Consider the following 72,089-nt stretch of genomic DNA (forward strand, 5'->3'; position numbering starts at 1 on the left):
ACTGAATCTGTTTCCTTGTCTGTAACATAGGGATAATAATAGCATCTATCTAAGAACTGTGAGGATAAAATGAAATAATAGTATGTATGGAGCTTTGCAAAACTGTTAAGTGCTATATAAATGTGATATTATTATGTTGGGGTACCATGCATATGTTTTCTCAGGTTTCCAGTATACGGACTAATAGCTTACAGAGTGATACACCAAATACAGCAAAGTGCATCTAGGCCCTTCTCTTTTGTGTCATGAATGACTCTCCAAAAAGATGATCACACCTCTGTATTCTCCTCATCCTCCTCCTCTCTACCCTTCCATCCAGAAAGAAAAGTATCCTCTAAATCACAGCATTCTCTTTTTACCAAATGACACTGCACCTACTACAAAGATGAGATTCTGGTTGTATCCATTTTCCATTCTTGCCCCTAGATGGACAGCCAGTGATATAAGCATTTACCAAGTCTCTGTTTCTTTCTTGTTGTGCTTTGTTGAAAGAATATCCTGTTCTTCCTGCAGACCATATTACATTTCCCCACAGAAACATTTTTTAAATGGTGGTTAAAGTTCCCAACTGACTCTATTTAACCCACAACTTGAAATTCTAAAAAGTGAGGAAAAGCAGAATAACAAAGTTCCTAGAGTGATGTGAAAAGGAGAAATACAAATGCATTTTATCTATATTATAGTAAAATTTGTTTTTACTGGCAAATAAATAATTCTTATTTACCAGCATAAAAACAAAATAAAAACAGAAACAGAATTATTTCTATGTGTTTTATATATTTATCTATGTAAAAATATATAATACAGAAAAATAAAAATAGAAATAAAAAAAGAATCCTAATGGAGGTGGTTTTCAAAATGTTGTAAACTATAAATATATAAAATGTTGTATAAAAAAGTATAAAATGTTGTACACTATAGTGACATAATCATGAAAATCTTGAAAGCCTTAAAAATCAGCAAATACAAACAACGTGAGGATGAATAATTTTGTTTTTCAAGTATTAGTCATAGAAAGCTAATTTGGAACTTGATTCACAGTGTGAATCCTTTCAATTAATAGGCAAGTATATTTTTTAACATTAAACATAATAGATATGCTATATTATCTCCATATTTGAACAGTCTTTAACCAATTTTCTATCAACCAACAGTCTCTCCCAACAAGACACTCAGATTGTTAAGAGAGGGAATGCTTCAGATAGAATTGTTAAGGCAAATGCTTAGGCATGTGAGAAGTGAATATTTCTCTCTTATATTAAATAACTAATTATTGTATTAGCTACCCAACAATGTTGCAAGGTACTTAGATTCTCCCAAAACAACATAACAATCTGATTATTTAATATCAATGGGGTAAAATTCAGGTACTATCTTGCATAGCTTTCAAAAACCTTATCGAGGTTGTAATTGAAGAGATCTGGTCTTACACTCCTAGGGAGGGATAGGTACCCTGGCTCATCATTGCTCTGTTAGGAGATATAGGCTTGTACTTGCCCTAGCAAAGATAGCATGATAGAGAGCTTCTGATAAGCTTTTATATGTTGCAAGATGTCACAGACACAGTTAAGTGGAAAAAAGGTTAGAAGTCATTTGAATATGTAAAGTAACAAACCTGTTTAATTTAATAAGTTTTAAGTCTGTTTTGAAAAAACTTCAGTCAGTACTGAAGAACCAGGTTAACATGGTTCTCTTACAGCAAAGTTCATTTGAAATCTTCTTCAAATAAGTGCCTCACAATTATCAGTGTTACAAGGAATTTAGGAATCTATTCTTAGAATCCTCCAACAAAGTATTACTATAGTCATGACTTTTACTTTAATACATTAAGAATGAAGAGGGGATGTTCTTGGAAACCTCTTTACAAGCCCATTTGGAGCACAAGCAACAGATATACTTTCCAGGGAAGACTTAGTTTGAACGAGGATGTTTGCAGGACCCCTGGTGGGAAGTTAGGAGTGAACTCTCATGCAAAAGAGGGGTGTGGGAAGATTCAAGGGAGGAACTAGAAAACAAAATGGACACAGAGTCAAAAAGCTGCCTTGAAGCTGTAGTTAGCTCTTTTGCTTCCCCACTTCCACGCCACTTGGCAACCAGAGGTAGATGCCGTCCCATCTTTGGTTCTCATTCTAGGGAGCTGAGTGTTAAGACTCTGAAACTTCATGGATCGGGGATTGATAGGCAATGCCTTTCAAAAACTAATGCTCGGGGCAGCTAGGTGGCGCAGCGGATAGAGCACTGACCCTGAAGTCAGGAGGACCTGAGTACAAATCCAACCTCCAGACCAAACACTTGATACTTACTAGCTGTGTGACCCTGGGCAAGTCACTTAACCCCAATTGCCAAAACAAACAAACAAACAAAAAAAAAACCCAAAAAACTGATGCTCCTGTTATACTAGTTTGCAGTGCCAAGCTTGTTTGACAATGCTGCTTATAAAATTAATATGAGTAATTCAACAGCTTGCACGTTGATTTTTATACAGCAGGCACCTAATATATGTTAAATGAACATTTGTAACACTTTTGCAATTTTTTTGTAGGGATAAAATTATCAACCAGGATATCCAGAAGGTCAGTGAGCATGTGAGTTAATTCTACTAACGTTAACATTAATGATACTTCTTGAATATAAATTCTGCCTATGAGCAAAAGTTCCCTTTGGTGAGAGTACAGTCAGGAAAGTGAATAGCAGGATAGAATTTATGCAAACAATAATTTTGCATTTTAAAATTGATGTGAAAAGTGAGGACAATAATAGCATCTGATAGGGTTGTGAGACAGAACTATATAAATGTTAGGTGTTATAAAATTAGCAGTGAACAGTAAACAAAAATGAGCCAAAGTTAACAATATTAACAACAGCTAGCATTTATACAGTTTGTTAAGATTTGCAGAGAACTTCATCTCATTTAATTCTCACAAAACTGTGAGGTAGGTGCTATTATTATCCTCATTTTATGATTAGGAATCTGAAGCAGTAAGAGCTTGATGACTTGGCCGGGATCACACAGCTACTTTGGTATTTAAGACAGGATTTGATTTCAGGTCTTCCTGACTTCAGGCCCAGCACTCTTTCCATTATTCCACCTAGCTCAATCAAATATCAATTATGGAAAAGAATTATGGCCATGAATTTCAACAGGTAAATAGCTTCTTCTCACTACTGCTCTAACCTCCTCCCAATCAAGTTAGACTTTGCACAGCCCTCCCCCTCACTTAAATCTTAAAGGTGGGAGAAAGACAGAAGAGTAAAAAAATGATTCTAGTTTTAAGTTTTGAAAACCAAATGAAGGTTGAGACTTTGAAAAGGAATGGTTAGACAATGAGTCAGCAAATCTGACTCAATCCAACAATGCTGGTTAAGTGCCTCCTGTGCACAAAGCACTAATACAGTTGCAGAGGGAGCCAGAAAAATAACAGATGTGACATGACTGCCCTCAAGAAGCTTACAATTCAACAGGTAAAGGTCATAATACATAGATAACTACAATAAAAAAAAACAGCAGAAAGTAAATGTATGAAAAAAGTACAGAGTACTATTATAATTCTGTGGAATGAAATTCATTTTCCATGGGAATGGAATAAAAAGGAGTGGAGAATCATGAAAGTCTTTATAGAGGTGGCATTTGAGCTGGGTTTTGAAAGAAATCTACCTAGCTGCTTATTCTTGGTCTCCTTTGCTGGCTATCACCCAATAGTTGGTCTTCCCCAAGGCTCTGTCCTCTACACTCTATCTCCTGGTGGCCTCATCACCTCCCATAGATTTATATACTCTATGCAGATGATTAACAGACCCATATTTCAAGTCCTTATCTCTTCCGAGTTTCAGTCCTGTACAACACTGCCTACTGGACATTTCAAATATGTCCCAGAGAAATCTCAAACTCAATACATGACAAACAGTACTCATGATCTTTTCCTCAAACAGATTTCACTTCTAAACTTTCCTATTTCTGTCTATTGTTATTTCCCCACTCCATCCCTTAACTCTGTGCATTTTCTCTGGCTATGCCCCATGCCTAGAATGCTTTTTTTCCTCTACTTCAACTCCTGACTTTTCTGGCTTTCTTTACATCCCAACAAAAATCCCACCTTCTACAGAAAGCCTTCCTCAACCCCTCTTAATTCCAGGGCCTTCTTTCTGTTAATTTTCTAGTTGTCTTGTTATGTAGCTTGCTTTATATTATATTTGCATCTTGTCTCCATTCTATTGTAACCTCCTTGCGGACAGGGACTATCTTTTGCCTCTTTGTATCCCCCCCACAAAGCACAGTGCCTGGCACAGAGTAGTTGCTTAATAAATGTTTATTAATTGGTTTATGTTTCTGGTCCTGTTTCTACCCACTGAAACCAGTCAGCGGGCATTTATGAAGTGTCTGCTGCTGTGGCACTAAGTGCCAGGTGTTAAGCACTAGAGATACAAAGAAAAAATCTAGCAGTCTCTTATGTGAAGGATGTGTTGGGGGAGACAACATATATATAAGTATTTAGAGAATAAAAGAAAATAAATACAAAGTGATCAGAGAGAGAAAGAACCATAGCAGTTAGTCTTAAGAAAGGCTTCGTGTAGAAAATGATACTTGAGCAACATCTTCAAGGAAGAATTGGAAGGAATATTTATTAACTTCATAAAAAAAAAAGGCCAAAGGAAGGAGAAGAATTGCATTCTAGACATAGGGAATAAGTGACAACTAGTATTTAAAAAAAGGCACAGAGATGGGAGATAGTTATCATATGAGCAACCGTAAGATCAGAACGTGTATGTGTGTATTATGGGGGTGGAAAGATAAGTAGAGGAAAAAAAGCATTCTAGGCATGGGGCATAGCCAGAGAAAATGCACAGAGTTAAGGGATGGAGTGGGGAAATAACAATATGCAGCTCTTCAAGATTTATGGTCTTCACTCCCTATTTATTAATAAAGATTTTTTAAACACTTTTGCTCTAAGCCCTGGGAATAGAGAGGCAAAAATGAAAATCTCTGCTCTCAAGAAGTTTATATTTTATTTAAGGAAAAACGTGTACACATAATATAAACTACATACAAAGTTAATTTTTTTTTTGAAGGAGGGTGAGGAAGGCACTAGCAATGGAGGTAGAGGATCAGGAAAAATCTTGTGTAGGAGACATTACTTAAGTTAAGCTTTGAAGGAAGCCAAGGACTCTAAGAACAGGAGTGCTTGATTGGGCATAGGTACACATAGCCAGTCACTTGGCACCAGCCTATAGAACTATCAGAACAGCCTAATGGGGCAGTGAGTGGAGCAACAGATTTGCCAGGGAGCCAGATAGGTGTTAAGTGCCATTTCTGAGAGATGGAGAATGGATAGTGTGATTTTAAGTACCTTAGAGGAATTCTTTTGGGAATTATTAGCACAGTAGGTAGTCTGTGGGTCCTCCTCCCCCCAAAAAAACACATAAGGCAAGGGCAGAGTTAAGTCACTTAAAATGGAGTCAAATCAGGGAGCACTATTTATCTACTATCCTCAAAGGAACTGCTGGGATACAGCTCCACTGTCAAATCGCTCTGCCAGTTACCCAACATCTATCGCTCCTTATTCTCCCACATCTTTGTAATGTTCAGTCTCTAGTTATCTAAGAGTTGTCTTATGCCACCTGCCTAAGCTCTACCCTGTGCCAGCTGCGCCGTGCACTCTCCTCCTATAATGAGCAGGCTGCCAAGGTCATACTTACCAGTCTTCGGTCCCCACCCGGATAAACACAGAGATGAGCCCCGATCAGGAGGTGCAAACACTCGAGCTTTATTCACAGGCCATCACAGCAAGGCCAAGCAGGAAGGCCAGAGCAAGAGAGCAGGAGCAAAAGAGAGTGAGTTCCGATCTCTACTGTTCCTTAAGTACCTACTTAGCCCCTCCTCCTCAGCCCGCCTACTATGATTGTAGGGTCAGATACTGGAAGGGGATGTCTGGGGTTAGCGCTTAGACCAAGGGAGAGGACGTGACACAGTAGGCTAGGACTGGATACAGGAAGGAGGCGTCTGGGTTAGAGCTGTACCTAGGGAGAGGACGTGATCCAGGAAGTCAGGCCCAGATACCAGGAGGAAGCGTCTGGGGTCAGTGCTACAGTCAGGAAGACGTCTGGGGTTAACGTTGCACCTAGGGAAGAGGACTAGACAAAGGAACTCGTTCTCTGCCATCCCACTCCCACGTGGCACAGCCCCCGCCTCAGGAACACATGCTCCGGCTACTTCCTTGTATCCTGTTCCTTCCCCAGCTTATCACAGCTCCACATAGCACTGCCCACTGCCTCAGAAGCGTGAGCTCCGGTTACTTCTCCGTATCCAGTTCCCATCCCAGTTCACCACAACTCCGCCTAGCACAGCCCCTGCCTCAGGAGCGTGAGCTCCAGTTACTTCCTAATATCTTGTTCCTACCCCATCTTGCCACAGCCTCCACTTGGCAGTAGCCAACATCAGACAATCCCTCACACTACCCCAGCCTTCCAATATTCTCTCTTAAATTCTAGTTCCATAATTAATACACTGCCCTTCATTTTAAACCTTTTCCTCTTGTACTCCTTCTATCTTCTGGTACTTAGAGAAAGTTGGCTCCCTCTTTCCACCTCCAAGACACAATTCCTGGACATCTCTTGCAGTAGTAGCTGCAAGTTTTCTCATACCGCAACTCCTCTCCTTATACTATCATTATTCGGCACCTTCTTCTTAAGGTTCAATCTATCCAAATTTATCATACAATACATATCCTTATAGCAGTCATATGCCAGCTCCCAGGTCTCTCTCCCTCTTCATACAAGTTCATTACCAGGCTGAGAATTTCCCCTCCATCTCAACTAGCACCCGTATGCCATCTTCTGCATGAAGCTTTTCCCATTCACCCCAACTGCTACCTTGTATTTAACTACTTCAAATGCAGCAAATGAGAACACAAATGAGCTAAGAAATGGTTTGGGGGAAAAGAAGTAGAAAGAGAGCAAAGGGCGTCTGTATATAATGTATAAAATTTTTAAATGTGATTGGTTTTGCTCAATTTTTTTCCTCTTCCGTTTCTGTTTAAATAGAATTGTTACAAGGAATGACTCTCAGAGAGGGAGGAGGAATATTTATTAACTTCATAAAAAAAAAAAAAAAAAAAAGAAAAAAGAAAAAAGAAAAAGGCCAAAGTCTCCCACTGCATCAGGGGGCCATCTCCAGTTGTCCAGATCTATATCTTGCCATTTGACCCAGATGACTCTGAAGGAGAAAAGTAAGGCTGGTGACTTTGCATAGCCTTATCTCACTTAAATCCAAATGACTTGCAAGTCATGGCATCACGTTCCTGATGTCATGGCTCTCTTCAAGAACGAAGGGCAAACAAGAACAACAATGCTGTTGAATGGAGCAGAAACCACAATTATGCCAACAGATCCACCACAAATTTAGGTTACCTAATGTTATTTGAATCCTCATAGCAACAACATAATTCTTATATTCCCTCTAATTGATTCTCTGGCCCACTCTCCACAGCAGCTGTTTCAAATCTCACATCATTCCTGATGTGACACAATACCTGATTTTCTCCTCTAATCTAAACTTTAATGAACAGGTTATTATAATTATTGACTATTCGAAGTATTTGACACTACTGACCATATTCTTGTCATGGATACCCTCTGCTCTCTGAGCTCTCCTCTTTTCTTAGGTGCTTTTGCTGGTTTATCATCACCTCATGCTCCATTACACAGTATACTCCAAGGTTCTAAACAGGGCCATACCTCTTCTCTTTCGAGCATACTCACTCACAGACCACACCAACTCTCACTGGTTCAAATGTCACCTCTTTGCAGATGATTCCCAAATATACATAATTAGGCCTCATTTCTCATCACCAATTACCTTTTGAAGCCTTCAAATTAGGTATTCCAGAAACATTTCAAACTCAGCTCATCTTAAACAGCATTATCTTTTCCCCAAAACCTGGGAGAGAAAGGTAGGGGATTTTCCTATTTTGCCTGAGATCACCACTGCCTCCTAGTTACTGATATTTGCATTCTTGGTATAAACTCCAACTCCTAACCCCAAGCATCCAATCCACTGGCAGATCTTTTCGTTCCTTCCTCCACATCTCCTATCTCTCTAGCTCTGGCCCTCATCACCCATCATCATTTATATGTATGCCATATACTTTTTTTATATGTACTTATCTCCTCTGAGAATATAAGCTTACTACAAATAGAGTTTCATTCTTTGTACTTGTATACCCACTACCTAGCACAAGGCCTGGCATGTCATTAGATGCTTAAAACTTGATTGTGATACACACACATGTGTATATGTGTCTCTGTGTGAGGAGGGAGGGAGAGAGTGGGAGGGGGGAGAGAGAAAAGGAGAGAGACACTGATTTATTCAGTCAAGCACTGTAAGGTGCTGGGGACACAGATAAAAATAAAAGTCTCGGTCTCTAAGAAGCTCACATCCTATTGGGGAAATAATGTGTACAAATATGTAAAAAAAAGTAATTTGGGGGAAGGGGTTGGAGCTCAATGCAAATGGGACAATGAGGAAAGGCTTCTTATAGGAAGTAGTACTTAAACTGAGGTTTGAAGAGAGCTAGGGATTCCAAGAGGCAGAGGTGGGGAGAGAGTGCATTCTAGGTAGGGGGGAATAGTGTATGAGCAACAGCAAATAAGCCAGTGAATATAGAAATTAATATGGATAATAAAATGTAAAAAAAAAAAACCTGAAAGGATAGTTTTATTCCCATTCCTGATAAATCTTTTGTTTCCTTTAAAGATTCTCAAACAGCGGAGAAAATGTACATGATGTTCAATATGTACTTCACTGATATTTAACAGTAATAGATGATTAATTTATCTGAAGAACAAGATTTGTTATAAGGAACAGCTTTCTGGGTAATTTTTTCAGGCATTTTCTATACTCAATTCTAACAAATAACACAATTTAGTTCTTCCTAATATTCAACATTCTGAGAAACCATACACTTTTTTTCCAACTTCTGGAAATTATTTTTGAATGACAAAACTTAAAAAATCCATTTTTTCCATGATACAGTTATTAAAAGTCTTGTCAAACACTGAGGCAAAGAATTCCAGATTTAAATTTTTTTAATATTATAACAGATGCACATTTTTAATGAAAACATCTGTAGAAATTTGGAAGGCATGAATCTCATTTGATTCAAGTTACACACAAGTAATTCTTTCCACTAAAAAGATAAGTTATATTTCTGGAAATGATGTTGTTCCGAAGTTAAATCTGAATAAGATATTTTCTACTTCTTGAAAACATTACAGATACCATTTAGTAAATTATAAATGATATATTATGTATAAAATGCCCAACAAGGAAACAAATCAATAACAATTAAACTTTAAATTATGCAATTCTGATCTACTGTATAAAGCTCATAAGATCATTTCATAAGTTCAAAAGGTTTAAAGCTAGAAAGGCTCTTAGAGGCTGTCCTGTCCAATCACATCATTTTGGAGATGAGGAAAATAAAGAGTTTACAGATGGGAAAACAAAAGAAAATCTGAGAATTTAAGCAATTTGCCTAAGGTTACACAGAGGAGCAGTTCTTATTTTTACTTCCTAATACATACTATTTCGACTACATGAGAAAGTAAAGGAACACCACAAGGGTCATACAAAGATTTCTATGGACAAATTTGGGAAGACATGGTGTTTTTTGAGAAATGGATGTTTCATTACTTTGAATTTTTGTATAATAAAGAGACCTCAGAAAATCAAGTTGTTGATCTTTCTGTGCTAGCCTTTCAGTTGTTATTTTGCTAGCATCTGCAACTTCACTTAACACCCTGATAGAACAAGGCTTATATCTCTCTTTAAAATGTATGAATCAAGCCTATCACTGAATTTTTAATTATTTCATCTATCACTAGTTGATATCTTACAGTATCAAAAAAAAAAAAACCTCAATGTCAAGGCTGAATTTGAATCTGAAACCAGAAAATCAAAAGCTCTTTACATCTCACCTGTGAGTCTACATGTGCTTTATTTATTTTTTAGGCAATTGGGGTTAAGTGACTTGCCCAGGGTCACACAGCTAGTAAGTGTCAAGTGTTTGGTCTGAGGCCGGATTTCAACTTAGGTCCTGTGCTCTATCCACTACATATTGCTTTAATATTAACGGCTTGCAACCCTTACTAGAATCCTGTTTTCTTTTGTCAGTTATTTTAAAAAAGACTACAATGGTTTGGTATGTGTACACACACATACATACACATATAAATGAGGTTTTTTAAATTAAAAATGACTTACTTACTTTTTTTTTTTAAATTAAAAGAAATTTCCTTTTGAAGCCAGTTTTCCAGACCATTACTTTGGGTCACAAGACACTACCTCTTCCTTCACCAATGCCAACAGTGAAGAAATTCACTAGATAGGGACTATGTTCATAGTAACTGAAAAACTCTAGAAGGATTGGTAGTGGGGCCACAACAAGACTGGGAGAGGGGATAATACTGAGCAAGAAAATACCAGAAAACCAACATAAAATAAAACCATTCATGTAATTTGCTATTGCAAATTAACTTAACTTCCCATATAAAACATAGCTATTATTTCTATGGTGCTACAAGGTCACAATTGGCTAACATAAATATAAATATTGAAGGCTGTTTATAATTCTACATGTATAAATTTGAAATGGCCTACGGGATTAGGTGGATTCTATACACATAATGATATTTCTTTTTATTAAGAGTTTAGTATTAACTTCAAAGTAGTACACAATGTCCCAAAAGTCTTAGTATGCTGCTGAAGCATAAAACTGCACTAAGACTTTTGGGATAAACTGTATATCAAGTCTTTTTTTTAATGATTTGGTTGATAATGGAGAAAGCAAGTCAATCAAATTTGAGAAAGGAAGATTAATACAAGAAATGACAAAATCAGGATTTAGAAAGATTTCCATAGTTTGGACCACTACGTTGAAATGACAAAATTTACTTCAGTATTTCAAGGATCCCTGATCTTGAGTACTTCCTCCACAACTTGAGTCTTCAAGGGATGATGTGGTTGAAAAATTCTTCACACTGCAGTCAACCTGGATGACGAGCTCATGATCAGGTCCATAATAGAAGTTCTTCAGGAGGTCAGGACCCACCAGAACTTATAATTCATTAATATAACCTCTGGGAACGTGGTGTCACATGTGGCATCAGAGCAGGAATTAAATAAATTAAAGAGAAATAAATGTCAAGCGCTACTTTAAGGTTAAAAAAAAAAAACCAAGCCTCATATGTATAGATACAGGATTAGGAACAAATGGCATGAACAGTTTATGCTAAAAGATGTCGAGCTTGTAACTAGCCGGTCATAAGCTTTACTTTGGGGGCTCCTAACCTTATATTCCCTCCAAGTAGGGAAAATGCCACTATTGGTGCAGTCTGTACCAGCAACTGTTCCGTAATGCATAGTTTTAGGGAATTGCCTAGAGTACTTAGAAGCTAAATGACTTGCCCAGGGTTATAGAGTCAGTGCCACTGGGATTTGAACCCAGCTTTCTTAATTCCAAGGCCTGCTGCCAATCCTCTACACTGTGCTTCCTCTCAGCAATAAGTTTAATATCAATCAAAAGCATGATGTAGTTAAAAATTTAAGTTGCCTTAAGAGAAATAGTGTCTAATTCATAGGTAATAATTGTCCTACTGTACTCCATACCAATCAAATCTCTGCTGGAATATGTTTACACATCTCATTTTAGGGATAACATTCACTTACTCTTTCCTTTATTAGCCACATACTAGAACTTGCCATTATCCACAAGTGATTCACTTCCCTAAGTATAAACTCTGACATTCCCCTACCCCTATTTGACCATACCTCCTAGAATCCTTCCATCCACATCCTGCTCTAGAATCTTCAATCTTTCCCTCTGAACTGGTTCCTTTCCTATTGCCTTCAAACATGTCCAAGTTTCCCTTACCCTTAAAAAAACAAACTCTGCATTGAATCTTGCCAATTTATCTTTAAAAAAAACAAAACAAAACAAAACAAAACAAACTGCACTAGGTCTGTCACCCTATATATCTTTCTTCCCTTGCTAGGCCAAACTTCTTGAAAAACTTGTGTTTATTCAGTGCCTCCACATCTTCTCACTCACTCTTCAACCCTTCTTAATTTGGCTTTCAACAACCTCTTTGGTCAACCCCAAAAACTTTCTCCAGCTTCAGCAATGCTCTCAACTGACTAATCTGATCATCTCTCAACTATAACACTGCTCGAACCTATCTGTTGCATTTGATACTAGTTATAACCCTCTTCTCCTGGATACTCTTCCATATCTGGGTTTGCATTATACTTCTGTCTCCTGGTTCATCTCCCACCTGTCTGATCACTCTTAGTCTACTAAGTGTTATGCCACCCAACAGTGGGTGTTCCCTAAGGTTCTACTCTGAATTCTGTTCTCTTCTTCCTCTATCCTCTTTCTCTCTCTATAACTGCATCAGTTTCCAGAGGTTTAACTGTTTTACCTCTATGTGCTATGTCCTTAAGCTTCAGTCCTTTACCACCATTTGGCTACTGGATATTTCAACCTGGATTTCCCGTGGACATCTTAGACTCCACATGTCTACAACTAAACTCATCTTTCCCCCAATCCTTCCCTCTTCCAAACTTTTCTAGTTTTTTTTTTTGGAAGGCACCAATCTCCTTCCAATGAGTTATACTGGCCTTCTCATTGTCTCTCATCTCACATAACCAACTAGTTTGCAAACCTTGTCATTTCTATCTTATGACATTTTTCATCTCACCCCCTTCTCTCTACTGACCCAGCTACTACAGGCCTCAACCCCTCTGGATGAGATTGTTACAACAGCTTCCTAATTGGTCTCCCTGACTCTAGTCTCTCACCACTCCAATTCATTCTACACACTACTGCCAAAGTAATTTTCCTTAAGAGCAGATCTCACTATGACTCCCCTAACCAACTAATTTCAGAAGTTTCCTACTGCCTTGAGAATAAAATACAAACTGTTCAGCTCTGTATGTATGTTTATCTGAACTACACTGACACTGCTGATGACTCACTAGGTTCTTGGGACACCACTTTCTCCTGGTTCTCCTCCAATCCAACTGATCCTTCTTAGGCACCTTTGCAGGATCCTCATCCACATCATGCCCTCTAACTATAGATGTCCCACAGGGTTTGGTCCTGGGCCCTCCTCCCTCTCTTTCTATACTACCTCACTCAGTGATCTCATCAGCTCCCATGGATTTAATTACCATATCTACATTCTAATGATTCTCAAATTTACCTATCCTCCCTCAACCTCTCTGATGACCTCCAATCTCACATCTCCAACTGCTTTCAGATATCTCAAACTGGATGTCCAGTAGACATCTTAACCCAACATGTTCAAAACAGAACTCAATATCTTCCTCCCAAACCCTCCCTACCTTCTACATTCTCTCCTGCTGTTGAGAGCAACACTATCCTCCCATCCCTCAGGCTCACCGTCTAGGAGTTATACTTGACTTACTCACAATCTCTTACCCTCTTTAACCAAGTTCCTGCCAAAGCCTGTTGGTTTCACCTTTGAAACATCTTTTGAATATGCTCCCTTTTCTCCTCTGACACAGTCATCACCCTGGTTCAGGCTGTCACCAGTTCACATTTGGACTACTGCAGTCTGCTGGTGGCCTGGCTCTTGCCCCCAACTCAAATCCATCCTCCATTCAGCCATGAAAGCAGTTTTCCAAAAGTGTAGGTCCAACCATGTTACTTTCCTACTCAAATTTCAGTGACTCCTTATTACCTTCTGGGTCAAATACAAAATCCTCTACTTGGAATTCAAAGGCCTTCATAACCTAGTCCCCTCCTACCTTTCCAGTCTTCTTAGACCTTTATTTCCCACGCAGTACTCTTCAATCCACTGCCACTGGCCTCCAGGCTATGAACAAGAGATCCTATGGAGACAGCTCCAGGCACTTTCCCAAGGCTTCCCAAAGCCAGGAATGCTCTCCCTACTCTGTATACTTCTGTTCTATATACTTATCTCGCAGGTTTCCTTTATGTCCCAACTATAATCCCATCTTTTACTGGAAGCCTTTCCCAACTCCTCTTAATTCTAGGGCCTTCCCTCTCTTGATTATTTCCTATTCATCCCACACAAATCTTGCTTTGAATATGCTTGTTTGCATTTTGTTGATCCCATTAGATTGTAAGCTCCATTAAGGCAAGAACTCTCTTTTACCCCTTTTTTTATCCCCAGTACTTAGCACCATAGCTGGAACATAGTAGACAGTTGATAAATGTCTACTGACTGAATTACTTTTCTCCATTAGAATGGAAGCTCAATAAGAGTAAAAATTGCTTCATCCTTTTTACTTGTATCCCCAGTGTCTAGATGACCTCGGAAGTCATCAGAGAGGTTAAGAAGGTCCTTAATAAATGTCTACTGATTGACTGAACTGTTTTCTCCATTAGAATGGAAGCTCAGTAAGAGTAAAAGTTGCTTCATTCTTTTTACCTGTATCCCACAGTGTTTAATGAATACTTGCTGATTAAGTCAACATTTAAATGTTTGCTGAAACTGAATTATATAGAATCAGGGAAATCATTATTAGAAGATAGTGAGTGACTGTAAACCATCTTATATAAGGAATGATTAAAGGAATTGAGAATGTGTAACCTGAAAAAAAAAATAGCAGATAGAATAGTTACATTCAAATTTAAAAGTAACTCATAAGCGGTAATAGACAGGTGTTACAACAGCTTAGCTTAATTAGAACTATGAATGAACTTTACAAGGGAGGTTGAATTTAATTATATAAGAGAAAGAACAAGATCTGCCTAACAATGGCATGGTTCCAGAGAGGGGGAATCCTCACTTTATTCCCCAAGAAGTATTCAACCTGAGGCTGTCAGATGCGGTCAGAAATGTTATACAGGGAAATCTTTCTACAAGGTAGGAAAACTAAACCCAAATAACCTTTAAGATCCCAACTGAAATTTCATGGATCTTTTGTATTAAGCCAAAGAACAGCAGAACAAAATTGTTTCCTTAACTTCGCTTTTGGGCTACTCAACATCTGGTTTTGGTAATTTTAACTCCCACAAACAAAACCCACACACTAAACTTCGTGTCTTATTACCTAAACTTTATATTTCCTCTTATTGCACAGCCATTAACACAACAAAATTTTCATTGATCCTGGCCCAGAGGAGGCACTAAATGTTTACTAATTACTGACTTTACAAATATCATCTTCTTTGATCCTCACTAAGATCCTGGGAGCTAGGTGTCATCATTATCCCCATTTTACACAAAGGAAAACTGAAACTGAGAGGTTAAGTAACTTGTCTAAGGTCACACAGCTAGTAAAACACCGAGGGCACATTTGAATTCAAGTCTTCCTGCCTCCAAGTTGAACACTCTCTACTGCACCACCTGGCTGCCTACAACATATAAAGAAAGGGTCACGAGGCTTAATAAAACGGCCAACGACACAAATATTAAGAACCCCTGAGGTATACAGATACATCGAGGTCCAGATTAGTGCAAGTATCGAATTCTCCCTTAAGCGGGTCGCGTTAATTCAAATTCACAGGGCACATTTCCAGTGTGCTGGAACCAATTATATTTTTCATAATCACAACTTCGAATCTACACAACCACTCCAGGGGATTAATTTTTTCAAACTAATCGGGGTCCAGCAGTAATATCTATCTCACAGGATTGTAGTACAGGCCAAACGAGGTAAACTGTAAGAACATGCATTTACTCGTCAGAAATTGCTACAGAAGATGTTATCATTAATCCAAATCTTAATTGGGAAGAAGCAGTAGGATTAAATAAGGCAGCTCCATTTTTTTTTAAGAATTAGGCCATACAGAAATGTTTATTTTTTATTTTTTTTTTTGAACATAGGTGCCCAATGAAAGGGAAAATGGGCCTGAGCAACGCCGGAGGTCTCAGGGGGCCCCAATTACTTATGTATAAATTTGAGTGCTCCCCCGAGGCGTTCACCCAACCAGGCCGCCCCCCCTCCCCGGCCCTCAGCACTGTCCCCAGGGCAATTTGCTCAGTCGCTAATAAGAACTTCGGAGGACGCCCGCCCCCAGGCTACACCCACTTACCCGAGGAGCAGAGAGGCTGGGAATGGGGGGGATCCCGAGCCGCTCCTCCTCGCTTAGCTCCGGCGGCTGGACCCACGACTCCAGGCCCAGGCCCAGGCCCAGGCTCCGCTAACAGGCCTAAGCTAGGGACGGCGCCGGCCTCCGGAGCCTGGCCTCGCCTCACAGCCCTCGGTGACCTCGGCCTGCACACCAAGAAGATCGTCCCCGGCCGCCGCCTCTACCGCGCATGCGCGTGCGCACGAGGACGCCACGTGCCTCGCCCACAAGTCTCTCACGTGCTTCAATCTTCCAGCGTTCCTTCTTTCTCAGCTAGGAAGAGGGTGTTTAGTAAACTCGAGTGCACACGCCTCTGGCCCACCCTCCCCGCCCCGGCTTCACAGAAGTGTAGACCTGTTCTCCGCGCGTGCGTCCTAGTGGGACGCGATTCTGTTTCCGCTTCCGGAAATAAGGCCTTGCAGAGTCCCCTCACGTGATGTGGAGTCGGGGAGGAGGAGCAAGCCTTGGTGGCGGGAGGGTGGAGGGAAGAAGAGAGGTCAGCGCGGACGTCAGAGTAGGGAGCGGAAGGTCAGGGCTGCTCGGAGCGGAAGTGAGACGGGGAGTCTGTCCGCCATTGTGGACCCAAGGAGCGGAGTGCAAGAGAGAGAAGAGGAACGAGCAAGCGGAAAGCAGGGGCCCCCCTCTCCGTCTCCGCAGTGCAAGCCTCCTTTCTTCCTGGCCTCGCAGCCAGCGGCGGCGATAGGGACAATCACTTGGCGGAAGGCGGCGGCCGACGGCTGGGAGTGCACGGGGAGAGGCCCAGGCGGCGGCGGCGGCGGCGGCATCAGCAGCAGCAGCTCTCGGGTTGCGGTGAAGAATGTCAGCCACTAGCGTGGATCAGGTGAGGAAGCTGCGGCCTCCGCCCGGCGAGGCCCCAAAGCCCGGGGTTCCACCCTCTAGTGGAGATCCGGTTTCTCTTCCCGGCTGCTGCCGGCCCCGTAACGGCGCAGCCCGCCCGCCGGGCTCCAGCAGCTGCCGGCGGTGCCGCAGCCCGGGGCCGGGGCCGGAGCCGGAGCCGGCTGGGGTGGAGGCGCGGGGCCCCAGCCGCACACAGAGGCAGTGCTCGCGCGGTCGGTGCTGAAATGGAGAGGACTGCTGGGCTGCAGGACTCGGCCGGGGGGACCCTCCGTAGAGACCCGGCGAGAGTTAGGAGATTGGTCAGGAGTGGTTGGTAGACGGCTTAAAGATGGTGGAAGGGTGGGGGATGGTGGGGTGTATTAATTCTACGCCAATTAGTTAAAAATAATTTGGGTTTGGTGATTTCTTTGATTAACACGCTTTTCCCCCTCCTTCCTCTCTCCCTCACTACAACCGTTCTTCATCTTGTTACACAGAGACCTAAAGGGCAAGGAAATAAAGGTGAGCGTGAATTGTTTTTTACCTAAATATTGTTTCCTATTGGGTGAATCTTGAGGCTGGAGTATTGGCTTATTTTTTTCCTTCTTTAAAACGTATACTTTAAATAGAAACGTACTAATCAAACTAAGGGCAGCTTTCATAAGTTCAGACGCTACCCAGGTTTTCAGCACTTTCCCGCCTTGCATTCCCTTTTTACAGAACAGATTTCCCAACCATATTCTTTTTTTTGTTTTGTAAGAGAAAGGTATTTATGGTCACATTGATAATTCTCAGTTGGTCAGTCATATATATGGTATTATGAAACTAAGCCACAAAGTTTCTGCACTTCATATGTAGACAAGTTTATTCTTGAAGTCGGTATCTTGTTCCACATCTCTAGATTAATTGGGGCACAGTTGTAGCCTACTTAACATTCAGCGTGATGTGTTAATGAAAATTGTTATGCTCTTAACCACAAATTGTACCAAAATCAGTTACTAAAACTCAGCAACATATGAGAAATCAAAATTCAAGTACCATGCCATCACTATATAATGGAATTTGTCTAGTGTGTGAATGAGTCTTTGGTCCATGATGAAAGTTTATTCTAATTTAGGAATATAGGAATAATTTATGACCTAATAAACTTATGTTATTGGTTATATGTATAAAGGGCATCCTGAAAGTCTGACAATATATATTCCTGGAGATAACTTTTTTCCTCTTAAAGGAATATTTTCTTTGCTTACAACGTGGTCCTGTGCAGTCAGCTGATGAAAACATGACAGTCATGTGACATGAAGTATGGAAAAATAACACTTTTAAAGGGAGGAGGATTCAGTAATCTTTTTTTAAAGTGAAAGCAAAACTTATCACTGACCTGGTATTGTAGGGTTTGAAATTATTCAACCTGAAAGGATTTTTCCTGTTCATTTTCTATTTTAATGGCAAATTTTATTCCACTCAGCTATCATATAAATTCAGTCTTCCTTATATTTATCTTGAAATATTATTTTGCACATCAGTATTTCAGACTTGGTTAATTCTGAACCATGGACCTGCCTTTGTTTAGTCATGTGGTTTTTTTCATCATACATTTTTGTACTAAACTTTTCTTAGTGTTAATTTTAGTATCAGTATTTTCATTTATATAAAATTCTAAAATATAATGTGTCCGTTTTTTGGAAGGAGAAATATCTTTTATCTGAACTTGTGTAGTGTATTGTGAATGATAAAATTGTCATCTGTGTTTAACATTATAATTTAATTTTCTGTTCCATTAAAAAACATTAGGACTTCCACAGCTATCTGAAGAGTATATGCATCCCTCCTGCACCCACACACCTCTTTTTTTTTCTTTTGCCCTCTTTCTCTCCCTTTCTCCTTTTTTCCCTGCCCTCTTTCATTCACATTCATTAGTTTTTGAGATTAAAATTCCATTTTACCAGTCTTCTTGCCAACTGGAAGACTGAAATTTGTATGTTTTTTTTTTTCCCCAAACTACTCACCTGATATAATTGATTCACATAAATGGGGAAGTGGTTGAGTTGCTAAATATTTTGTTTCCAGATTTAAGGTAAGTAAACAAATTCTAAAACGTGTATATATAGTTTTTCCTAGCATGGTGTTTTAAAAAGGATATCAACTATGTGCAGTGAATTTGATTTTTGACTTAGATGGAAAAGATGTCATAATGACAGTTTTGGTATCTTAGATTGAAATTATTTTTATGCTTCTAAATTGCGTTGTTTTTTTTTGACACTAGGAGTAAATATTTTTAATTACACTTGATTTTAATCTTTGAATGACACCTTTGTTCTTTAAAAACATAGAGGAAGCTTACTTGGGTAGTTCTTTATCCAAGAATTTTTCTTTCTTTCCCCCTTACTGTTCAGTTCATAGTCTCATCCATGGATAGAACGTTGGACTGGGAGTCCCAGGAGACCTGAGTTCTAATACTGGCTGTTGCTACTGACTTGCCAAGTGAGCTTGAACACATTTCACCTTTTGGTCAGAATTTTCCCTCCACCTGTAAAACGAAAATAGTAATACTAGCCATAAATCCCACTGGTATGTTATGAGGATTACTGTATTCACATCAAGTTTAGTCTGATCTTTGGATTCTGCTATATAAATCGGAAGGCACAATATGCCTGTCAGAAAACATGTTTCATGTCATCTATAAGAAAACAGAGTTCTTTATGTTTTGATTTCCTCTTCACCGCCTCACCTATAACTGTATTGCAACAATGATCTACAGTGAAAGAGGGAAAAATTGGATTGCCTGCAAAATAATGGAAATTAATTTTGAAAACTGCTTTAAAATTGATATGTAAGTAGTATATGTGCATCTCGCACACTTTTTATGTTTCTTCAGAGGGAGGAGTAAGAGGGAAATAACCTAGTTTAATACATATAAAATAGCAGCCATTTGTTGTATACGTACAGTAATTAAATAATGTTGGTAAAGTGCTTTGAGCTCCTCTGGTGATACAATTTTAGAATTTTTCCTCATATTAAACAAAATAATCATTAGTGATGGTGGGAAAAATCACCATTGGATATTCTTAAATGAGTGTAAATTGGAGAAACTGTACCCTAATTTTTAAAAAATTAAGCCATTTTATATAATTTTATGGATTAAAAGTGAAACTATCTTCAAATTATTTTTCAAAACATAATAATAGGTAGAAATTATAACAATTGATGGAAAATTTCCTGTGTTTATTGTCGATGTATCCTGCTCCGTATAATAGATGTGCTCCCGACAAGTTTGTGTAAATTGAATTTTCAAAAATAGAATAATTTCCCAGATCATGACAGAGATCCTTTGTCTTAATTTTTGATTAATCCTCAGTTCTCAGTGACTCCTTATATTTTTAGCATTGGGTTTCTCTATCTTAATTATTGTGTCAAGTGATAATCTGAATAGAACATAGTAATTTGTAGGAAAACATTTACATTCTGAAAGCTATTTGAAAGGAATTCCCTGCAATTCCTTTTCTAAAGCAAGAGTCTTTCTGATAATACCTATAATTACCTATAATTTGTTGTATATTTTGATTTTGTATTTTCTTAAACATTTTATACTTGTGTTAAGTTAGGACCTACCCTGGATTATCCTTGGTAAGATGAGAGTACAGATGTTTAATTGAAATTCAAGGATAAATATCAAGTGTTTGCTAATAATTGGAACCTACTTTGCCATGGAACTTTTTATCTGGTAATAAATAGCAAAATTGTATGATGATGCAAAGATCTACTGTCACTTTTCCTTGAAGGCAGTACTGATGATGCAAAAAGCAGGGGGGAAGGACCAAGTGTCACATTACTATTTAGAGTCTCAGGGCATACTTTTTTTTTTCTCTGCTGCAACTCTTCCATTGGTTTTATTGTTCTACAATTAGGCAAATACATATAGTCTCCTCCTCCCCCAACTAGATATATACATATGCATTTGTATAATTGTTGCTCTTTAAAAAACTAACCTGAATTCAGACAGGGGGTAAACCTTGTATTTGAATGATTCTTCCTCCCCTTCCAAAATAAAAAAAACAAATCAAAGCACTTTACTGTCATTATTTTTATTAATATTTCATTTTTATCAATCCTCAGAACATTCCTATGAGGAGATAGAGGGTATATGGTATTATCCCTGTTTTTGTAGGTGGGAAAACTTGATGCACAGATGTGTTGACTTTCCTAACTTCTTGGTGTAGTCAGGACCAGAACAAAGATCACCTGGCTCCTAAGACCCATGTTCTATCTTGATTTGACTCTGCTCCATAGAGCAGAGTAAGCAGGCGAAGGATCATGTAAGTCATCTGTTCTCTTTTCCTTGAAGAAGGTTTTCGGCACGGCGGGACTGTGTTGGATTTCATGACTATTTCATGGTCTGGAGCTTTGAGTCTCAAAATACCATATTGTGATAAGTGATATTCAAAAACTAAACAAAAGATTTAAAAACTAAGCCAAAAGACTGTTCTGGAAATATATTTTTAAAAAGATATATTCATATTAAGGGTTTTGATTTAACCTTAAATGACTCTGAGATTCACTGAAAAGTATAATTCATATTCTAATTTTATGTAAATTGCTTGTCAGTATGAGTAAATTACTTTTGATAAAACCTTTTCCTTCAGGCTGACATTCCTTGAGTAGTATTTTTAGATATTTGTAGACGTGTTTATGTATCATTTTAAGATCACCGATCGTATTCATATAAATTTGGAGGGGTAACTTTACAGTTTTGAAGATTGTTATTGTATGTAGAATATGCAATATGTCCAAAATTTCTACTGAGGAAGATGAAGAAATGGATCAAAACAGTGGGTTAGGAAATATTAAGGCTAATTTTGAGAAAAGTTTTCTGTACTTTAATGCTTAAATTCTAAACAGGTTTATGAGAGGTGTTGGAATATTATTCCCTGAGCACCGAAAATTATAGGAATTTATAATTTGCTTGAAACTTATATTTTTAAATGGTTATTGTTTCTTGGTGGTAGAAGAAGAGACAATACTTTCTGTATCGCTCTATGCAGTATTATCTAGATAAAAGACCTGTTTTTTTGTTTTGTTTTGTTTTTTGAAAGGTAATTAACTGGAGCTTAGCTAAAATCTTAAAATTAAAAAAAGAAAGTGACTAAAACTCATATACTGGAGAGATCCAGTCTTATGCAGATCTGATACCAGGAACAAAATTCAAGGAATCATCCCTTTTATTCCTGGTTTCCTGAACAGTTTTCAGTTTTGAACAACTCTAGATATAGCATAGCTTAGGTTCTATTGCTGATCTAAGCATAATTGGTTGAGCTATCTTGGTGTGGAGCAAGGATCACGTCAACCTTTTTATGTAAAATCCTTCTATATTGCTATGCTTCAAGAACATGAAGTAGTTAATGTTGCCAGGCATTCTTATTTGCCATCCTCAGAATAGCTCAAACTTTGTGTATTACCATCCTACTTGTTAGACACTGAGAAACCCTTCCATGAGATATTGATTATGTGTCACCCTCAAGTTTTATATAAACAAGATTCAGGGTAAAACCTGGTCAGCAGTTGGACTAATGTGGCAATAGTGTTGGACAAATTGTACCAGCCTGCTGGTTTTTAGTTTAGAGGAAATGTTGGTGCCGTGATATGCTCAATAAATAACCTGTTCTTATTTTTACTAGTAACTTGACTCTTAGCTGGACCAAGAGCTGGCAGTGTTCTAATTTTTTATGGTTTTAAACATTTGGCTTTATAAGCCAGACATTAGTAAGGGACACTAGTGTATAAAAGTAACCAGCTTAGTACCATTTGGTATAGGAGTAATTATTTTAGCAGTTTTTGATATCTTTGCTTATTAGTGTGAAATACTTTCTGAAACTAAGCTAAACCCCTTTGGGATATTTAGATTTTTTTTTAAATGCAGGAAAAAGTTTCTTTCACCAGTTTTATTTTTTAAATATTGTTTTCCCTGTTACTTTGGGTCTAGCTGAGTAATAACTTTAGACTAACCAGAGATAATGATACTTTATTTTTAGAAAGTTCTATTTTGTCTTGATTCAATTTCTGTGTGATTTTACTCGATGATTTCTGCTTTCTCTTAAAAAAAGACAAAACCGAACTTACTTAAAATAGATATTGAGGGATAACTTAGGTTTAAACATAATAATATAGTAGTGTGGTGGGGATATTTTTTTAGTAGTAATTTTATATGGTCATTTGTAAGGTGGGTCGTATTTCCTTTGGCTATATTATGTGTGTGTAAAATATACTTTGTTATTTGAGGAGGGCAGGGGACAGATTTCTGATTGTTTAGTCACAAAGTAAATAAATTTCTGTCACTTAAATACTTGTGTTTCAAAGTCTATTATTAATATGAATGCAACATAGATTTTTTTCTGAATTGTATCGAACAAGAATGAATACATTTGTTTGCTGTATGACTATCTTAAGATATTGATGGTGCTTTGTTAAAGTCATCAGTATCTTATCAATCTTACTTTTTTAGTTTCAGTACAAAATGGTTCGATTCATCAGAAAGATGCTGTGAATGATGATGATTTTGAGCCATACCTAAGTAGCCAGACAAATCAGGTAAGTGTGTACTCATTCCTGAAATGATAATCTGGAAGTCATCTGACATAATTTTTCTCTTTGTTATATAGAATGTAAACTTCTGTATACAGAACAATATACGTTAACTTTTTGAGATAATTTTTAAATGCAAGCAAGAACAAATTAATAAGTGAAAGTGTCTGTAGCATGAATTTAAAATTTTAGTTGTTGTGATCATGTAGGGCTGGATATTTTACCTTCTGTGTAAAGATGATTACTTCAAGAACTGTTTTCTTTTGGAAAATAAACTATGTAGACATATTTCAGATTCTAAGATCTGTTTTGGAGAAAAAGAGCAAAAGATGGGCTATCTACATCCTAGGTCTTTTTTTGGAAAGAGGAGGCTGAAATACAAGATACGATATTTTTTAATACACTTGGGCATCACTTCACAATAAAATAGAATGGAAAATTAAAACAATTTTTAGAAATTTCAGATGAAAAAATCTTATCTGCTCCTGGGTTTTCTGGATAATTACCATATTTTGTCACTTTGCTTTGACTGTAGAGATCCAACCCTAATATAGAAATTTTTGAAATATCTCATGCTTTTATTATTAATTATGACAGTACTTTTATTATTTGTTTTAGAAAAGTTTTTTTTTAATAATTGTAGTGACTTTTGAGAGTCATGAGTTTATTTTGTTCCCAACTGAAATATTTCTGTTAATCATTGATAATTTCATTGCTCAAAAATTGGTATGTTCATAGAATCTTAGAAATTTATGTTAGTCCATTTTAATAGAATATTTTAATGTTTCTATTTATTAAGACAAAAAGAAACTTTCTACAGTAAAAACATTTTGGGAAATGGTGTGAATGTGAAGTCAGTTGCCCAAATAACCCAATATTTAAAGCTTTTCATGTTCAATTGGCTTTTAATTTTATATGTGTGTGTGTGTGTGTGTGTATATATATATATATATATATATATATAAAAATATAATTTCTAACTCATTATATAGTGTGTTTCTTTTAAAAATGAAATTTGTTATAGTTTATAGTAGACTACAAAAATACACTTTTGATTTTAAAGAAAGGTAAACTAGTAGTCTACTTGGATAATAACTTCAATTACAATGAAAATAATTTAGATAAATTTTGCTTAATAAGAATTGATCTATTTTGCAATTGATTAAAATAGTTTGGGTTTAATAATTAGCACTTTGCATGCTTTATTTTAACTTTAACTTTATCTTAAAATTCAATTTTATTACATAAGCTGAAATGCAATTTTATTAAATTGATTGGGAAGTTGAAATTATATTTAACAATGACAGACATATTACTTGATACAGTAGGATAATTTTATGGAACAAACCCTGGACAAGGTAGAATAGCAGCTTTTTGTGCTTTTTTTGTAGACTTCTGGAAATTTGTCCACATTTCTTACCCACTTCTAGATAACATTTCTCACAGAAGAATTCTGATTGTAAAATAATCTCATTTATCTTAAGAGTATCAATAAAGTGCTCTGGTTAAAGAGAATTTCTAGATATGGATATGTCTAAGAAAGTAATGATGTATTTATTTGCTTTCTGGCCACAGCATGATTACCATAACACTTAAAGTTATATTGAAAAAATTATCTTCCCTTTGTTCAGAAGGCATTGTGGTGTCCCAGAGTAGTCATTTTTGAAACCTAGGAATATTAAATTTTTATTAAGGTTTTTTTGTTTATCATATCCCTGTCATTTTCTCAATAACTTCTCTCAGAGTTTTCCTTTTTAAGAAAGAGAAACAAGCAAAAATGGACATCAGTCATGTTTGACAGTATGTGCAGCATTATGCCTGTGTAGTTTACTCCCTCTATAGCAAGAAGAGGAAAATGTTTCACCAACCATTTGGATTCAACATAATTCAAATATAATAATTTCCAAATTGTTTTTGAATTGCTAAAATACTGGATTAGAAAGCTTTTACTGTCAGCTGGTACTTCTGCACAAATATAAGGTATTAGACATTTGTGAAATAAGAGTACAGTCTATTGGGTATCTTTAAAAGGTTTTCAAATGCAATGCAGTGAATCAATATCAGTATTGGATTTAAGTATCAATATGGAATTAAGTTGTTCTAATTGGCATTCTAGCAACAAACAGTGCCTTTGAATATTAAAACATGATGGTTAGTGATAAACTAATACAAAATCGTTCTAGCATTTACTATGCCCATATGAAAAGAGTGCAAAACATGTTTCATGTTGTTTTCTTCCATCTCTAATGAAGGGACATTTTGTATATATCACAGCAATATTAAAGAATATTTCCTCAATTTGTGTCCCATTCATGTTTATTTGTAGGCAGCTTGATAGATGTAAATTCTAATTGGATAGGACCTGGATTCTAGTCCTAATTCTGTTTAACTAAGCAATCTCTAAGGCTCTTCTGAAAATTTTGTTAGTAAGTGAATGTATAAGTATGTTAAGAGTTTTTTCTCAGATGTCTTTGTTCAGAGTTTTTTCTCAAATGTCTTTACTTTTGAAGTTAAGAATTTAAATTATTTCTCCCTTACTCCTCAATTTTAGTGTTTCTAAAAGCAATTGTTAAATAATCCCACTGTATTTAAAAATGTGCTCACCTGGTTATGTAGACTTTGCTTTGACTTGACTAGGAATGCAGTCTTCAAGTTTGTAAATATGGAAATGTTGCTGTTGCTTCATCTAAATGTTGCTTCATCTAAAGTATTGTAGAATGAGATTTTTTTCCCTCTTTTTCTTCAGAACACCATTGATGAGAATAAAAAGTTAACTTTGTCATTGTTCTAGAAATCTGTACTGAATGAGATCTCCCCCCCATAAGCCTATGAGCTTATCTTTTATTTGCTTATTATAGCCATTAATTTTTTTTCTGTGCTAGCTGTTTTGTTCCCTGGCCTTCAAATTCAGGAAATGATTCAAGATTTGGAAGTAGGATATAGTCAAACTAAGATTGTTGATTCTCATGTGTACTTTGTTCTGTTTGCAACTACTGGAATATTGTATTGGCATAAGAAGCTTATAGTGGGACTGTCAATATGTCTTATATTCTCTAAGAATATAACCCTCAGCTTTATCCCTGCTTTTAGGATAATTGTCCCTAAGGTTGTTAGCTAATGAACTTTTCTATGCTCATTAGTTTTTATCAAATTTATTCAGTTTTGTCCTTATCACATAATTTTTCTCACGTGACTTAAATATCAAAATTTTAATTTAGATTCAGAAGATTTCAAATGACCAATTAAAATTTAGTGAATCTGCACAATAAATTAGAGCCCTGCTTCTATTCAATCTAGTATTTTCCATGTTGCTTCTAAGTTTTCCTTTAAAGCAACTTAGACTTACTTTAAGTGCTGATATTCCTCAAAAACCCTACTATTTTTTTCTCAGCCATTTTGAATGAAAGACAGTCATCGTTTTTGGTTGATTAGTGTGAAATTGTAGTTTTTTCTAGTCATTTTTGAGTCCTGAATTTTAAGTAGATTGAAACATTTCACTATTAACCTAAATAAATTAAAAATTACTTCAACAAATGTTTGGGGATCTTTGGAGCCTTTAAAAATATCAGGGTGCGTCACCTTCATAGAATATTAGACCAGAAATCTTGAGATTTAAGTGTGAATCCCAGCTCTGTCTCTTTCTGCCTACCAGACTTTGGGACAAACCACTTGATCTTTCTAGGTCTCAGTTTCCTCATCTCTGAAATGAGGGTGTTAAATGAGATGATCAGTCTGTTAAGTTTCCCTTTTAACTTTTATCTATCTGAAATTTAAAGCTTAAAGGAGCATGGAAGGTACCTTCAAGGTCATCTGGTCCAATCCTCTCATTTTTCCATTGTGGACACAGATGCTTAAAGAGGTTAATTGACTTGCCCAATGTCACTGCTAATAAGTAGCAGAGTCAAAATTTGAACCTAGATCCTCATGAGTCCAAATCTAGGATTTTTGATTCTGTGCCACAGACTGTCTCATAGTTCCCTCATTTTAGGATTTTAAAGATTTGGAAACCTGAGATTTAGACACTAAGTGACTTGATCCAAGCTCATACAGCAGATCTATGATTATAATACTGATGTCTTGACTTAATCAAATGTGTTTTCTAATGCATCATAGTATATATCTTGAGTGCATGCAAGTCAGCATTTTGCAAATCAAATCATTTTAAATGCTCTGGGAGAGCTTGCTATTTAAAAGATCATTGTAGAAAATACTCTGGTAAAGGAGGTCTTAAAATGTGAATAATCCCTAATTTAGGGTAAGGGTAAGTTTTTATTTTTATATACAGATTGTTCTTGTTTTTCATAAATTCACATTGTTCAAATTTGACTTCTTGGGTAGCTTCAGGGACAAGAGTAGCCACCAGCAGGAGCACTGGTGCAGCCCCCAGCCAGGGGTCTTCTGTTGCAGGCACTGAAGCTGCTTGGGCTATAGGGTATAGATCTGCAAAGGAGGCCAGGCAACATGGTGCTCCACATAGGGAGGGGGAAGTCTGCAGAAGGGTCCACTTATCATGAACTGTCTGTACTGGGTATGTTAAAGTAGAGCATACCTCTTATGTATTTTTTGAAGTAGGATTGTTGAAATTTGTCTGCCTATGAATAAAAATACATTTCACTACTGATTTGTGGATTTTCTTTTTCAGAGTAACAGCTATCCACCAATGTCAGATCCATACATGCCTAGTTACTATGCTCCATCCATTGGATTTCCGTATTCTCTTGGTGAAGCAGCATGGTCCACAGCTGGAGACCCACCTATGCCATATTTGACAACCTATGGACAAATGAGCAATGGTGAACATCATTATATACCTGATGGTGTGTTTAGTCAACCTGGGGCTTTAGGAAATACTCCCCCATTCCTTGGTCAACATGGATTTAACTTTTTTCCTGGGAATGCAGATTTCTCTACATGGGGGACAAGTGGATCTCAGGGACAATCAACACAAAGTTCTGCTTATAGTAGTAGCTATGGTTATCCACCTAGCTCTCTTGGGAGAGCCATAACTGATGGACAGGCTGGATTTGGCAATGATACTTTGAGTAAGGTGCCTGGCATTAGTAGTATTGAGCAAGGCATGACTGGATTGAAAATTGGTGGTGATATGACAGCAGCTGTGACAAAAACTGTAGGTTCCGCTTTGAGCAATACAGGTATGACAAGCATTGCAGCAAATAGTGTACCCCCAGTTAGCAGTTCAGCACCAAAACCGACCTCTTGGGCTGCCATTGCCAGAAAGCCTGCCAAACCTCAACCGAAACTTAAACCTAAGGGTAATGTGGGAATTGGGGGACCTGCTGTACCACCACCTCCTATAAAGCATAACATGAATATTGGAACTTGGGATGACAAAGGGGCAGTGGTAAAAGCTCCACCCACCCAACCAGTTCTGCCTCCTCAGACTATAATCCAGCAGCCTCAGCCATTAATTCAACCACCACCATTGGTGCAAAGCCAACTGCCTCAACAGCAGCCTCAGCCGCCACAACCACAGCAGCAACAAGGACCTCAGCCACAGGCCCAGCCTCACCAAGTGCAGCAGCAGCAACCGCAGCAGCTGCAAAATCGTTGGGTAGCTCCTCGTAACAGAGGAGTAGGTTTCAACCAGAACAGTGGAGCCGGCAGTGAAAACTTTGGTTTAGGTGTTGTTCCTGTCAGCTCTTCACCATCTGGAGTAGAGGTACACCCAGTGCTGGAAAAACTAAAGGCCATAAATAACTATAATCCCAAAGACTTTGATTGGAACCTGAAGAATGGACGTGTGTTTATAATCAAAAGCTATTCTGAGGACGATATACATCGTTCTATTAAGTACTCTATCTGGTGTAGTACTGAACATGGTAATAAGCGTTTGGATGCAGCTTACCGTTCTCTGAATGGCAAAGGTCCACTCTATTTACTCTTCAGTGTGAATGGTAGTGGACACTTTTGTGGAGTGGCTGAGATGAAGTCTGTTGTGGACTACAATGCATATGCTGGAGTCTGGTCTCAGGATAAGTGGAAGGGCAAGTTTGATGTTAAATGGATCTTTGTCAAAGACGTTCCCAATAACCAGTTGCGGCACATTCGTTTGGAAAATAATGACAACAAACCAGTTACCAATTCAAGGGACACTCAAGAGGTACCCCTAGAAAAAGCTAAGCAAGTGCTTAAAATAATTGCTACTTTCAAGCATACCACCTCAATCTTTGATGACTTTGCACATTATGAAAAGCGTCAAGAGGAGGAGGAAGCCATGCGTAGGGTAAGATGACAATGAGTGCTATATTTAAAAAGTTTTTTTTACAGAATTCAGGATTTACTATTAAGATAGTTTAGTGATATTTATTTATTGATGACTGACGGTCATAATATGTAGCTCTTGCCCCCAAATTCATAAATAATTGTTTTTGAATTGTGCTGTTTGTGATGATTTGTGAAATAAAAGCTCTATATTCAATGTGATGGTTTAAATGAGCATACATATGTGTGCCACTTAAAGACAGAACAAACCCAACATTTGATAATCTATTTTCGAAAAGAACAATTGGAGAGATGGAGAATGGTTAGTGTTTAAAAAGTAATTATTTGGTTTACCAACAAATCATTTCAGGGTTCTTTGATAAATAGCTAGTGTTTAAAATTTTTAGTTGATAACAATATTTTTACATACAGCTTTCTTAGACTAATCTTCCTTTTCTTCCTCATTCTTGGCCATCATACTTGGCGACATCAGTACCTATCCTCTGAATCATGATCTGTCAGTTTCATCAATCCTCAATTCCTATGACCTCTGGCTTCACTTTACTTCAGCTCTACACAGGGGTGCTCACATATTAGACTTTACCATCATTTGAAACTACCTTCAAAATCCTAAACTCTGAAATTCTTCTTTCCACATAGACTCCTATCTTTCTGCTGTTTCTTTGTGCTCAACTTTTAATCTTCCCTATTCTCTTGTTCTATGGCTTCACTTCCTTCTTCTTTTATTAATCCCATAGCTATTGAAATAAAAAATTCTTATCCTTAAATCTTTTCTCCTTCCTGTCTTTCCATTCTTAGCTTTTTACTCTGGGACACTTCTGCCAAATACTTTTCTGTTCCTGTTATTTTGTACTACTGAAAGAAATCTCAGAATCTTACTGATTGGGATAACTGCAAATTCATGCTACTTAACTTCATTTGAGGCCCTTGCTTACTGCTTAGCCTTCCTTTTATTTATCCCATGAGTCAACCACATTCACAATCTAAATCACCACACTATTACTTCTGCAGACCTCCCACTCTTCACCCTGTCCACCCCCCACCCCCACCAAAACAAAAGGAAAAAGGAAAGGAAAAAAAAGACCTCATCTGACTGAAAAGGTTGAAACCATCTATGGCTTTATGATATAACTGAAAGATTGTTGAGTTGGGAGTCAGGAGATGCCTGGGTTTAAATCTCATTTTTGATATACACTAGCTATATGACCTTTAGCAAATCTCATGATTTCACTGTCCTAGTTTTTTCATCTGTAATTACCTCTCATACATACCTTAGAAGTTTTTGTGAGTATCAAATGAGATAATATAAATGACTTTGCTAACCTTAAAGTGATTTGTTATATAAATGCCAACTGTCATCATTAGCATCTCCTCCTAGCATCCATTCTTAAAGACCTTACTATGTCCTTACTCTTCCTCTCTTCTTTTGTTCAAATCTCCTTGTTATCACTTTGTTTTTGCCTTTGATCTGATCTCTCTAATGCATAGGAACGTGCTTCATTTTGATCATACCTTTGAGCTTGCATGCATGCACTGTCCCTCTCACAAGGAGCTCCTTCCTACAAATGTGCTCAGAACTTCCTATCTTTAAAAAACACATAAAACTTTTCCTTTTATTCCTTTAGACTAGGGCATCTTAATTTTTTGTATCCTAGATCCTTTGGCAATTTGGAGAATCCAGTGGACCCCTATATATTGTTGCATAGATTCATAATTGAAGGAAATAGTAAACTTCAACGAGAGATTAGTGAAAATAACGGTTTTTTGTTTTTTTTTTGTTCTAAATTCAGGGACCCCTTGAAATCTGTCCATGAGCTCCCAGGTTAATTCTCCTGTGTTACTTTTCTAGACTATTAGGCACTTGCTTTTGCTCCTCCCTTGGTTTTAAGTAAGTTGACAAACATTTTTTGAACCCCTTCTACATGTGTTTACACAGTGTCTTAGTGGGCTAAGTCCTGAAGATACAAAATGAATTGACCTTTGCCTTCAAGTAGTTTACATTCTGTCAGGGAAAACATACATACATAGACATACATAGATATATGTATATACACACATACAAGTGTGTTCAGAGTAGGGTTTTTAGCAATTGTGGGCAAAATAGGAAAGGGCTTCATTTTGAAAGTGGTCCTTGAGCTCAGTTTTGAAGGAAATGCTAACCTTTTTTGCTCACTTCTATGGCTTGCTCTATACAATTGAAACTCAAGTTTCTCTCCTCTGTTCCCTTTTTAGGGAACACTTGTGTTCACTAAGGTTCTCCCATGCAGAACACAGTAACATATGCTGTTCATCTCTCCTTCTTGGAAATCTTTTTTTTTTTTTTTTAATTTTATTGTTTTCATTTTAGGCAGTTGGGGTGACAATTGGGGTTAAGTGACTTGCCCAGGGTCACACAGCTAGTGTCAAGTGTTTGGTCAGAGGCCAGATTTGAACTCGGGTCCTCCTGTCTTCAGGGCCTGTGCTCTATCCACTGCACCACCTAGCTGCCCCAGGAAATCCTTTTCTTCAGGGCTCATGTTAGGTATCACCTCCACCAGGAGGCCTCACCAGATCATCTGCCTGACAACTGAATGTGAACTCTCGCTTCATGAATTTTCTGAGACCGTTTTGTGTTGCTTCATTACATTTTACCTCATCATCCTTTGTATATATGACCTGCTCCTTGAGGGCAAAGACTGTAATGTTTAATTTTCATTTTCGCCAGCCTCTTTGCACAGTGCCTGCATGTGGTATCACTTGTTAAATCATAAGGTCATAGATTTAGAGCTGGAAAGGATTCATGTAGTTCACCTCTTGCTGATGGTGAGGAAACTGTGGCCCAGAGAAGTGACTTGCCCAAGATCATGCAAATAGTAACATTAGAATTAGAACCCACAGCCTCTTATTCCAAAAATAGCATATTTTTCATTGTACCTTTTTGCCTCTTATTGACTATTATCTCTTGTACAATGAATGCATGTTTGTATTTAATGAATTTAATTCAGTAAGGGATTAGTGGAAACGTTTATAGAATATCAGGTAGAAGCAAATTATGTAACAAGTGATTTGTTGAAATTATGATATGTTGCATATTTATCTTTATACTTTGGAAACCTGGAAAACCAAAACAGTTTCCACTGAGTTTTTAATTGAATTTCCTTTTCCAAAATTTTCTGTTAGTGGAAATGGGAAAAGATTTATTAGTGTTAAAACATGTTAAAAATAAATTTATTCTCATTTTAATTGTTGAGTTTTTGATAATTATGATCATGAAAAACTTTATACCATTTAAGTATATTAAATATTTTTTTTGTATTATGCCTTTGTTTTTTAATTTTTTTTTCACAATCTGTAAGGACAAACTTAACTTTAAAATAGTTTTTATCTAAGTTACAGCTTCTGTAAAAATTATTGAGGATAGAAGGAGTCAAAACTTTACCGTTGGTGGTAGCATTAATTACAAGTGTTCTTATAGCTGACATTAACATAGCACTTTAAGTATCATCGCTATTTTACCTATGAGGAAATTGAATGACTTGTCCAAGGTAAAAAAGATAATGTCTGAGCTGGAATTTGAGGTCTTAGCACAAGCTCAGTGCTTTTCCCACTGTATAACTCTGTTTTTGATTTTCAGAGAACATGTGCAATTGCCTGGCTGTTATCACTCTATGAACCCTCTACTTGCCATGTAAATTTCCTGGAACCATTCTCTTCCTTTTCTCCTAGTACTCTATTTTCCTTTTGCTGAGAAGCTCCACCCGACCTGTGTCGTCCTGGCTTAATGAGGCTATAGGATCCTAGGCGGGAGGAGTAATACTTTTTCCATAAGATTTAGGGGTTCATTTGGCCTTTTTGGGTAAAGATCTGAGCCTAACCATTCGTTATTTATTATGCTGTTTTGGGGAAAGAAATATACTTGCAGTTCTAAACAGATAATTTAAAATACAGTAAAATAAGTAGACTTTCAGAATATAAACTATTTGTGAAGTAGAGACTGCTTATACGTTTTATATATTCCATTTCTTGGAAGTGTTTTATGTTTTTATTAAATTCTCACTGAATAGAGCTTTTTAATATATTCTGTATTCAATTTTATAGTTTTTCCAAGTTGAATTGAAAAATTGACATTATTATACATCCTCAGCATTTACCTTTTAATATTTATCATTTCTTACACAATGCAAAGTTATACTGTAGTTTCAAACTGTACCAAAGTATAATTCAGCCCAACATTTCAGTCATGAGTTACAAGGGAAAAGTTAGGTGGCTTATTAAATGACAGCCTTATACACATAGACTTTTCACCTTGCAAAATGGATCTAGCACAAATTGATCTTGTAGCTGAAAAATAATTTTCAAAATGTTACAGTTTCCCTTAATCCTTTTCTGAGTCTTTGCTTATAATCATATGTTATCTTTCTTTCCTGTGTGTAAAACCTAAAATTTTATTGTAAAGAAAGTTGTCTGAAGACCTTGGTTGCAATAATCAGTAAATAGAGAGGGAGGGGAAAAAGAGATAACATCCCTTCAGGGGAAGCGAAGATTTTCTGAAAGATTGGGTCTCTTGATAAAGGACAATTTTTAATGACCCTGTGACCCAAGAATAAAATATTAACAGCTTTCATGTCTATAAATTCCTTATGATTTACAATAAGACTTTTTCCATTTGGATTCTACATCTCTGTGACAATACCTGTTATCATATTGATACTTGAGTTTATGCTATAATAGTCATATAATGCAAGTTAGTGATGTGAGATTAACTATACAAAATTCACTGAAATTTTCTAATAGTACATCTCTCTCTATATTGAGTAGTAGCAGTGTTTTGCTTCAATTTCTTTTTCATTGCTATGTGCCTTACTTTAATAGTAGACACCTGCTCTGAGAATTCATGCAGAAATAGCTTTCTAAAGGGTGGTTTTCTCATTGGGCTTTCATATGTATTTTCCTGTTGTATTTTTCTTCCATCCCATCATAATGGAAAAATTCTTAATAAGAACATAAGAAATTTTTAAACCATCTTGGGAGACTAGAAGCACGTACTCATATATAGGCCTAACATTTTGTCTGTTTGCCAGAAATACATTGAAGACATGATATTCCAGTAAACTGATACCTTTATAGGCTAAGAGACATTGAAATTATTGAAAGCTCCTGCTTTAATGTAAACTCTTGAATATTAGTGGGTATCTCAGGATTATGGTTAGATAACAGGAAATTAGCCATTAAACTCCACCTTCCTTTTTGATATATAAAAAATAAAAACTAAGTCCATGTAACCTTACACCAGTTATATAAATATATTTTTCTCCTAGATTTGAAGTTTAATTGCTATAAAACTTAAGATGGAACACTTTCTCTACCAATGTAGAGAAGCAGCTGTTCTGCAGTTAAATTTTTTTTTTTTAGGCAATTGGGGTTAAGTGACTTGCCCAGGGTCACACAGAGTAAGCGTCAAGTGTTTGGTCTGAGGCCGCATTTGACCACAGGTCCTTCTGACTTCAAGGCCGGTGCTCTATCCACTGCGCCACCTAGCTGCCCCTGCAGTTAAAATTCTTAAGAGTTGTCTAGGGGGACTGAGTAGTTAAGGGAAGTTCACACAAGCAATATGTATTAGAGAGAGAGACTTTAACTTGTATCTTCTTGACTCTCTAGGGCTTACTCTACCCACTGGGTCATATTGCCTTTCACTAGTTAGCTGCAATTTTTAAGTGCTATTTTCTTGTTCATGAAGCTTATTAATAGGCTAGTTCTATTGATTGTAATATGATGCTAATGAAACCTTAAGTCAGATTCCTTATGTGCAAAATAGGGATGATACTTAAACTACATATTTCACAGTTATGAAGAAATTAGGGCCCTTTTCTTCCTGTTTCCACCTGCTTCTTTTTTTTCTAAACCCCTCCCCCTGTACCCCAAAAGAACTTTTTTTGGGGGGGAAGATGGGGAGTGAAGTCATGGAAAGATGATATAATATGAAAATTTTTGTGAACCATTATTTTACTTAAAGTTTGATTATGTTTAAGTCATTCACTTCTGTCAATATATTCTCCTAACTGCTCTAATAATGAGAAAGTTCTTGGGAGTTACAAGTATCATTTTCCCATGTAGGAATGTAAGCAGTTTAATCTTATTGAATCTCCTATGATTTGTCTTTCCTGTTTACCTTTTTATGCTTCTCTTGAATCTTGTATTTGAAAGTCAGTTTTCTGCTCAGCTCTGATCTTTATATCAGGGATGCTGGAAAGTCCTCTATTTCATTGAATGTTCAAATTTACCCTGAAGAATTATATTCAGTTTTGCTGGGTAGGTAATTTTTGGTTATAATCCTAGCTCCTTTGCCCTCTGGAAGATCGTATTCCAAGCCCAATGTAGAAGCTGCTAAATCTTATGTTACCCTGACTGTGGCTCCATAATATGTGAATTTTTTTCTTTCTGGCACCTTGTAGTATTTGCTTCTTGACTTGGGAGCTCTGTAATTTGGCTATAATATTCCTGGGAGTTTTCATTTTGGGATTTTCAGGAGGTGATTGGTGGATTCTTAATATTTCTTATATTCATATTTCTGGTTCTGGAATATCAGTGCAATTTTCCTTGATAATTTCTTTCTTTTTTTCCTTTTTCCTTTTTTCCTTCTTTTTGGTGAGGCAGTTCGGGGTTAGGTGATTGCCCAGGGTCACACAGCTAGTAAGTGTTAAGTGTCTGAGGCCATATTTGAACTTGGGTCCTCCTGACTCCAAGGTTGGAGCTCTATCCACTGTGCTACATAGCTGCCCCGATATTTCTTGAAAGATGCTATGTAGGCTCTTTTTTTGGTCATGGCTTTCAGGTAGCCCAATAATTAATTATCTCTCCTAAATCTATTTTCCAGGTCAGTTATTTTTCCAGTGAGATATTTCACATTGTCTTCTATTTTTTCGTTCTTTTGATTTTGTTTTATTTCTTTCTTGATGTCTCATGGAGTCTTTAGCTTCCACCTGCCCAATTCTAGTTTTGTGTGTGTGTGTGTGTGTGTGTGTGTGTGTGTGTGTTTTGTTATTGTTTTTTTGCTAGGCAATGGAGTTAAGTGATTGCCCAGGGTCACACAGCTAGTAAGTGTTATGTGTCTTAAGGCCGAATTTGAACTCAGGTGCTCCTGAATCCAGGGCTGGTGCTCTATCCACTGCACCACTAGCTGCCCCCCAATTCTAGTTTTTAAGGAATTATTTTCTTCAGTGAGCTTTTATACCCCCTTTTCCATTTGGTGAGATCTACTTTTTTAAGGAGTTCTTTTTAGTGAATTTTGGTGTATCTTTTTCCATTTGGCCAATTCTGTTTGTTTGTTTGTTTTTGTTTTTGTTTTTGGTGAGGCATTTGGGGTTAAGTGACTTGCCCAGAATCACACAGCTATAGAGTATTAGGCGTCTGAGGCCAGATTTGAACTCAAGTCCTCCTGATGCCAGAGCCTGTGCTCTATCTACTGTACCACCTAGCTGCCCCACCAATTCTGCTTCTAAAGGGGTTCTCTTTAGTGGATTTTTTTGGGGCAGGGAGGGTAGCTCTTTTACCATTTGGCCTGTTCTGTTTTTTAAGGTGTTATTTTCTTCAGTATTCTTTTTTTTTGTGCCTCCTTTACCAAGCTGTTGGCTTTTTTTGTGATTTTCTTGGATCTCTTATTTCTTTTCCCATTTTTTCATCTGCTTCTCTTACTTGATTTTAAAAATCCTTTTTGAGCTCTTGCAAGAATTCTTTTAGGGCCTGAGACCATTTCACATTTTTCTTTGAGGCTTTGGATGTAGCAATTTGACTTCTTCTGAATTTGTGTTTTGATCTTGCCTGTCACCATATTAACTTTCTATGGGCAGGTTTTTTTTTTTGTTGTTCATTCATTTTTTAGCCTATTTCTTGCTTTTTAATTTCATGTTATAGTGGGACTCTGTTCCTGGGGTAGAGGGGTCACCATCCCAAGCTTTCAGAGCTAGTTCTGGGTATCTAAGTTTTCACTTCTTCCAAGAAGGTGTGATCTAAGGAGGTATGGTCATTACTCTCCTTGCCTGTGCTCTGGTCTGTCAGTGACCACAACCACTCTTTTCCATCCTGGAATTGTGACCAGAGTTACTGCTCCCCTGTAGCCACAAGCTTTGTTGTGCTAGTGCTCCTCCTTGCCCTCAGACTTTGACTCAGGATTGTGACCTAGATTCATCTATGGGCCATGCAATAGAGTCCTGCACCTAGTACCAGCAGAGGGATCCCTTTAATCTTCTTCTGACTAGTTGTCCACCTGTCTTACTGTCTGTGGACTGAGAGCTTGAGACATTGACACTGATTCAGTCACTCTCGAGGCCAGCTGCTGATTTGCTGAGGTCAAGCCTGTGCTGGCCTGGACTGAGCTCAACTCTTACCCTGAAAAGACAGACTTCTGCTGCTGGCCTTCTAAGCTGTCTTGGCTGGAAAATTGTTTCACCCTGTCCTTTTGTGATTTACAGATTTATGGTATCATTAACAAGAGAATTTTTGCCAGTGAAAAGAAAAATGTTTATTTCATCAATTTACTGGTCCCAGTCTTCCATTAATAATACTATGAGTAGATAGAAATAGAATGGCAATGTAGTTAGAGATTTGGCTTCCAAGCCAAGACAACATGTCTAAATTCCTGCCTGAAACATCTTGACTGGGTGAACCTAGACCTGCATTGGTAAAAAGAGTTACCCTACCTGAGAGTTCCCAATACCAGTGAAATCACATGTTTGGTTCCTATCCTATAATAGATAAAGAATGAATATTTGATACTGGTATGATCATTATTCTGATAGTGTTGTTGAGTTGTCCTTTTAAAAACTTCTGTGATGTATTATTTCTTGTAAAAATGATACTTTAGAGTTCATCATACACAATACAGCCTTAGGACTTTTCTATTGTATGAAATCTTTGATAGCTTAAATTTTGTGAGTAGTTCTAATTGATTTTTCTCCCATCTTATTTGAAGTTTCCATGTACCATACAATAACTAAATTTTTCACATGCAGCTGATTAGAATGACATTTTTTCAGCTTGTGGTATAACTATTTGTGAAAGCAACCTCATCAAATATAGTAACCTTGTAGTTATAAAAGTAGTATTCAGTACCTGGTTTTGTATATTTTCTGAAGTTGGTAGTTTTTAAATTTAATAATTTCAATAGAGAGAAGCTGCAAGATATATAGCTTACAGATTTCTATACCCAACTGAGTATATATGTTATTCAGACCTAAATTTAAGTTCAGCTTCTCTGGTAGTATGGGCTGTCTAACCCTTAGTAGGTGCTGAGTCTCTGTCCCATATAAACCCTCTAAGACTATAAATTGCAGGGCTTTTGCTCTGCATTAGTAGTGAAAGTTTCCTTACTAAGAAACTGGTAGTGGCCTCTACTGATGAAATCACGAGTTAAAAAAAAAGAAAAGTAAAAAAAAAATATGCAAATTATTTAAGTACTTACCTTGCTTTAAAAAAAAATCGAGAGGTACATAATAATTTTGGTTATCTTTGCTTAATATTCTTTTTGAAATCTAGTTAAAATGCAGAAGGTAACTTTATCAACTGAAGATGTCTCAAACTCCAGAATTATGGAAATGAGAATGCTTTATTTATTGTGTTTGAGTTTATGTGAATAGTTGGGGTTTTTTCAACTTTTCTAATTTAAAAAATAGCAGTTTTTAAAAAATGTTACTTTGGATTTCAAATCTATCCCTACCCTACTCAGTGAGCCATCTTTTGTAACAAATTAATAAAAAAAGAGGAGAAAATTGTTTAGTAAAACTAGCCAACACATTGATTGAATCTGGAAGCATACATATACATTGGTTCACTCTTCCTTCTTTCCTTCTTTCCTTCCTTCTTTCTTTCCTTCTTTCTTTCTTTCTTTCTTTCTTTCTTTCTCTCTCTCTCTCTCTCTCTTTCTCTCTCTCTCTCTCTCTCTCTCTCTCTCTCCCCCCCTCCCCCCCCCCTCTCCCTCTCTCTCCCCCCCCCCCTCTCTCTCTCTCTCTTTCTTTCTTTCTTTCTGGCAATTAGAGTTAAGTGACTTGCCCAGGGTCACACAGCTACTAAGTATCAAGTGTCTGAGGTTGGATTTGAACTTAAGTCCTCCTGACTCCAAAGCCAGAGCTGTATCCACTGCGCCACTTAGCTGTCCCACTCTTCTTTCTAACTTCACACTTTTTGAGTTTGGTCTTGTTCACTTGATGATTAATGGGTATAGAGAAAGTTTTCAATCTTTTTGTTACCTCAGTATGACATTTTATTTTATCAACTGAAAAAAAAAGTACTTTAACTTTAAAATTGTAGCATTTGTTTTAATCGCTGATTTTTTTTTGAAGTCACTTCTTTATAGTGTAAGATGAAAGTTGATTGAAAGTGTTTCTTATAGATTGAAATTACAGAAATAAGAGCCAGTCATTCAACACATTGCCCTGGATTAAGGAGTTTGAGGGGAAAGATAATTTAATTCTGCTTTGGATATGGTGAATTTGAAATGTTCATGGACATCCAATTCAGCAAGGCCTGAGTTGTGGTTCTGATCACTCCATTAAATTGCTCAGTGACCTTATGTGACTTACCCTTTCTAGGTCGGAATTCATTTTTATCTATCAAATGGGAGCTTGGAATAAGATAATGTCTATGTCTTTCTAAGTCCTAAAATTCTATCGTATTTTCTACCTTGCCCATCTTAGGCTATCCAAGGTTCTAGAGATGAGGAATAGAAGCATAATAGGGCAACTTTTTTTTTTTTTCTTGCAATGCCTAGTTTGTATTGTCTAAGCTAGTATCCAGAAAACAAAACTCACTTATCTTCTTGGTATTTTCTGATATAAATTAATATTTTTGTCTTGTTCCACACCAAATCTCTGCATATTTTGAGAACATTGAAACTCAGTACTTGAGGATTGATATCATAAATCATTACCGTTAAATTTATAATTCATTTTCCCCATGGATTCTCATAGAACTAAATTTTAAATATCCTTCAAAACATACTTATCAGTAGGTCTATAGTAGTTTATTTTTCTGGTTCTATAACATTTTTCTTTTTTCCCCAACAATTTTATGCTTTAAAAATTTACTCCAATTTTTTTGTTTTTTCATTGTCTACGTTTTACCTTTATTTGTCCGCTATCCCCCACCCCCACTCCCCATCACCCAGAGAGTCATCCTTTTATAACCAAGAATAAAAAAGAGGAGGGAAAAACTTTACGTTATCTTTGGCTTATTACTTTGTATAACTCCCCTCTTAGGAGAATGTCATCACTGTATTATAAATTGAACTCAAATGTTGTAGTATTAATTAATAGATTCAGTCCCAAAACAACAAAACTTATATAAATCAAACAAATTTCTACAATTTATCCTCCTTGGTTATAGAAATCTACAGGAAAAGGAGGAACATGGTTATAATATCAAGACTTGTCACTTCAAGGGTACAGACTGACCTGATATAAGCGATAATAGAGGAAAGCGCCTTTAGGTCTGTTTAATTCTAGGCATAAGTCATATTTAACAGCTAGTCATGTAACAATATTCCACATATTCACAGGTTATCAAAAGCTGACTTAGGAGTAAACAGGTAGGGAATTTCCTTCAAAACGAAAAAACAAAACAAAATAGAAACACTACAGAAAAGCTGAGTCAAGAGAATCCTACCTTAGGCCATATCGAGGTCATCCTCTCAGTTTTTTCCCAGAGACAGACATTTACCTGTAGCAGTTATCAGACTGTAACACATGCCATTTTCTGCTTGAATAGTTCATTGGTGGTTTAATGAGCAAATTCAGACAACCATATTTGAGATCAAATTCAGAACAATATTAAATTGCCATCCTGAGAGATTTTACCTCAGATAGCAGAATTTCACTAATCATAGCTCAAGTGTTCAAATAATAGCTAACAAGGAACAAAAATATAAGGACATTTCACTTACCCTTCATTTAGAAATTAAGAACAATCACATTCTGTGGTTCTACACATAACAGTGAGTACAGAATAGTTGACTTAAAAAAACCCCAGGAGATTGTTGCTATTATAAGCTTCCAACCTGTATTGCCCATTCATCCCTAAAGCAAGATAGAAATCATTAAATCAGAGGTCTGTTGTTATTAAGTTGGTTCAAAGATGAAACCTCAACATATATGATTTATTAATGCATTGAAGTTATATCTTTAAACCACCTTCTCTACATTTTCATAAGTGATAGCCAAATATTTCCAGATGAAAACTCACTTATTACGGTAAACTTGTCAATGCCCCTATTTTGGCAAGGAGTGGGAGAGGGGATCCTATTTTCTCCCTCTTAGTTTCTGTAACTTCAGTACTTTAGAATTTTACAACATTCAGTCAGTAAGACTGATAAAATCTTATGATCCTGCCTGAATATGTTTCAAGGACTTCATAGATGAAGATATCTTAAAGGGTTTATGCAGGTTTTCCCCCAAACAGTAAGTTATCGTTATCATCATCAACATCATCATCATTCTTTATTTGAAACAAAATATATCCCATTAAATATTGAACAGTTTTCAGATACCAATTTTTTTTAAATAAAATCTTTTAATGGCTCAAAAATAATTTATCTTTTAATCCAGACCCTGGTTAATATATTAGTTTATAAAATTTCGCAGAAATTTCAGAAATACAGTAGTAACATACACAGTATTATGTATTTAAAACATGAAATAAAACTCATTACCAGTCATATAACATCAGTTCATTTGAATGCATTTCCAAATTATCTTACACAATATCATTCATTTGTTAATGCCAGATTCAAATATAGTTTGTATTTGGTTCTGATTTACCACAGTTGAGTTTCAGAACAAAATTTTTATTTCCTTTTAAATTATGCAAAAAGTTAAATCAATTCTTTTATGTTCATAACCTAGCCCCACCCTCCCACCTTTCCCTGAGGCTTTCAGTTTTAACTCTGGATAAAAGATAGGGAGGGGCTCCAAGTGGCTGCCTCAAATTCCTATTCTCCTGCATTCCTATCCCTCTGCTTTGGAGCTTGGGGAGTTTTCCAAAACTTGTGATATGTCCATGTCACCCTTGTGATATGGTCTTTCTGGGGCAGAGATACTGTTATTTCCCAATCATATCCCAGATTAACAAAAGAATTAATCTTCATTCCATTGAATTTCCCCTTTGAAATTTCAAAACTGTTACCATTTTAGGTTCTTAAGAGCTTACAAATGCATAGTCTTTTCTAATTTCCTTAGGTAACCTTGCTTCTAATTTATCTAAATAATTAATTCTGTTGTATATGGATTTGAAAGTTCTACTTTAGCCTTCCCAAAAGACATTCTTAGTTCGTGGTCACCTCCTGTCATTGGGAATATCTGTCTCCATTATTCATGACATGGTCTAGGCCCAGGCTATGGCAAGGGTTCAGGTGGGGGTGGTAAATCTAGGACCTCTCTTCAGTTTTGTTTGTTGTTGTTTTTTAAATCTCCCTTCCCATTCTTTAATTAAATTTTGCTTGTTCTTAAGTTGCTCTCTGATTTAAATAAGCTTTTCTCTTCATGGTCAAGAAAGTTAATAACTGGCAGTTTTTAAGTACTGGGTAAATTTAAACTACTAGTTTGGAATTGCTTTTAAACTAACTTCAGTTTCCTTTCTATCTAGCACAAAAACAATAGATCTGTTAATCTCCAGGGAAAGAGATAAGTGGTCCATTTCCCTGTATTTTCTAATCATATTCTTATATTTCCTTGAAACAAATTCTGCAGAGTAGCACCCCAAAACTCACTAAGATATTTCAGCATTTGTTAAACTCCTTCAGAGTGCTTTATCAGATCACACCAAGAAGGGAGTGAGCTCCTTATTCAGCACTTGCCTTAAATCTGCTTTTCTCAGTGGAATCAACCTTTCTCAGATCTCTTTCATAACTTATAAGTCCTTTTCCAGAAAGGGGAGAGGTGCTTAATCTTAACTGCAAAACTCCAAAATCAACTAAGACATTTTTAGCAGTTACCATAATTTAGAAACTTACAGTAAAGATATTATGTCAAAGACAAATTTAGTCTCTAATTAGTTTTTTATAATGACATAAATTTCTACAAACCAGAAGTTTTCCCTTTCTTTGTTATCTGACTTTTTATCTGTTACTTCAACCTGATCAGGGCAGAAATAACAAAGTATTTTACTGGTATAGAGAGTTTACCATCAGATTATAGAAAGCTGGGGGAACTATTTTGAGTATGAAACTTCATTAATTTTCCCCAGAATATTAAACTCTGGCTGCATTTTTTTTTTTTACACCAGTATTTGTGGCCGGCTGCATTTTCTCCTTTGAAATCTTCCAGAGTACAAATAACACTAGATATGACATGAAGACAATACGATGATTTTAGACAATACAATAAAAGAGACACATAGGAAGTCGGAGCACGCAATTTACTAAAAGCCATTTCAAGACCTTTAATTTGCAGTAATTGAGAGTTTCTTCTTCAGGTTGAATTTGGGACCTATTGAGATTTTCACATATTTTAGACCAATCTTAATTTCTTTAATGCACAATACTCAAAAGTGTCAAATTGAGGCCAAAATAGGTTATTAGCTGAATCTTTTGCAGTTTTACACTATATTTCACACAATTTAATTTGGCATATTCTTCTGGTCTGAAACCAAAAAAAGATTTCTGGTGGGGTTCACCTGAGTATGCTTACTACCAGATCCCATAATTTCCCCAACAAGTTTACCCTAACTTATTTCCCTAAGGGTACTTCTACTGTGAAGAGGCTATCCTTAATTTACACCCTTAACGGGACTTCCCAGAGCTTATCTACTTCTCTAACAGTGTGGGGGTTAATCTTTCTTTGTGGGGGGGGGGGGGGGTGAGGCAGTTGGGATTAAGTGACTTGCCCAGAGTCACACAGCTAGTGAGTGTTAGGTGTCTGAGTCCAGATTGGAACTCAGGTTCTCCTGACTCCAGGCCCCATGCTCTATCCACTGCACCACCTAGCTGCCCCAATCTTTCCCAATAATGTGGCATTTTACCTTCCCCAGCAATGTCAGGTCTTATCTTAGTTCAGAAGAATTTGAGATCGAGACTTACCTCTGAGGCAGTCTTCCCTGAATAAGTCCCTCAGTGAAAAATTGACCAGAACAAATCGCTATTGTTCTGTGAAGTTTGGATCCAGTCAAAGGACCATACTTGTGGACCTAAAGGGCCTCATGTGGCTTCGAGGCTGCAGGTTTCCCAACCCTGCCTAGGATATTCTTCCGAAAAGCTATCCCAGGGGACTTGAATCAAACTCCAAATCCTAGCTGGCTCGCCAAAAATTGTGGCATGTGAAATCTGCAGTAACTGAGGAAACAAAGGTTTGAGGTTATTGGCAAGGCCTGCAGCTACACAACAAATCAGGACCAGACTCATCTGTAGGTATTAGACCTCTAATACAGATTTTTCATAAATTTTATGTAAGAAAACAATAAACAGGACATAAACCAGGATATAAGATTAAGTAATCTGATTTCTTATTGGAGGAAAGATTTGGGACTTTCCTAGGTATGAAACAGAATGCTGCTCAATTCCCATGATGGGGAAGGGGAGAAAATGAAACCCAGGTCTCAAAATGGACTCAGTTTGGTTCACACGATTTCCATATTATAGGTATCTCAAATTCCACATTTGGAAAAGAGTTATCTTTTCCCCAAAAATTCACCCTTCTTACTGATTTGTGATATCTGAGTCACTTGCATATCTTTGTTGATGAGATCCCAAAGTAAGGGAGTATAAAGAGAGAAAAGGGCCCAGTACAAAACCATGGGTATGCCCACAGTTAGGCTAGAGGACACGCCTGTACAGCTTGCAGTCTATGAGCTGCTATGGCTCTTGGGCTGAGCATGCTAAAGGATTTTGGGTGGCCACTGAAAAATACAGATTTTGAGGTCGGTATCTATCTTGTTTCATCTCTGTACCCCTCGCCTAGCACAGATTTACCACAATAGGTAGTTAATGAATGTCTATTGAGAATACCTGAAATTAATCTCACTTACAAATTGACATGCTAAAGTCTCATAATTTTCCTTTCCTGTGCAGGCATAGCTAGCTATTTCCAAATTAGCATTTAGGATTGTAGAATTTTGTTATTGGTAGGACCTTAGAGATATCTGATGTGCATGAGTTCTTAAAGAATTTGGTGGGTTGTTTTTTTTTTTTTAGTACTTTGATAACTGGATTTCAGTATAATTGATTTCCAGTGTAATTCTGTAAGTTGTGAAGATCAAATGAGATTTGTAATGTGCTTAGCATAGTGCCTAACACATAGTAAGTACAATATAAATGCTTATCTCCTCTCCTCTTATTCTGAGAAGGGGTCCATCTGCTCACCATATTGCCAGAGGAGGTGCATGAAGCAAAACAAATTAAGAATCCTTGGCCTAGTTCAGATGTGGGGAACCTGTGGCCTTGAGGCCACATATGGCCTTCTAGGACCTTGGGTGTAGCCTTTTGACTGAGTCCAAGTGTTACAGAACAAATCCTTTTAAAATTTTTTTTAATTAATTTATTTTTAGTTTTCAACATTCATTTCCATAAGCTTTTGAGTTTTAAATTTTCTCCCCCTCCCCATGATGGCATGCAATCTGATATAAGCTCTACATATACATTCCTATTAAACATATTTTCACATTAGTCATGTTGTAAAGAAGAATTGTAACCAATAGGATGAACCACAAGAAATAAGAAGGAAAAAGAGCAAATACTATGCTTTGATCTGCATTCAGACTCCATAGTTCTGTCTCTGGTTGTGGGTAGCATTTTCCATCATGAGTCTTTAGGAGATATCTTAGAGCCTTGCATTGCAGAGAAGAGCTAAGTCTTATCAAAATTAGTCATTGCACAGTGTGGCTGTTACTGTGTACAGTGGTCTCCTGGTTCTGCTCACTTCACTCAGCATCAGTCCATACAAGTCTTTCCAGGTTTTTCTGAAGTCTGCCTGCTCATCATTTCTTGTAGAACAATAGTATTCCATTACATTCATATACTACAACTTGTTTAGTCATTTCCCACTTGATGGGCATCTCCTCAATTTCCAATTCTTTTTTTTTTTGTTTTGTTTTGTTTTTGTTTTTGTTTTTGTTGTTAGGCAATTGGGGTTAAGTGACTTGCCCAGGGTCACACAGTTAGTAAGTGTCAAGTGTTTGGTCTGAGGCTGGATTTGAACTCAGGTCCTCCTGACTTCAGGGCCAGTGCTCTATCCACTGTGCCACCTAGCTGCCCCCTCAATTTCCAATTCTTTGCCACAACACAAAAAGCTGCTACAAATATTTTTGTATATGTGAGTCCTTTCCCCATTTTTATGATTTCTTTGGGATACAGCCTTAGAAGTGCTATTTTGCTGGGTCAAAGGGTATGCAAATTTTTATAGTCTTTTGAGCGAAATTCCAAATTGCTCTCCAAAATGATTGGAAGAACAAATCCTTTTATTAAGGGGATTTGTTCTATAAAGTTTGGATTCAGTCAAAGGGCCACACTTGAGGACTTAAAGGCCACATGTGGCCTTGAGGTTCTTGGTTCCCTACCCCTGGTCTAGTACAGTACTCTTGTTTGATAGATGAGGAAGATATAAGGTGAGAAAGGTTAAGCAACTCAGGATGTTCGTAAAGCTCTGATCCTCTTCTAGTCTAGTAGTGTTCTTTTTCTCTACCTGAAATAAGTCTATAATGTCTATATAGATATAGAAATACCAACATATTCCAATGTCACTTATTCTTCCTCATCAGTCTTTGTAATTTTGAAAATGATAAAAGGATTGCGGGGGAAAATTTCTTAGTGTCGGTCATTTAAAATTTTAAACATTTACTATATGCTAAGCTTTTCTATAAATATTAGTATCTTGTAACAAATTTGTCATATATGTCTTCAGATTTTCCTGAAAAAGAATGAAATACTAGATATCTCTTTGATTTAAAAATGAAATTAATCAACCGTATTAATCTTTTTAAAAAATGTCATGCAAACTTAAAGCTTGCTGAAATACGGTGTTTTGTGTCTTCATCAGTAAGGTAATACTTTTAAAATTTTGGAGCTGGTTCTGGGATCCAAATTTAAATTTCCTCCAGCTCTTATGGAATTCTGTTGCTTAGAAAGAGTTGCCTAGGGCAGCTAGGTGGCCCAGTGGATAGAGCACCAGCTCTGAAGTCAGGAGGACCTGAGTTCAAATCCAGCCTCTCAGACCAAACACTCGATATGTACTAGCTGTGTGACCTTGGGCAAGTCACTTAACCCCCGATTGCCTCACTAAAAAAAAAAAAAGGACGAAAGAAAGAAAGAAAGAGTTGCCTAAACTTGGCTAATGGCTACACAGTATGTGCTGGAGATAAGACTTGAACCCAAGCCTCCCTGACTGCCAGGGCTGGCTTTCTATCCCCTTTGCTAGCCAAGCTCATCTACAGTTAATGACAGTTTATTAAACTGTTACTAAATTTAAATTTGCTAGAATAGTAGAAAATGCACTGATCTGGAAATTAGGACATTTGAATTGGAGTGTACACTCTGCCCTGGTATAGCTATGTGGCTTGATCATAACATTTGAACTTTCTTCACCAGTTTTTTTCTCTAGTTGTGAAAGGTTGTGATAGAGAAAATAATCTAAAGTTCTTTACCGCTCTGCTTTTACGAATGATTTAAGGACATTCTATGATATTTATGAGAGCCATATTTTTTAGAATTTATAAGTTTTTCTTCTATCATATATTTTCTTTAGTAAGCAGTTGTGAAAAATAAACTGGAGATGAAGACTTTAGAGGACCACTGGGTGGCTCTTTATTCACTTCCAAATCTTGTATAGCTTTATTTGTTTTTATCCTGTATCAACTTTTGGTTATTAAACAAAATAAATACCATTGTAACTTGAATACGGGGTCCTCTGCACTGATCTAAAAATATGTCAATTAAACTACAAATAAGAGGCAGTGCTGTTTTTTATTTTACTTTTTAGTAGAGTGGAAGATTTTAAAATAAAGGATTGGTTGTCTGATTACAGTAATACTGTTAATTCCATGTTGTGTTAAAATAATTTGTCAGAAGTTTTGTTTTTAGAAGTAGAAATTTCAGTGAAGGCTTAGGAATCTTAATAGCAAATATTACAAATGAGGCAAAAACCTTTCCCTAGATATTTTATTTAAAATAGGACAGGATTCATAGAACTGATCATAGAGTTATTTCTGGAAGAGACCATAGGGAAAATGTTAGAGAATGCCAAGGGGAACAGGAAAGGGATTATAGATACAGAACAGGCCTGTACAACATGTGATCCATAGGCTGCTTTCAGCAGGCCACAGGATTTCAAGCAACCAGCAAAAAATGTAGAGGATGTAAAAGATGTAAAGAGTGCTTTATCCATGCCTAGTTTAACCAGCACTCCACAAGTTACTGTTGTGCCCATCATGTAGTAGGTGGGTTGCCACTGTGCACTCCTCTGTTTGTCACGTGACCCAAGGCAACCAATCATGGTCTAAGAGGAGCAATTTCATGATAAATAAAAATCTTAAGTAATAAAAGTAATTAATTGATATTAATTGAAATTTCCCCTTTTTAAAAATATGGTTTATTTACAAAATAGTTTAATCATATTATACCTTTACTTGGAAAGTGAGCTGCTAAAAACCTATCTGCAGCCCGAAGAAATTTAGCCTATTTTAATTTTGGTCCTTACCTACTCCCAAGTTGTGCAGGTCTGATACAGAATTACAATGGAACCTCAGAGGCCAGCTACTCCAATACTTCTCCCCCCCCCCCCCCCCCCCCCCCCATCTTGCAGATGTGACTCTGAGGCCCAGAGACATGAATGACCTGGTATCAGGTCATAGAGAAAACATCTCGGGGTCACTAGAAATTCTAGAATTGGAAGAAGTTATTGATGAGTGACACAAGTTTTTCTCCGTAGCATCAGCTCCCTAAGCTTGAGATGCAAGTGCTAATCTGAAGTTGGACCTTCTTGTTTTTTATGGTGTGAAATTGGTGGGAAGTAGGAAGGCATTTGTTTGAACTTTAAAATTAAGAAGAGATCCTTTGTAACAGAAAGAAAAGAAAAAATAGAGAAAGGAGAAGTCATGAGTTTACCTAATGTTGGGCCTATTTACCCTCAACTAAGTGGAAGCAAATAGAATCTTTGAATGAGGTATTTTTAAAATACAACCACAAATATGTGCCGTTCTTTAATGTTTTATGAACTTTCATCCCTTTCCCCCTAACATAACCCATTTCATTTTTGACAATTAATTGTATCACTGTAGTTAAGCTTCCAAGTTAAAAAATGAAGCAAAAAATCTTTTAAAATAACATTACTAAGAACTTTCTTGGTTTAGATTTGTGATTTTTATCAGTGTAAGGAAATAATACCCTTCACTAAAGCTGACAGCTCTGTAACTTAGTTTTTAGAGTTTCCTGTGACATTGAGAGGTTGTCACTTGATCATGTGATGTCAGAAGCAGTACAGGAACCTAGATATGATTGGCTCCAAGGTTCGCTGCCTTACCAGTTTTACCACACTCTTTATCCTGAACGTAGCATAGTATGGCAGAAAGAACTTTAACTTGGGGGGGGGGTCAGAAAACCTGGGTTCAGGTCTCAAGTTTCTTCATTTGATTTCTGTATACCTTTCAGAAAGTCACTTTAATAGCCTTTTGCTTAATAAAATATAAATGATGTGCAGCTATAAATTATTGTACCAAGATTTATATTTTTCTAGGGTTATTAATTATGTACAGAAGTGGTTGGTGCTCATCTCCTATTCTTCATTGTGCCGTTGACATAACTCCAGCTTATCTAAGGGTATGCCAGTAGAAATGGGCTTTGGAAGATTCCACCATGCAATGAAGGCTTTGAGTAAGACACAGTCTGCTTTTGTGACCAGTTTTCCAAGGGCCCATCCACTAAATCAGGGAGATTCATTACCATGAAACAAAAAATAAAAATTTCATTGGCTGGTGATTTTGTAAAAACCTGACAAATACTGGCTCTTAGAGAGTATTAGGACTCTTGTGCCAAAAGTAAACATGACATACTTTTAATGATTACCGTGAAAGTTACAAATTTACACCCTTTCTACCCAGTATTTTTTTCCAAGGTTATCTTGTTTAAATTGCTAATCTGTTCAGGTACTGAGCATTGCCGGAATGTGTTACTATGTTTTAGTAATACATGGAACATTGTCTTTCTGAATTTTTAGCTTGCTTTATTTATTTATTTATTTATTTATTTATTTATTTATTTATTTAATTTGTGGGGTGAGGCTGATAACATTTCAAGTTGACTGAAATGAATTTTGGAAATTCAGATCTTGGTTTTTCCATTGACTTCTATCATAAAACATAGACTTTCCCTAGAAAACAATTTTGTAGCCACGCTTAATGATAGCCACACTTATAAAACATGCTACAAATTTTAAAATGATACATTCAAAGCAAATTTTCAGTAGCTTTAATGGAAAATTTAAATAGATTAACTTCTGAAAAATAGATTTTTATTGATATCTTTCCTTTACATATCACCTGCCTTCTTCTACAAGAAGGAAAAATGCCTCCACTCTCTGCCCTATCCCCTCATACACACAAACCACACACTGTATTGATGTTTTGGTATAAATTGAATTAAAAAAAAAATCATGGTTGGGGGTGTACAGTTTATTTTTAGATTTGCACACACACAGTGATTTTGTTGCAGCAGGGTAATTTTACAGGACCCAGGTAAGGTAGTGAGGATTTATTTTGTTTACTAAAGCTGAAGAAGTACAGTTGTAATCCCAAAACAAAGTACTTTTAGATTTAACTTAAATAAAATCAGAAATAAAATAAATTTGTTTCTAGGTATTTTTGTTCAACAGCAAACACTTAAATGTAGTGAACATTATTTAAACTCACTTATAAAGTATCTTAACATCTTCAAAGGTATCTTAAAATTAAGATTCCTTCAGCTGTTAGTTAATACAAGAAACTTAAAATATTATGCCATCAATTAATCTTTGTTTAGGCACTAAAAGAAAGATGCACCTTCCTGCTTTTCCAGTTCTCAAATAGTTTTTTATTTGGAATGAATTGAGAATCATATGTAACCTGAGCTGCTTTGGGATTGGAACTATGTTTTTGTTTGTTTTTGTGTCCTTGGGACCTGCAACAGTGCTTTTTTATTTAGTTTTACTTAATTGAACTACAGTGAAAGAAAACAATTTTTCAGAAGAAACTTCAGCTATAAAATAATTATTCAATAAGGATAAATCCAATAAGGATAAATCAGGTAACTGGACAGAGTTGGTGTTTAATCTTGTTGGTTAATTGCATTTTCTTTAATGTGCTGTAGTTTAAAATTTAGATAACAAATATTTGTTTAGTTTTAACTGAAATTTGTTATAGTTGATGGTACCGTGAGAAAAAGATTTCTACATGTTTAAGTAACTCTTCCCCATTAATGAAGATTAGCCCAAATAGATTTGCTAGTAAGAAAATGAATTGTAGATGGCCTCAGATACTTTTCATATAACTTTTCTGAGAAAGTTACATGAGCATATTATCTCATATTATGTAATAAAAGGCTAGAAATTACTGTTCCGTAATTTTTATCCGTATTGCTATAAAAAAATCAAGATTTGTCATAGAAGCACATGCTATTAAACACAAACATGCCCCTTTCTCTCCTCTGACAACTGCTAGCACCTGTGTAGACCTTCATGACCTTGTGCTTGGAGTCCAGTCTATCCTCCAGTCACAAGCCAGTGATTTTCTTAAAAGTGCAGGTCCAACCATGTGGGTTCCTTCCCTTCCAGCCTCCACCCACTTCCCACTCAGTGGCTCCATATCACTTCCAGGATCAAATACAAATCCTATTTGGCATTCAAAACCCTTTATAACCTAACCTCCTCCTACTTTTCCAGTCGTCTTATACCTTATTCTCTTTGATCCAGTGACACTGGACTCCTGGCTGTTCCATGTACAAGACACTGTCTCAGCTCCAAGCATTTTCTCTGGCTGTCCCCCTTACCTGGAATACTCTCCCTCCTCATCTCTGCCTCATGGCTTCCCTGACTTCCAGGCTAAAATCCTATTTTCTCTGAGAACTCCTCTTAATTCTATAGTGCTTTCCCTTTGTTAATTATTTCTTATTCATCCTATATATAGCTTGTTAGTTCCTTTCTCTTGTTTTCCTTCTCTCTTAACAGCTCCTTGAGGACAGGGACTGTTTTTTTGACTCTTTTTGTATCTCTAATGTTTAATATATGCCTGTCACATAATAGGCTCTTAATACATCTTTATTGACTGACCTTATATCTTCCTTGAAACAATTTCCTTCTGATGTGATCAGTAATAGAGGAATAGACTGTAATGGATTTTTTTGTTACTGACCTTGGTTGAGAGTGGAAATAGATCATAAGACCTAGGTTTAGAGCTAAATGGGACCTTATAGGTGTATTCTTTCAAATTCCCTTATTTTACAGGTAAGGAAATTGAAGTCCAGAGAGGTAAATTATAATAGGCAACATTTATATAGCACTTTTTAGGGTTTGCAAGCACTTTAGTTACACCATCTTTTGATCCTTACAACTGTGGAGAGTAGGCGGTATTATTATCTCATCATTTTACAAATGAGAAAATGAGACAGGTTGAAAGATTTGTCTAGAGTCATGTAAAGGGGCTAGGTAGTATAGTGGCTAGAGTGCTAGGCCTGGAGTCAGGAAGACCTGAGCTCAAATTTGGCCTCAGACACTTAATAGCTGTGTGACCTGTTTGCCTCAGTATCCTCATCTGTAAAATGAGCTAGAGAAGGAAGTGACAAACCAATCTAGCATCTTTGCCAAGAAAATCTCAAGTGGTGTTATGGAGAATCAGACATGACTGAAAATGACTAAAGAACAAATTTGGGGCAGCTAGGTGGCACAGTAAATAAGAGTGTGAGTCCTGGAGTTAGGAAAACTCCTCTTCCTTCAGACACAAACTAACTGTGTTACCCTGGGAAAGTCATTTAACCCCGTTTGCCTCAGTTTCCTCATCTATAAAATGAGCTGGAGAAGGAAATGGCAAACCACTCTAGTATCTTTGCCAAGAAAACGCCAAGTGGGGTTATGGAAAGTCAGACATGACTGAAACGACTGAACAACTGAAAGAGTTGTATAACTAGTAAAGCATCTGAATCATCATTAAATCCTGACTTTCAGGTAAGTCCCTATTTCATCTAGCTGACATGGAGGTAAAATTACTTCCCCAAGGTCACACTAGTTTTGAACATCCATGGGGTTGCTCCACATGCCATGCTCTTTCCAATGTACTACACTGCCTTTCTTTTATTTTGTAAGTGGAAGAAATTAGTAAAATGCTTATAAGAAGTAGGTAAATAATTGTGAATTTAGAATACATATAGAAGGGAAACAGGACACCACCTAGGCCTTTTATGTTACACAAGTTATTCAGTTCTATGTGGACATATATAGATGCTATGATTTTTCTTTTGCTTCTATTTAATTTTGGTAATATATGTAACATTCTTTTTGCAGGAGTGAAAAATCTGTTGGCCATGTGGTCTATAGCTAGCAGTTATCATTAAACAGCTGTTGAATTCTCCTTTACTTTTCATTCAAATGATAATTAATCTCTATGCTTAGTAGAAAAACCCCACCCAAATCTTAATAATATCATTGCTCATGATGAATTTCAAAGTGAAACAGACTGCACTGTCCCTTGGCAGAAATTTTGAATTGATTGAAGAATATTTAAGTCATAGTGTCAGATTGACTTGGCAGAGAAATTCACTATTGATGTCTTCTCAGTCTGTTCCATTTGAAAATTTTAGTTGACTGTAAGAATTAGAATAGAATACTTCATATAATAAATGGATATATAAGTTAAAGGTGAATTGTTTCAATTATATAAAACTGTTTAATGAAGAAATTCTATTTTTATTTTGGTGATAATATGAAATTGGAAAACTATTCTTTAGTCCCACTTTCAGGGCTTACAATCATCCTACTCTTCACTACAACTATCCTTTATTTCCTGCTCCTTCCTAGTGTATGCATTCTGCTTCCTTCAGACCACTCTCAGTTCTTTTTCATTGATATGACATTCATTCTTAGCTTGATGTTAACTGTAATTTTTAGACTTTCCCCTCTATCTGTCTAAATTGTAATACTACATTGTAGTGCCTATTCCACAAAGGGTTGTTGTGAGGATCAATGAGATAATGTACACACAACATTTTATAAACCTTAAATCATTCTGTAGGTGTTAACTGCTAATGTTAGTTGTGTTGATATCATTTTCTGTCTTTCAAGGACTAGCTTGAGTTGGTTCATCTTCATGAATCCTTTTCTGAATACTCAAGCTCTTATTGATTTCCCTCTCCCCAAAATGCAACTGCATCTTAAATTATATGGTATAGCAGCTTGATGCAGTCAGCATTAATTAAACATTTTCTATGTGCCAGGCATCATGCATAGCACTGTAGATAGGATGCTCACATTCTAATGGATTATTAAGTGCCAGGTACTGTTAAACATTTTTTACAAATATCATCTTACTTGATCGTCATAACAGTCATGGAAGTAAGTGCTATTATTAAATCCCATTTTACAGTTGTGGAAGACTAAGGCAAACAGGTTAAGTGATAAATGTCTGGGATCAGATTTAAACGACATGTTCCTGATCCCAGGCCTAGTTCTCTCTCCACTGCACGTGACCTAGCTGCCAGACCTTGGGAACCATACAGCTTAACCATTTGTTTTATTGACAAGGAAACTGGCTTTAGAGGGCTAAATGATTTTACCCTGTTATCATACCAAAATATGCTTCTCCTTAATTTTCATCTATGAATTCCTAGTTCTGTCCCCCTGTTGACAAGTAAAACAAAAATAATTTCCTATCTTCATATGGTATGTCTACCCTATCCTTCTAACTAGCCCTAGTTCTTCCTACAGACACTCATCTGAGAAAGTTTTGAGACTCTTCACCCTACCCTCCAAATATATTTTGGTACTTTAACAGAACTATGTTATGAGAGCATTTAGTTGTTTAGGAACTGTACTGTAAATGTAACATGGGCTTTGGAGATTTGTTTTTGGTTTTGATCTGATTTGTGATTTCAACAATGTTGAGAGATCCCAGCTGAGAAAAACTTCCTTCTACCAGTACCTATTCTGCAACTTAGTCCTGTCCTTTCTTTATTTTTTTTCTTTCTTTGTATTTTGTGGAATAAAACAAGCATTTCCATAATATAGTATAATAAAAAAGTGATTGCTCATGAAACTGCAGATCTACTATGTATAACTTGCTATTCCTTTTAAATATACAACAAAGTTATCATGTATTTTTTTTACTTTCTTTTCTTCCCCCCCACCCTAAAGATGGCCACCATTAGATATATACATTAGACACAAAGAGGGGTGTGTGTGTGTGTGTGTGTGTGTGTGTGTGTGTGTGTGTGTGTGTGTGTGTGTATACAAATAAACTTATTCTGTACATACTTCTATTTATCAGTTCATTCTCTGGATACAGATAGAGTAATCTGGGTGTTTTATAATAGTCAAAACAACTCATTCTTAAAGCAATATTGCTTTTACTGTATACAGTGTTCTCTTCGTTATTTTGCTTATTTTGCTCATCATTATTTTATTCAAGTCTCTCCATGTTTTTTCTAAGATAATTGAGCTCATCATTTCTTATAGCACAGTGTATTCCATCACAATAGCCATTCCCCAATTCATGAGCACCCCTACAATTTCCAATTCTTTGCCACCACAAGGAGAGCTGTTAATAAATGTTTTAGAACATAGAGTTTCTTTTCAGTTTTCCCTAATCATCTTTGGAAATAGACTTAGTAATGCTATCACTGGATCAAAGGGTAAATAAGACTTAGTCTCAGAGAGTTGTCTGAGGCTCTGATATTTTAAGTGACTTGGTCACACAAGTGACAGGATCACACAGAAAATGAGGTCAGGGTTGGACTTCAACCCATTTGTTTTCTGATTCCAAGCCTGTGTACCATTTTTCTAAAATAAGTTTTTATTGATATTTCTAGCTACTCTAATCAAGAAGCTATAACTGTATAGCACTGAAATGTCATCATTACTACTATGACACAGTTAATTATGCCTTTGGAATTTGGCTATAATGTGTTAATGACCACATTAGAAAATGTTGGTTTGGGCGGCAGTATGCAGAATGTCTCTGTATTACACAGAAAAAGTGACAATTGCTACACACATTGAAATGAAAAGCATCTGTTATAACTTGATTTTGTGTTTTTCTTTCAGGAGAGAAATAGAAACAAACAATAACTATGTGGAGATGCCCTGCTAGAATTACAACACTAATGATGTAGACTCTGGAAATGCCTCCTATGTCTAAGAAGACATTATTAAAGCTTTTTTTTTTTCTGCTTAAGGTGACATCTTTGAACACTTTAACACACAATTGACTCTACTTGTATTGGTTCTCATCAGCGCATCTGCCCTTATACTCTCTCACCAAACACTTGAGAACTGTAACTTCGTCAAGCACTTTCTGTCCTGAAGCTTTTACCAGTATCTGCTGTCTTTTGTAATTATGCATCCTAGCTAAGGCACAGGAGACTGAATGAATGCAAGGATTCATTAACTCTTTGAATTTGTTAAATACTAACAACCATTAGAAGTGGTTCAATGATGTAAGAGTCACACTGCTTCAACTTTTTCTTTGTCGTAGTTTTTTAATTGTCAGTTTTTAGCTATTTGACAGATTAAAAGCAAAATCATGCCATATTTAGTCCTGGAGTAAAACTCAAGTCTAAATGTTCATGTGAAAATTATTGTAGTAAACTTTCAATATGGCAAAGCAACCTTAAGCTATATTTTAGCCAAACAAAATATAATCTGAAATTATATTAGAATGATATTTCCCTTGTCTGAAATTGTTTGGTGTAACAGAATATTGATATGCAGCTTGGTGGATATCACCAATTAATGCACATTCTTCTTCCTCTTCCCCTATTCTCCTCCCCCCCAACTTATAATATGTATACTGAAAAATGTGCATTTGTCTGAGGAATTATTTTATTTGCTACCACATGATGAATCTCAAAGTTTTGAGTAAATGTACCTCAGTCTAATCAGACTTTTTATGACCTTTCTAACTACATTTAAAATAATCCTTAATTCTTATTTCTGGGTCTTTGCGAGCCTGACAGATTGCTATCATGAAGTAAAAACTTACTCCTAGATGATTCACTAGCTAAATAAACATAGTTCTTGTTTAGCAAGCATATACCGTTTCTCACCTTTTTTCCTCCAGCTTTCGCAATGTCTTAGCATCCTCAAAATACTTTGAAATATGGCCTTGATCCATGGATTAAATCAGTATCTAAGTAAATATGTTGATGTTTTATTGATCAGAGCTATATAAGTGGGAATATAGCATATCTGGGTATTCTTGTAGTTGTCTTTTTTTTAAAAAAACATCTTACCTTTTCTTTAATTTTAGCTACGTATCAACATTAATTTTGTATCTTGGAAGAAGTTGATTTAAACAATTTAAAACATCAAGCATCTGTATTAACTGATTTGACTGCATAACATGATGATGATGATGATGATGATGATGATGATGAACATGAACATGAACATAATATACTAGCACCAGAGATTACTGTCCTAAAAGGAAAAAGCTGTGTAGAAAGAAAATAGGTGAAGGCTGATAATAGCAATACAGTAGATCTGAATACCTTGATGTTTCACATTACTCCACATATGTTTACATCATGTTTGGAAATGTTTTCCTTTACTCTGGTCTCAGTGATCACTTCAATTCCAAAACTTAATGGAAATATAGCATTGGTTTCTCTGAGGCTTTCATTTAAATATTTTTAGGTTGCACAGTTCTCCTTCCTGTGCAAATACTGTATCCAAGTGAAATGATACAGTATTTGCAAATAACTATAGCTATTTCACAGCTACTTAGTAGTCAGTCTAGTTATTTCAATGTGTTGAGAACATTCAAATCTCAGTAGCATATAACAAAAACACTTTTCTTAAAGGGAAATTGCACCTATTTTACCCATTCTACGTGTTTAAAAAAAGTAAGCCATGAAACCTTTTATAATATGTCTATTATAGTTGTTTATAATTGCAATTGGCATTTGGGTATAGTTACCAAACTTTTTTTTTTTTAAATCAGTAATATTGTAGGGCATATCATATCATCAGGATGTTGGCTATTCTGCATGGTCTGAGGAACTGATCCTTTAGAGCTTAAGAGAGAGCCTGAGCCCTTCTCTACCACTAGAGGGCCTCTCTTTTTGGCACTTTAATACAAATTTTGTTTTTTTAAAAATACATCTAGTTCAAATTTGTTTAATTTACATAGAATTCTATGGAATAAATCAGCATGGGAGCACTTTTCAGCCAGCCAGCTGATTGCAATAGCAGACTCAAATGTCATATGTAATTAAATAGTTTGAAATAAGATTTATTCACAGTGAGAAATACATTGCAGTGCCTTCAACCTGGATTGCTAATGTTAAGTGAAATAGGTGCAATAGTCCTTTGGAATAAGAATTTTCTATTTTATAATGTAGGGTTTTCTCCCAATTGGTAATTGTTTTTCTTCATTAAATTTTCTTCGGAGCACCCGTCTTCTCTTCCTTCTTGGTCTATGAATATAGTACTTATAAGAATTATTTTCCTTCGGTGAAGCTAATAGATAATTGTCTCAGCAGCACAACTGAATGTTCTTTAACTGTAGGACCAAATGGGAGAGAACCTGGGTTTTGAGATGGGAGAGCACTTACCAAATATTTGAAGTAATAGAGCATACAGAAAAATTATTGGCCCAGTAAATTTCTTGTTTAATGTTTTCCCTAGTTCTGGTTTGAATGTTTCTTATTAAAATTACCTTCTGTGGGTATTTTATTTTGGAAGGTGTTCTAGTTTATATATTTAAAAGTAAAGAAATAACTAACCAAAATTAGTATTCTTTCTGTATACATACTGGTACTTGCAGATTCTTCCCAAAAGAAGCCCCAGCCTTTTTTTAGTTTTGATATTTGTTTCCACATTTTTAACTTAAAATGATCATTCTAACTCAAGAACTGTGTTCTTTTTGAATACCATGCATGGGGGTGGGGCTGATGTTAAACGGTTTGCAATAAAAAGAATCAGCTTAAGTAATTTAATACTTTCAAATGAATTTTGCATCCTTTAAAAATAAGTTTAAAGAATTTAAGAGACTTGTGTTTTCATTAAGTTTTGCATATCTTTTGTTATGCCATGTAAATTCCCTTCTCTTTTTCTTATGATTAAAGAAAAGGTTATGATAAAATGATTAGTTCATTTACATTCTCTTGTAGCAAAAACATGGGACTTTGAATTTTGTCGTGTTTGGGTTTGTTCATTCATGTGAATGATGGTACAGTTGGGTGAGGATTTCTGTTATGGTACCAAAACTCACCATTTGGTCCTCTTTAATCTTTGAGGGTTTCAATAAAAACTGTTCACTCACACCTGCCTTTTTTTCTATATTCTCTTTTGTCAATATATAAGATATTGCCCAATGAAGAATAAATTTTGCAACGTTTTTTGCATATGGAATTATGGCTTTTCTGATTTACACCTTCCCCTCTGAGTACAAATAGATTATAACACAATCTAGTATGAACTTTAGTTTTAAAACAGCTTTTTCAGGTTTGTATTAACTTTGGAATTTCACTAGAATAATTTTTCTTATTATTTGAACGGGAGGTACAAACTCAGTTCGTATTGTTGTATTATATAGCTCCTTCCATTTTAGCCAAGTATTTGGAAAAGAAAACCTGATGTCAAGTTAAATCAGCCCTTCTCTAGTCTTACATGCCTGTTAAATTTCCTTCCTTTTTTTTTTTTAAATTATTCTAACCTTTCTCCTCTTCCTCCACCTAATCCCCAAGCTGAATGGCACAGTCTTATGTTGAACTTTCCCCATACCGTGACATAATACTGATAGAGTATGCATGTAAATAGCAATTATTCTATGCTGGATAGGTATTTTAAGAAAACCGGGATGTGGTGGAGATGTAACATAAAGTAGCCTCTTCCTCCCCCACTTAATATACTCCTTTAATTTATTGGAGTTATTTTGATTCCACCTTGTGCTTTTCAATAAATTATACTTGATCTTCTTCCATCTATTCAGATATATGGAATATTTCTGTACTGGGAGCAACTTGTAATTTAATTATTAAGAATAGTCACTAAAGCTGAATACTTCTAATTTATGTAATTAATTAAATGTTATTCAAATAGCAAGAACAGTTACTACCTAAAGGGCACTGTTAAAACTCATTTGTGAAGATTTTGCTCCATTTGGTTTTCTTTCTCTCACTTATGCTGACTGATCCTACTGTTGATGAGTAAAATGCCTTGTCAGTTTATGATGTGGGAGCAAATGACACAAATTAAACTAAACAAGAATAAAGCAATAGTGAAAATGTAGGATAAAAGTCAATACCTATAAGCTAATTTTCTTCTTTACTACAAATGCAATAAGATTATGTATGCCATTTTGATAATGTTGGTAATTTGTAATGCTTTCAGTTATAATTAGAAGCACTCCAAAATAAGAATATATGAATTGGAGGGAATAAACATTATTAATAACCATAGCAATCTTACACATTTTAATCTCTCCCAATTTTTATAACTTTAAAAAGATAAAATTTTTTTGTTAAAATTGAAAGGGGTAACTTTTATTAAAATGACCTATTTCTTGAGGTAATATTTTCTTTCACTTTAAGAAGCTAAATTTGCAAATAAGATGATAAAGACTTATTTTTTAATGTAATTCTGAAATTCTTATAAACTAAAAGCAAACTTTTCCCCCTGACTTGACCTTAATATTTGTTTTGTATTTCTGATCATTATGCCTTCATTTTGAAGCTATTTTGACATTTATAAGTAATAATCTTCCCAGTTGGGCCATATAACGTGTTTTATTTATTTTTGGAATAGAAAAATTAGTATTTACTCAAATAATACTCAGTTCAGAACTTTTTTTTCATGTCTTCCCCTTCCCCCCCTGCCCCCCAGCATTAACACAGCAGTCAAAATCTAGCAACCATTTACCTCTCCTCTCACTGCCAAAACCAATCTTGTTACATGTTTAACATCAGAGGCTAGCTTATAATTTCTCAATCACTGAAATTACTATAGTGGTAGATGTCCTTAAAACTACATTTGCAAGTAATTCTAGTTAAATTTAATTAACTTTTATTAGATATTTAAGTAAAGACTGGACTGGCTACTGAATTCTTTCAAATGGCTGTGCTCAGTGGATCACTTCAGTCTGCAAATTTCCACAGTGAAACTTGGCAATGTGGAAGGTAATTGAGCCTCTGGAAGCATGGAAAGGTAAATAAACATCAACCAGAATATTTTAGGAGTTTGGAACCTTGTTGCTACCTAGATGAACTCAAGCCTGTTGTTTGTGAAAACAGTCAAGAAAAACTTCAAGGTCATCTTCAACAAATAAACATTAAGACACTTCAACTATTGGAAAATTTGTTAGGTATGAGAAAGGAAAATTTTAGAAAAATAGAAAAGAAACCTCAGGAGAAAAATCATATTTCTTTTATAAGAAAACATTTCTATTTCAGAAATAGGTATGGAGTACTTATAAGCAGTATTATTCCGGTTAGATTATTGATGAATAAATAGCTGCATAATATTATTTCTTCCTTCATCCCCCATATCTATCCTGTACATAGATATTCAATAAATATCTCTTAAAATGTGTTTAAAATACTGTCAACAGTATTCAAAGTCTTTTTTCCCAGCATGGAGTCATAGTACATATTAATATAAAGAGTTGTGCCACCCCTTGCCATGAAGCTTATTTGTCTGCTGTGAAGCACAACTTTTGAAACAATTCCATGAACAGTGTGTCTGTGTGTGTGAACTGGACCTGGGAATCCACTGGTATAGGGAATGCCTGACAAGTACATTCTCTCTGCCGATGCAGAGCAGCACCTGCCCAGCAATTTCTATGGGCTTAGGAGTAACCTGGGGGTATGGAGAGGTAAGTGATGTATCCAGTGACTCTCTTGCAGACTGTGTGAGAGGAAAAACTTCAAACTAGCCCTTTCCAACTTTGAGAGTAGATCTCTTATCAAATACGCCATGAAGTAGACATAGGTGCACATATGCAGGTAATAGAAATATTTTAGGGGCTGTGTAAAGATATCAAGTTGAGAACTGATTGCTGAGTATTATCATCTTAGAGCTGGAAGTGAGCTTAGAGATTATCTAATCCAAACCTTATTGACATGGAAGCTGAAGCCCGGAGAGTGGGCTTGTCTGTAGTGTTACAGGCAGTAATTGGCGAAGCTGAGATTTGAACTCAGGTCTTCTGACTAAATTCAGTTTCCCCCCTCCCCCTTTTAAAGAATAACACATAAGTAAACAAAACAAAGTTGTCATTTTGAACTTTTATGTTTCTCTTTTCATTAACTGGATAGACTTTTAAGATTATATTCATTGTTAATAAATAATCTTAGTACAATTCTTAGCCGCCTTTGCCACTGTCATAGCATCATAGTGGAAATGTGGTTATACTGTTCTGAGGACCATTTTACATTTTTACCTATTTCCATAAGTTTCCATGGCTAGAAAAATTGATTATTCAGGTTGAGAGCCTGGCTGGTCTTCAGGTGATTGAAACATTTTAGTACTAGGACTAGTAGTTAAATATAATTCCTTCTTTCCCACCCTCCACAATAATGCTGGTTTGTTTGTTTTCTTAACAAAGTTACACTCATCCAAATACACAATATTTATGTGGGTTAGGTTTTAAAAAAAGTCTCCATCTCCCAAACTATTAAGGCTTAAAACTGCACAAAAACTTTTGGGACACCCTGTATAATGTTCTTTTTCTTCAGTTTCTTTTTCTTTTATATTAAGAAAGGTCTCAACTGTCAGTTTGCAGATGGATTGAACCAGTTTGTGCACTGTGAATGTATGCTTAGATACAGTTATCACTATCCTACTCCAGTGCTTCATTCTGGGAGGAGGCTAATTCTGAGTTCTTAGAGGTTGTACCAATAGTGTATAAGCTGTGACAGGTCACATATATAAATCTGGAAAGGTTTTGAATATGGACGTTGTGGTGGAATGTATGTCTCATCTGATCATTAACTTAGGCAGTTTTGGAGATGTGTCTCATTAAATGGGTCACATGTACCTTCATATAAGTTCTTGATGAATTTTTTTTTATTATGCCATATTCATGTCATTCAGCATATACAGAATAAAGTGTTGCATCATTCTCTTGTTTAAAGATTGGTGGTTAAAGATTGGTCACATGATAAGTCCATCTTTTTTGTTCATACTTTTTTTTTTTCACATTTTTTCTCTAGTGAGTTTTGCTTACTCATATCCACAATACACCTCTCTAATGCCCTCTGGATGATACTCATTTTCAGTTCTTCACAGACTAGTATTCCATGACTCTGCTGCACAGCCACATTAGTAGAATATCGATGTTTAAAGGATGGGCTTTGTTTAGGTTGAAGACAATGGCCCAAAAGGCATCCTGCTCACCCCTTACTGTTTAAGTCCAAGCCCAACTCATTTTCTGGTAGTGGTTTCTAAGATAAAACACAAACTCATGACAAGTTTTATGTCTGTATAATTTTATAACATCATCTGGATATGACACACTTAGGTGGTTTGTTTTTTTTCCACGTTTGAATAGTTAGGTCAAACTCGTGTGTTTGTGGATCTTATCTAGAAGGTTTTGCAGTGTTGTGTGGTATAATATAATTAGTGCAATGCCATCTGCAAACAAGAGAATCTGGAAGCCCTTATCTATAATGAATTCTCAACTTAAAATGTGTGCTGGATATCCTTCATGATGCTATGAACGCCTTGAAAAACAAATCTCTGTTTCATTCCTCCCCAATTAGCAAATAAGACCAATGTTATGTTTTTAAGAAGTTGAATAATTTTGTTACATACATGGAAGACCCCTTATTGGTGAGAATTTAAGGTGGTATTTTATTCTGCTGAAGCAAATGGGTGTGCTTATGTTTAAATAATAAAACAGGATTTTGCATTCTCTATATTTTTCAGTCTCTTTTTTTTTTTTTTGGCAATTGGGTTAAGTGACTTGCCCAGGGTCACACACCTAGTAAGTGTCAAGTGTATGGCCTGTGGCTGAATTTGAACTCAGGTTCTCCTGACTCCAGGGCCAGTGCTCTGTCCACTGCACTACCTACTTGCCCCTAAGTATTTTTTGGGGGGTGGGGTAAGGCAGTTGGGGTTAAGTGACTTGCCCAGAGTCACACAGCTAAAGTGAGTGTTATGTGTCTGAGGCTGGATTTGAACTCAGGTGCTCCTGACTCCAGGGTCAATGCTCTATCTGCTGCACCACCTAGCTGTTTTTTTTTTGTCCTTTTTCGGGGAGGGAGGGGTGGTGAGGCAATTGGGGTTAAGGGTCACACAGCTAGGACCAGTGCTGTAGCCACTGCGCCAACTAGCTGCCCCTCAGCCTTTTTTAAGTTATGGATGCAGCCAAGTATAGAATATTATTTGTCAGAGCTTTTCTGTTCTTTTTTACTATCCTACTCAAGGATGTTCAAGCAGCTTATTTTCTTAAAAAATTTTTTTTATGACGCAGTGTGTTTGGGTTGTAGAGATATTCTTGGTCACTTTTTTTTTGATAATGTTAGAAATTCTTCCTACTCATTTAATATCTTCCCTTCCCTCATAGATTGTAAAAATTGATGCCTTGAAGGTTCATAAATATCAAGTTGAGTAGAACCTTGGAGTCATCTGGTCCAGCTCTCTACTTTTGAGCAGATTAATATGTAGAGAAGTTGAATGATTCACTCAATGTCACACAGATGGTAGGTGTCAAAATGGGGGTTCAAACTCATGTATTAGACCTTTACATTGGACCATGCTTCATCACATTCAATGCCCTTGCCTCCAACGCGGACCTCCTTTATACTTGTTTTAGTCCAGTTGATTTTTCTCTCTGTTCACTTTTCCACTTCTGCGTTATTAAGGACACCCAGAACTAACATTGGGTTCTAAGTGTGGTGGCTTCACTGCCCTTGATGGTGAAAAATTTGCAGGAAAACAAAATTATAGATCTTTTCTATCTGTTATTGTTGTTTTCCTAGTGTGATTAAATGTCCCTTTACCCAGCTGAATTTTATTGTCTCTAAAGCTGCCAATAATTTCACAGTTGCCACATCTGATGGCATTTTCTCAATGCTCTCTCTACTTGACCTCTATTTAGCATTTAACATTATTGACCACCTCTCCTCAATACTCAATACTTTCATGACATATCTCATTCAGTTTTCTTCTTGCCTGATTATTTCTCACTATCCTTTAGTGGTTTACCATCTATGTCACACCCCCAAACTATGAGTGTACCAAAAGGCATTGTTCTGAGTCCTTTTCACTCTTCTACACTATCATTTGGTTACCCCATCAGTTTCAGTGTTTAAAATGTCATCCATATGCAGACTCCTAAATCTTTATCTCCTGACCTAGTTTCTCTGCTGAGTTGAGTAACACATTTCCAACTACCTAATCAACCTATCCATCTATGTCCCATAGCCACCTCAAACTCAACATGTCCAAAACAACTCATGATCTTTCCCATCCCTGTTCCAATTTTACCTATTTCTCTTACGGTCACCACCAACCTTAAGTCATTGAGGTTCACAGCTTGGACTTGATCCTCAATTCCTCTCAGTCACTCCATGTGTCCAATCAGTTGTTAACATCTTCCCCTGGAAAAATTGAAGTAACTGAAGTTTAACATAATGAGTAATTTTAAAGGATCTTTTGAGTTCTTCGTAACATTTTTTTATCTTCTCATCCTCTGCAACAAGTGTTGGTACATAAATTGCAGTTATCTTAATGGTTCTTTTTTTTTGTTTTGTTTTGTTTTGTTTTCACTAACTGATTACCCTAAGACAAGATGACTGTTACTCAGTATGTATGTATATTAAGTTGCTCTGTTGCTTGTAGCATTTGAATAATTCAGTTTGGCCAGTGAGAGGAATTGCATCCTGGTATTTCTTTTTCCTTCCATCACCGCACCCCACCACTTGATTTGCCAATGCCTACCACTGTTTTCTCAATTGACTGAATTTTGTTGTTCAATCATTTTTTTCAGTCATGTCCCACTCTCCATGACGCCATTTGGAGTTTTCTTGGCCAACATAGTGTAGTAGTTTGCCATTTCCTTCTCCAGCTCATTTTTACAAATGAGGAAACTGAGGCAAACAGGGTGAAGTGACTTGACCAGGGTCACATAGCTAGTAAGTGTCTGAGGCCAGATTTTATCTCAGATCTTCTTGACTACAGGTCCAGCACTCGCTGCCCCCAATTGACTGACTAGCATTGTCCTACTTGGAATTTCTACAAGTTTAGGATGAACTGTTTCAATAAATGTGTGAAATGAAATGTTTGAAAGATCCAATTGGATATCACCTTGGTCTCAAGGACAATTAAAATTCAGGTCCAAAACTTCCCTGGAAGGCCATTCATTAAGCAATCGTTAGTTTTTGCGATGTCTGGATTCGAATCCTGACTGTAGCCAAAAATTAGTTTAACTGGAGTCTGAGGTAATTATTTACTTTTTTTTTCTCCTTTGGGCAATTGGAGTTAAGTGACTTGCCCGGGGTCACACAGCTAGTAAGTGTTAAGTGTTTGGTCGGAGGTTGGATTTGAACTCAGATCCTCCTGATCGTCAGGGCAGGTACTCTATCCCCTGTGCCACCTAGCCACTTTTTGATATGAGGACTGGCCAAGACCCAAGACCATCAGCCCAGATGTGAGAGCACTGACCTTACAATTAAAAATGAGTGTTATTCTTTTAAAGCAATTTTTTTTATTCTTATCCTGTTATAGCATATCTTGTACTAATAATTTAGAGTATCATGTAATACCATGTGGCTAGAGTATCTGTTGTTTTACATGAAGCCCAACTTAAATGGGTAGACTCAACTTTTATTTAGGTTTCTGATAACTAAAACTAAATGAGACAAAACAAGTTCCAAAAGTAGTATTTGTGACATTGAAAATAAGGCTATAAGGCTAAATTGGGTGGAATGGAGGCTTCTAGTTTCCCAATCCCATGGTGAAAAACTGATCATCTATTGCTACTGGTGGGATTCTATTTTGTCCACGTATTCTTTGAATCATGGAATTTGAGAATAAAGAATTTAAGCAGCCGTTTGATCTAACCCATACCTGAAATCCTGCATAGCCGACGGGGTGATCTAGCCTCCACTTGGAAAACTATAAAAAGGAGGAATCCACCACCTCTCAAAAACACCCATTACACTTTTGGACAGCACTAATTGTCCAAAGCTCATTATTGGGAAAACCTTGATATCTTGCAAAATCCCATCAGCCTTGATACTCCACCTCATCACCACCCCCTGTTCCACTGATCCAGCTCCAGAACCTTCATTTAAGGAGGCAACTTAGTTCAGAGAATCTCTTCCTTTCTTACCTGGCTGCACTACTCTGGGACTTCTTTGACTTTTTCACTATGTTCGTGTTAGATACTTTCTCTGACCTCTGCCTACCTGTCTCCCCTCCTTTTCATCTTCCTTTTGTGTGTTGTCTGCCCCAGTTTGATTGTAAGCTCCTAGAGGTGCTTTGTATTTGTATCCCCTTCACTTGGCACAACTCCCAACACATAGTAGGTGCTTACTAAATATTTGATTGATTGAGCTTTGTTATGGCACCAATCTAAACAAGCCTCTTTTTAACTTCTACCTATCACTCTTGATTCTGTCCCCTGGGGCCAAACATAGATTTTCTAACCCCTCTTCCACTGGACAACTATTTAAATACTTGACGGCGATTATATTCCCACTAAATGTTTCCTTTTCTAGGCTAAACGTTCTTTTTTTTTCCTTTGTGCCTGGAGTCAGGAAGCCCTGTGATTTTGAGCAAGTTAACAACCTCAGTTTGCCTCATTACTTTCAATAGTAAAATGAGGATAATAATAGCACCTACCTCCCAAGATTATTGTGAGAATTAAATAAAATATTTGTAAAAAATGCTTGGCACAGTGCCTGGCACAGAGTGGGTGCTACATAAATGCTTATTTCCTTCTTTTCCCACAGTCCGAAGGAGTGCTGCTGAGTAGGAAAAGAAGAGATGGCTGACTTGGGAGCCCTCTTTAAATAGAGGCTTTTGGAAGAGTTCTTTCCTGCCCCTTCTGGTGGCCAGTCAGAGGGACAGAGAATATTGATGAGGCTGAGTACCAAGGCTGATTCAGTCTCAAAAGATGTTGAGTTTCCTGATAATGAGGTTTCTGGGGGGCATGATAGAGTTCAGTCCAAAGGAGTTAAACTAGTGGAAAATGATGTGGATACAAACAGTGCCCTAAGGGTTGAAAGGAATATTAAGGGTTGCTTTTCCAGTACTTCGGAAATCCTGCAATTTGAGGGCATCCTAAAGTCTCTTCCCTTTATCCTGAAATACCACAAAACTCCTTATCTTCTAAAATCTCTTATCCTGTGTTCCCCCTGTCTCTAATGTTTAACCTGTGCTCCCCCTGCCCTGTCCTTAAATCTTTAAACCATAAAGAATTCCTTTTGTCTCCCTCATCCTGTCCTATCTTTAAACTTTAACCTCCATAAAAACCTCTAAAACTACATCATCATTCTGAAACTTCTATATAAGTATAACTCCCCCAAATATCAGGGTCTCATTTAGCTTTCTAAGGAGGCCCAGGCTGCTTACAGGTTAAATAAAGCTCCAAATGAATGGCTAAGAGAACATCGTCTAAGTGAATTCTTTCACACCCAAACCACTCTCCCAAATCTGACCTCAACAGAAAATGAAAGGGTCACTACATTGATCTGAGTTCTGAAGTTTGTTAAAAGTTGTTTCCCCAAATGTGGTCATCATGTAAATTTCCCTTGTTTCCCTTTATTTCACACTTTTGTTTCTATAAGCTTTTCCAGGTTTCTATGAGTCCTTCATATTCTTCATTTATGGTGCAATAATATTATATTCATTAACCCTAGTTTTTTCAGCTATTCCCAAATTGATGGATACTCAGTTTCCAGTTCTTTTCTACAACAAAAAGTTCTGCTCTAAATATTTTTGTACCTCTTGTTCTGTCTTTGATTTATTTGGAGTATATACATACCTGGACCAAAAGCTATGCACAATTTATCGACTTTGGGGATACAGTTCCAAGGTAGATTCTAGAATACTTCAATTCCCAGCTACTGCATCAATGTGCCACTTTTGTAACTCAGTTGTGTCAAAATTGATGAGGTAAAAAGGAGTGCTCGAGGCAGATGGAGCAAGCAGGATGCAGGATGTGAGATATGAGATAAGATGCAGGATATGACCAGCCAGAAAAGTGATCAAAGAAGACTATGCATTGAAGTCCTTTCCCCACCGTGGACTTACCTGTGTGCTTTCACAAAGAACCCCTTTACCTGACATTCTAGAACAACTCTCCCCCTCCCCCTTTCCTGTTCCCTTTGGTTATCTGTATGGACTATGTGACATCCCTGAAGCAGTCCTCCCCTTTCCCCTTTACTAGCCTGCTTGCTTATCTGTATGACAAAGGCACCTCCAGATTACCTGATGAACCAGGCATTCCAGAGATATGCCTGCCCCTCCTCCCCTTCCCCTTGTCCCATCGAGCCTTATATAGACCAGAAGGCTAACCCAAATAACCACTCGGCCTCCTACAGGGGAGCAGGGCCCACTGCCTATGCTGTGCCTCTCCCACATGGGAACAGGCCTGCTTGGGTACATCACCCCAATAAATGCCTTTCTTTAACTTAGAGACTGTCTGAGTGAAAGTGAATTCCTCCAAGATACTAGGACCCATACCTCTACTATTTCTGGTGCATCCCAACATTTTTGGGATGTACCCTGAACTCATTAAAAGTCAAACAGACTGGGGCCATCAATCCATACATAAGGATTTCTGAGTACCACATGTTGACTTACTTTTAAAATGTAATATTATCTATGTTTTAGTGGATTTTTATTTATTTTGTTACATATTTCCCAATTATATTTTAATTTGGTTCAGGCGCATTCAGGAGTAGGCCACATGTTTGACACCTCCTTTGTAACTCATCCAACAGTTACCATTTTCATCTCTTCCAATCTGGATGTAAAGTAGTAGCTCAGAATTATTTTAAATTGAATTTTACTAGTGATTTGAATAATTTTTATACAGTTGCATTTCTTCATTTGAAAAGTGCTTCATTTTCTTTGATGATTTATCTATTTGGAAATGACTTTTATTCTAATTTTTTTCATCCATTAACTATATATTTGGCATCAAACCCTTATCAAAGAAATTTGCTGAAAGTTCTTAAATACTGACTCTTTCTTTTGTAATTCTATTCTGTCAAAAGCTTTTCAAATTTATGTAATTGCAATTAGCCATTTTATCTTTTATGATCTGTATTGCTTGTTTAGTTAAGCATCCTCACTCTCAGGCATTGTGAAAATTCTCTCCTTCCCTTCCCCTCTGTTGAATGACTCTGTGTGTGTGTGTACCCTAGTACAGGCACCTGTGCTTGTACCTGTGCTCGCTTGCACTCTCTCTTTCTCATTTTATATTTAAGTCATTTATCCATTTGGAGTTTATTGTGTTATATATTATAAAATATTAGACTAAACCTAATTTTTGTCAAACTGCTTTCTAGTTTTTCCAGCAGTTTTGTTGAATACAATGTCCTTTCTTAACTTAGTAGTTGGTGTACTTGTATTTATTAAATGCTATTAATATATTCAATTGTTTCTAGATTTTACTTATTTAATCAATTTCACTGATCAACTTTTCTATTTTTAGTTAGTTTTGATTTGGTTTGAGATCTGGTACTGCTATGTCCTCTTCATTCCTAGTTTAAAAAAAAATTAGTTGCCCTGAGATTCTTGGTCTTTCCTGCACATACCGCACCCCCCTCTCCCAAACCCCCTCCCCCCTCCAGACTAGAGGGAGGGAGGGTAGAAGCATTTATATAATGCAGACTATGTACCAGGTACTGTGCTAAATACTTTTCAAATATTAGCTCATTTGATCCACACAACAACACTGTGAGATAGGTGCTGTTATTATCCCTATTTTATAATTGAGGAAACGGACAAATAGAAGGTAAGTGATTTACCCAGAGTCACACGACTAGTAAGTGTCTTGAAGCTGAATTTGAACTCAGGTCTTCCTGACTCCAAGACCAGTACTACATCTGCTGTACTAATAACCTCAAATAAATTATGTTATTATTTCATCAAGTTTTGTTAGGTATTAACTCCTTGGTAATTTGGCATTGCACTAAATCTATAAATCCCTAGTTTTATTCAAGCAGAATGCTTT

At 36.6% G+C, this 72,089-nt stretch overlaps 1 protein-coding gene across 4 annotated transcripts; it reads left to right on the forward strand.

The window, feature by feature from the left end:
• The first annotated feature begins 16,860 nt into the window (after positions 1–16,860).
• On the forward strand, positions 16,861–60,225 carry LOC114054078 (YTH domain-containing family protein 3). 4 transcript variants are annotated; one of them, XM_027877177.1, is made up of 5 exons: positions 16,861–16,959; positions 17,453–17,477; positions 23,455–23,540; positions 28,177–29,778; positions 57,005–60,225. In XM_027877177.1, exons 1-5 carry the CDS (start codon positions 16,936–16,938, stop codon positions 57,026–57,028), a joined length of 1,761 nt encoding a protein of 586 aa, XP_027732978.1. In that variant the 5' UTR covers positions 16,861–16,935; the 3' UTR covers positions 57,029–60,225. The 4 variants fall into 4 exon arrangements, with proteins under 4 accessions (XP_027732978.1, XP_027732981.1, XP_027732980.1 ...); XM_027877180.1 differs by lacking the exon at positions 17,453–17,477 and having other exon boundaries at positions 16,881–16,959; XM_027877179.1 differs by lacking the exons at positions 16,861–16,959; positions 17,453–17,477 and adding an exon at positions 19,771–19,788.
• The last annotated feature ends 11,864 nt before the right edge of the window (positions 60,226–72,089 follow it).

Source organism: Vombatus ursinus, unplaced genomic scaffold (genome assembly GCF_900497805.2).
Source record: "Vombatus ursinus unplaced genomic scaffold, bare-nosed wombat genome assembly UNPS02014812.1, whole genome shotgun sequence".
Lineage (NCBI taxonomy): Eukaryota > Metazoa > Chordata > Mammalia > Diprotodontia > Vombatidae > Vombatus > Vombatus ursinus.

Bases quoted from the DNA above. Each gene is read 5' to 3' on its own strand.
- LOC114054078 (XM_027877177.1), top strand. From the start codon at position 16,936: ATGTCAGCCACTAGCGTGGATCAG. The intron at 17,478-23,454 runs GTGAGCGTGAAT...TTACTTTTTTAG, and splicing joins TAAAGGGCAAGGAAATAAAG to TTTCAGTACAAAATGGTTCG. The intron at 29,779-57,004 runs GTAAGATGACAA...TTTTTCTTTCAG, and splicing joins AGGAGGAAGCCATGCGTAGG to GAGAGAAATAGAAACAAACA.